This window comes from Patiria miniata, unplaced genomic scaffold (genome assembly GCF_015706575.1).
Source record: "Patiria miniata isolate m_02_andy unplaced genomic scaffold, ASM1570657v1 HiC_scaffold_10, whole genome shotgun sequence".
In the NCBI taxonomy this organism is placed as follows: domain Eukaryota; kingdom Metazoa; phylum Echinodermata; class Asteroidea; order Valvatida; family Asterinidae; genus Patiria; species Patiria miniata.
The window spans coordinates 18,701,349-18,773,437 of NW_024037048.1; the positions used below are offsets into that span (position 1 = coordinate 18,701,349).

Consider the following 72,089-nt stretch of genomic DNA (forward strand, 5'->3'; position numbering starts at 1 on the left):
AACAATTAAGTGATTAGTTTGTTAATTGTTGTAATCACTCTTTGGAAGTAAAAACAAAATTGAAAAGTCATATAAATTTGGTTTTTTTTTATGGCCAATACGATTGGCGATTTGCGAATTGCAAATTAAATAGACTCCTTATTCCATTGCACTTTCGTTGAAAATGAATACTTCCTCTTACAAATTCGCCGACACTCAGTGCAAAATCGAAAACCAACAAAGAAATGGATTTTCTTTTGCACGAAAAAGTTGCCTACACGCTTTGGTGGGTGTAAATATTTAAAAAAAAAAAACAATCGAATGCGTTAACTGCAACCTTTGGAAATTTAATGAACAGTCTGTCTGATTGATGAACAAGTTGCGAAATTGGACGGGAAAAAACTATGCTATGATTCCCCAACGTGATGAACAATCACAAAAGAACACTACAAACGTGATCAACGATCAAGAAAGAATGAGGACAATGGTTGCGAACACAATTTTGATTTAAAAAAAAATGCGAACACGATGGAACAAGGATACAAAAAGAAGATAAATGCCAAAGAATCTGATTACACAATAACTAAACATTTGTTTCCATCTTAGTTCTTTTTTTGACAAAGTAATATTCCATAAAAATGTGAAAGAAATTCGAGCGTGTTGTCTGCCATTAGTTTGTGGCACCCTGGTGAATTTGACGAGGAATTTGCAAGGAATACAGGCCAAAATGTTATGGCACATACTACGGTGCGTGTTAGGGGAGGGATTCCTCACTACTACAGGGTGAGTCAAAATAAAAGCGAAACCCAAATGTCGGGACCATTGTTTTATTGAAGTTCTGCATGTAGTACTTTAAAAACAAAGAATATAAAAGCCCAATTTATAAGCTTTTTGTTAGCACAAGAATAATTCAACTCACTCATGTACTTTCAAGTTACGCAATTTTAAAACAACCGGATCACAAAAAGGTGTGCGTTCTTTCAGCAAAACGAAAACAATTCACGCATATGTGATTTGTTTCGTTTTGCTGAAAGAACACTTACTTTCTCGTGATCCGTTGACAGAACTTTAAAACGGTGGTTGTGTTTAAAATTCCTTAACCTCATGTACTAAACGTAATGAGTGATTTGAATGATATTTGTACTAAACAAAAGCCTATGAATTGGGCTTTCATATCCTAGATTTTGAAAGGGCTACATGCAGAACTTCACTATTATGGTGTTTACTAGGGTTTGCTTTTTTGACCCTATCACTCGAGCAATGTTTTCTGCTATAAATTTTGACCAAAAGGTGTATAAATATGTAGAAAAAAATACAGTCTCCCACCGAATCACTGCTCTGTTCTGATGATTGAGTGAGAAATGTCAAATAACAGACACTCACCTCGATGTAACGTTCTTGAATTCTATCACGAAGGGAATCCTCAACACTCAGCAGATTGCGAGCTGAAATAATACCAACGAAAATGAGTCATTGAAAATCCGCTGGGGAGATATCTTGGGGGCTGTTGGGGGAGGCATAGCTGAATTTCACAAGTAAAACACCCCCAGATCAAAATCTCTGTCGGGCGAAATGTGATCTGGATTGATAATATATTTTTTAAGCGGAATGCGTCCTGCATGCAACGGCCCTGAACAGACCCACGCACGAGCAACAATATTCATGTCTTCTTTGAAGGATTTAATATTTTCGAATCAAACGCAGTAACTACCAAAAACAAATGCCCAGATTTTCTGCTGAGAGAAATCTGTATGCAAAAAAAATTTAAGGCCACGTAGGATCATTTGCAATTGCCGGAAAAGTACATTTAATGGCAGAAACCTTGCAATGCTGAGAGTGAAGATAAGACTGGTATCAAATACCCGGTGAAAGTATTTCGCCTGATATATCGGTTGAAAACTTTAAAGGTGTTTTTAAAATAAAATAAAAATGTTTTAAAGCACGGAATCAAGATACGAGATCCAACAAAATAGTGAATACGTTTTCTCTGCTTTTTCTCAATGATAGTATCCACTGAGCTGAAACTTCAACAGGTTAGTTGCGACCTTCTAAAAAAAAAAAATCAAAAGCAAATAATCCTATGTTTCTTTTTTAAATTGCTTGCATTTGAAATTGTAGGCATCACAATGAACATACATTTTCTGCATTACCAAGGACAATCGATCTCATACCAAGGAAGTAGCGGCGGAAATCAGGTGGGCACCGCAGTCAAGGTACGGTCGTTACAAAAATAATTATGTTCCGGATTGGAAATCAGCGCACCGGTTGGACTACTAGCATCAGCCACCATCTGTTTGTTAACCGAATAATGTCCCATAATTTTTTTATTATTATCTGTGTACCAACTGACCAAACACTTTCAAAGTATTCAGCAAATACTACTATCGCCATTTCAAGAAAATATTCAACGGAATCTAAGTGGCATGCTGAGTGGAACCCTGCATGCAAACAGAGCTTGTGCTTCATATATATATTTTTGAAGACGAACAGAGACAAGGCGGATCCGGGGGGGGGGGGGACCATGCCCACCCCCCCCACCCCCCCCCCCCCCCCGCCCCGCAAAAAAAACCCAATTTTGTTTTTAAGTGACGTCGCAATAAAGGCAGGCACTGGGTACACTACCATCTTTTCGAAACAAAAAATGGTTAAAGTGGTCCGAAATTTCCTCAGATCGCCACAGAGCATTTAGAATTCAAAAAATTCGGGGCCCATGATTAAGCGGGCCCCGAACCCCACGCCGTAATTTTTTGGACCCACTTCCGGGGACCAATTTTTTGGGGGGCTACCCCCCAAAAAATTGGGTTCTGGATCCGCCCTTGACAGGGAACAGAAGGGACGAATAATGTGCACAGACATCAACGCTGTACATGATTGCTACAAATGAATCCAACTAGATAAAGCAATTTGAACTTGAATAAAACTGTGTGCATCATCACGATCCGGTCGATTTGTATTTGCGCCCTCTATATATTCAGTGACACGTTCATCCTGCAATGCTTGAATGTTTGGTGATCAAACCGGAATGGCGCACTGTGAACTCTAGCGAAATGACACAGTTTAACAAAAAAGTTCATAAGGTACTGAGAATACATGTTCCACCTTACTGATAACACAAGTTATCATAAGACAGGCATGTTTGAGTTGTCCAGATTTCCTGAGGAACGTTCTTCGTGACCAACTTCCCATAACTCTTCATCCTGAATTAGTTTGAGTGATTGACGGAATACAATGTGAGTACATCGAATCAGGAGTTCATGTTTAAAAATTAAAATGATAAATCAAACAGGGAAAAAACGAGGCAGAAAATAAGGGGGTGGTTGATCATAGCCATATATATGTTTAGGTTAAAGAGTCGAACATTCGCAAGATTGTTTTCTTTAAACCAAAATGTTAACCCAGTAATTTACCTGAACTATTACAACGTGCGTGAATTATTTTGAATAAGTGCGAATCCCGATCAATTTCAACTATTCTGAATCACAGCAGGGAACTTGATGTAATGAGCTCTTAAAAAAAAATGCTCCCAAAATTTGATTCAAAACCAGTCGAGTCTGAACAGCTTTGTTTTTGACACTGAATTATTTCGTGTATGTATAGTGTTATATCAGACAAGATATATCGTCTTAAAAAACTGAAGACGTTTTCGAAAGAGTGTGTGCCGGTGGGCAGACTATTAACGTGTGTTAACAACGAAATTCAGTGACAAGAACCAACAAAATAATCGCTTTAATTTATCTGTTTTGGTCAAATGTATAGCATCAACTAAGCTAAAAGTTCAAAAGTTAGTTGTACTGCATCATACTTAAGATTGTGAGCAATTGATCCTATGTTCCTCTAACTGGTTCAAGGTTGCTTGAACTGTAGTTGTAGGAATCACAATGAGCATACAGTTTCTGCATTTGTGGGGGAAATCGATCTCATACCAAGGAAGTAGGGCGCAAACACTACAGCTGGACTACCGCAGTCAAGTTACAGTCGTTACATAAAGATTTATTTTCCGGATAGGAATCAGCGCACCGGTTTGGCTCTAGTAAGCCTCCATCTGTTTGTCAACTGAAACTTGTCTCACAAAATATTTCAGATTTGTGAAAATCTGTACCAATCACCAAAAACTTTCGAAAAATAAGCCAAAAATCAATATGGCTGTTTGTCCAAATATCCAACAGAATCTCAGCGGCATGCTGAGTGGAACCCTACATGCAAATACATGAGTGAATTCATCGAGAGCTTTTGCTTCAATCTCTTCAGGCGAACAGAAAGCCTGAGTTGTACAACCAACTCTACACATGATTTCTACAAATTCACCCAGTTAAATAAAGCAGTTTGAACTTGTATAAAACTGTGTGCATCATCACGATCCGGTCCGTTTGTATTTGCGCCCTCTATATTCATGACACGTTCATCCTGCGATGATTGAATGAAACTTGATGATCAAAGCGCACTGTGAACTCTAGCGAAATGGCAAAGTTGAAAGGGTACTGCTTGAGCAATAACACACAATAAGACAGGCATGTTTTTGATGTCCGGCTTTCCTGATAAACGTTCTTCCGTGACCAACTTCCCCATAACTGATGACCTGAATTAGTTTCAGTGATTGCCGGGAAACAATGTGAGTACATTGCACCAGAGTTTCCGTGTTTTAAAATTAAATGATAAAATTAAAATGGCAAAATGAGGAAGAAAATAAGGGGTGGTTGATCATACTGATTTTATGGGTGAGGTTATTTATAAAGGATGGAGCTTTCGCAATATGTCTTCTTTAAACCAAAGAAAGACACTTTTTTAAAGTATTAAAAGTGCGTGAATTTGTTTAAGCATTAATCACAATCAGTTGAAACTATTCTGAAATCAGCAGGGAACTTGATGTTTTTTAAACTCTTCTAAAAACTGCAATCAGATATCATATGACTAGAAAAAGTCCTACTGATAGCCTTTGTTTTGACAATACAACTTTCCGTGAATGTACAGTGTGCTATCCATTATAGTGACAAGATTTCAACTTTATCAAAAACTAAACCAGTCAGTATGTGAACAATAATTTAGTTTGAAGCGTGCGAAATGAAAGTAGAGGCGGAAATAATGTCAGACAGGAATTCCTCATTCCGAACAACAAAACCCTGATATATTTGGGTGATCGGGTACTACCGATCATTGTTTGGAAATGTTAAGAAATTTCTTTCTTTCTTCCTTTCTGTTTTTTTTTTCTGACAATAATTATCTGCAACTTTTCTTCTGAACAGTACAGACTTCAAACCTTAACAAACATCAACGCTGACTCCGAGGTGTACCTTTTTTATACTCTGACGTCATAATGACGTCATCGGGTTTCTTATTACAAGCGATTTCACTGCAAACCTCATAAACAAAATGAACAATATGTTCACACTTTGAAATCTGATTGACTTTAGATTGATAAACATTTTTGATATTCGAAGGTAAAGTCGTCTGACCTTTCCTTCCGGGGTTACTGGTAGGTCAAATTTAGGTGAATTTAAAATGCAAAAAGAAGCCACAGAAGGATGAACCTGATATGAGCATGAACCTTAGTGTGAAGATGTGGATAGTTTAGTGACGTCGTCATGACGTTATCATACATCAAATTACAATCATTTCAGGTCAAAATTTGACAAAATAGTTTGACAGGCGCGGATCCAGAGGGTGGGGAGGGGGGCCGACCCCCCCCCCCCCCCCAGCCCTCCCGCTGTGAAACATGCACACAAAATATTACCCGTTCGCCTGTCACAACAATCTGACATAATTTTTTTTTGGATTTTAGGAGCCTGACCCTCCCCTAACCCTAACCCTATTAACCCAACCCCCTGCAAGGGGGAGGTCAGGCTCCCTCAAGATATTTGAGCAATATCTTTGTCCTAATAAACCTGAGTGTTCAGTGTTTTGTGAAGTGGCAGATTGTACCTTGGGCGATGGGCTACAGGACTACAGGGTCATCATCTTTGGGTGGAATTTTTATCCCAAAGGTCATCGGATTATACCGCAAACATTGAACAGACAATGAAAGATGATGATATAAGCTGTAATTTGATGGGTGTCTCAAACACCTTGGAGAGTTGTGAGTATTTGTCCTGATCTTTACAAGTGGGGTATTTATCACTGAGGTCCATGGCAGTTTATTTGCTGGTCTGCAGCCATAGATATTCTTTGAATTACCACAAACGTCTTTGCGACAATTCAGCATTGTGACGTCATCGAACGAAGTTAGTTATAATAGGGAGAATTTGAAACTGAATCGCATGTTGATTCAAAGACCACGAACAAAAAGGCTACGGTTCAAAAAGGTGTGTTCCAGGCGCGGTTCTAGAGCCAATTTTTTTTTTTTTTTTGGGGGGGGGGGGGCTAGCAAGGTGAATCCAGAGTTTTTCCTGGAAGCGTGCTGAAATGTAGACTGGTTATTTTCTCCGGACACTCAGGCCTCTGAAAATCAATACGGGGGGGGGGGGGAGGGGGGAGGGGGGGGGGGGTCGTGTCATATTTTCTATGGGGAGCGTTCGCTCGTACCCCCGCCCTGCAAACAGGACGCTGGGAAGGGCTGATGAATCAACGCTCTGATTGGATAGATTTTGCGTGACTGTGACGGCAAGGCGTCACGGCCACGACCCTGCAAGGTTTGAACGGCCGTTAAGACTAAGTCATTCGTCACTCTTTTATTCTCATTCATAAATGCGACGCCCTTTTTTTTGGTTTAAAGCATAATAATGTAGGAAAATCTGTAAAACTTATTTGTTTTGTAAATTTTCAACTCCCGCCAGTTGCTCAGGCTCCGTTTCGAATTCACGAAGGGTCGAAATGCATATCATTCGACGCTCAAAATGTGTCCACAATTGTCCGTAATGAAAAAGAAATCACATCCGGTATGGTGTGTATGCATTTCTATGTCAAACTTTTCGGATAGTATTTGCGCGCATTGGCTAACCGCGGTCTACAATTGCAGCCAGATGCTTTATACAAAGGTCATGATAAATTACCCAGAATGCCATCCCAACTTCCTTCACAAGATTCTGTGAAGCTCATCTGCCCTTCCCAGCGCCCTGTTTGCAGGGCGGTGGGTACGAGCGAACGGGGAGCGCTGATAAACTCCCACAATCGGGCACACTATATTAACTAAAAGTGTACAACGCACCCTTCTCATTTAGGGGGAGACCGTTCCCATGTACGTCAAATTCTTACATTTTGCTAGTGCATTTATTTAATTTTTTTATGGAATTGTTTGGGGGGGAAAAGACAAAATGGGGGGGGGGGGGCTAAAGCCCCCCCCCCCAGAACCGTGCCTGGACTGTGTTCATAGCAGCGATTGGCCAAAATGTGAGGCACAGTTGTACAGTGAGTGCAGATTTGCACACTTCTTTTGTTCGAATGACGTTTTCTGTTTATAACTGTGACCAAAAACTTTTTACATGTAAATGAATAGAAAAAAGATACAGTTTCCACCATATCACCGCTTTATTACGATGCTTGAATGAAGAAAATGTCAAACAGACACTCACCTAAGCACAGTTCTTGAATTCTATCGCGGAAGCACTCCTCAACACTCGAGCGGATTGCTGGCTGAAAACAAATACCAACAAAAATATGAGTCATTAAAATCCTCTTGGGAGATAACTTGGGGGATGGTGGGGAGGCATAACTGAATTTCAAACGTTCTAAATGCCCCCCCCCCCAAAAAAAAAAGCCTGTGTCGAGTGAAGTTTATTTTGGTTTGATTATTCATTTCAAACAGAATGCGTTCTCCAACGGTCCTGTCTGGACTCAAGCGCGAGGAACATTCATGTCTCTTTTGGAAGGCTTTGCTATTTTCGAATCAAACGAAGTAATCACACAAATAAATTATATAATTGCCGGGAAAAAAGTACCTATACCGATTTAATGACAGAAACTTTGCGATGCTCAAAGTGAAGAGACCGGTATCACATATACACTGTGAATTGTTCAGCCTGATATATCTTCTGAAAAAAATGAAGATGTTTTCGACATAGTGCCAGTGGGCAGACTATGAACGTGTGCTACAATCCTGGCCAAATCTCGCTGGGCCCCCAACTCCCCGGCCCCCTTCAGTGTTGTCGCTCATTGCGCGGTGTGTGCTCCATCAGCTGGAGAGAACAACATTGACCGGGGGAGCGGGGGAGTGGGTGACCGTGGCAGGCTCAGGAAGTGTCCCAACCATTTTGGCTGGGATTGTAGCAACGAAATCAAGTGACAAGAACTAAAAAAATAATCCCTTTAATTGATCTGTTTTTGTCAAATGTATAGCATCAACTAAGCTTAAAGTTCAAAAAGTGAGTTGTACTGCATCATACTTAAGATTGTGAGCAATTGATCCTATGTTCCTCTAACTGGTTCAAGGTTGCTTGAACTTGTGGCTATAGGAATCACAATGAGCATACATGCAGTTTCTGCATTAGTGAGGGAAATCGATCTCATACCAAGGAAGTAGAGGCGCAAACATTACAGCTGGACTACCGCAGTCAAGTTACAGTCGTTAAATAAAGATTTATTTTCCGGATGGGAAATCAGCGCACCGGTTTGGCTCTAGTAAGCCACCATCTGTTTGCCAACTGAAACGTGACTCTAGACATTTGGGATTTGTGAAAATCGGTACCAATAACACAACCAAAAACATTCGAATTATTTAGCCAAATACCAATATTGCTTTGTCCCAAAATATCCAACAGAATCTCAGTTGCATGCTGAGTGGAACCCTACATGCAAACATGACTGAATTTGTCCGAGAGCTTTTGCTTCAAATTTAAGGCGAACAGCAGAGCAGAAGGACTGAGTAATGTGTATAAACATCAATTCTATGCTACAAATGAACCCAGCTAGATAAAACAATTTGAACTTGAATAAAACTAAGTGCATGATCATCCGGTCTGTTAGTATTTGCGTCCTATAACTGTGAGGCTATAGAGTGTTTATTCCGACTAGTCACACTTTTATCCCACAATGTTCGATTGTAAATAACGATCACTATGGCGGTTCGGACCGCGCTGGTTTGGCTGTTAGTTATCGTGCAACAGCATCGGTATCATAGTCATGCAAGATCAGTTTCAATTCCAATTTAATTTGTTCATAAACATTTTGTTGTTCAGCCCTCACTCCTCAAGCAACTACACATCACAAGCTTACAGAGAAGCGAGGCTCAAGCCTACTACCACGCTCGCTGTTTGGAAACAGTGTCAGCAATAATCTTCGGAATTTGAATCCCACGTTGATTCAAACTACGTGCAAGAAGGCACATTGTTTCGGGGGAAAAACATAATTGTTTCAAACACTCACCGAGCACAATCTTGTTCTTGCAATCAGTTCTCTCTCTGGTTGTCGTCCGAAGGAGCTAGGTGACGAGCTATGAGGGGAGAAGCGGCCCGCATCTGCCTTAAATCTTGGAATCGATTTCCTGAGAAGTGACTGAGGGACTGTCAATCACACATCACCGACTCGCTTCATATTAATAAGACGAAAGTCAGTTAATATCGTTGAGGCTATTAAAGTCACCCATACAAACTTGTGTCACCGACACTGAAATAGCCACATCCTATTGGTTGATACTGTATCGATGTCGGTGACAAATCCAAAACACGTGATTTGTGATTGACACGCAAAACTACATCCCGGCACTTGTGGTGACCGCTAGTCACCGAGTAACTGTGATTGGTGGATAGAATAATGACGTACACCTGCCGTGATTTACTCGGTGATCAGTTTGCGCTGTATAATTTCTCCATGGTTTGAGTCTCAGCCGGGGTAGTAGAAGTGGTATATACTCAGTGTGTTTTTTGTTTTGTATGTAGTCACCATCAAATTGATTCAGTACATGAAAATCAATTATGTGTAATGGGCAGTTAAGGTTACACACATTGTTAAAATGGGCTTCATTTTAGAACAAACCAACATAGAACTAGCACACTAAATTGTCCAGCTATTGTCTAGTTATTGTGTAAGGTCTAATGTTGAGTTATGACTTTTTTATTTAACAAGGCTGGCTGACGGGGAGGGGTGGGGTCACGGCAGCAAAATCAGTAGTTGGAATAACTAAATCAGAAGTGGAGAGAAGACGACTGGTTTTAAATCGATGCTTCTCATCCGGCCTTCCCTCGATTGATTCATGAAATCTATAGAGAGAAGGGGGTGCCGGGATGGGAGCGCCCCCATAGCGCCAAATGAGGTTCAGCCCCCCCCCCCCCCTCCACACACACCCACACAATCAACCCCAGACAAATAGTGTACTGTACACTTGCATCTTCTCTACAATACAGAGTCAGGATTGTTTGCAACAACAAGTTTTAGCAGGAAATCAGTGGTTAGGCGTAATGACCGCTTTGACAGGGACTTTGAGGAAATACACAATGCATGCCGGGAATGAATCCACCAGGACAAAACAACATGAACTTCGGTGAACTATGCGCATCCTATCCTGTCCCTGCATATCCAGGGCACTCCAATGGTGACTGTACGCATACAATCAGATCAGTTTTGGCATTGAGATTACATTTTATATTTAAAAAAAAAAATCGTCCATTGGGGGCGCTGTTCCAACCAGACGATCATGGACACTATCGGACAATAGGTGGCGCCACGCTGCGTGGCTAAAATAAATACACAACAACCAGACATGCAAGATGCATGATGCAGATGGAGCAAAATTGTTGTTCAAAAACATGACAAAGTGGAAGGAACTGAAGGTGATATTCGATAAGGAAATAGCCGCAGCTGTGGAGAATGAAGCGATTTTGGCAGAAGGAATCCCTCGGTTGGACTGGGGTTATCGTGACGATGCTCTTGCTAGACAGAGTGTTCGAGATAGGTCAGCAAATTGTGTCGGGTGGGATTCGGGTGTTCAAAATCATGGTCATGGTCATGGTGTTTGAAGGTTCAAGTGTAGTCCGCGGACCGTAGCCTAACTTGGAGTTGGACCCTAGCCGGCATAAATGTGGCCAATTTACTGGACTACCTCCGCAAATAAAGGCCACACTTCCACCATGTCCATTATCATGATCATGTACAAAAACATGTCGAACTTTGATATTCACATTTAGGCCTAGTTTGTACTTAATTTTGGTTTAGAAGTTACTCACCATGCTCACTTTTGTCATGTTTGTGCTGCCTTTTTCAGATGTCTAATTTTCGTGAAATTTCATGTTGAAATTTTGATACGCGAACGTGTGCAAACGAATCTGGAAATTTCACGAAAAAGAGACATCTGAAAAAGGCAGCACTTTCTGATTAGGCTATAAAGAGGGTGAGTGGGCTTCTAAAGCAAAAATCAACTACAAATTAAGCCTACAAATGTTTTTGTACATGGTGGAAGTGTGGCCTTTATTTACGGAGGTAGTCCAGTAAATTGGCCACATTTATGGGGCTAAGTTGGACCTAGTCCGAGTAACTTGGACCCAACTTATCGCCTTTTTTAACATTTGGACATGGTCTGGCGAGACCATGTCCAAATGTTAAAAAAAGGCGATAAGTTGGGTCCAAGTTACTCGGACTAAGTTGGACCCAACTTATCGCCTTTTTAACATTCGGACATGGTCTGGCGATAGTGGGGTCCAAGCTAATCCCCGTATATGCCGAGCAACACAATTTTGTCTTTTGACCCAAAAACCCAACATTGCCCAATAAAAACATCAGATTTCACCCTCAAAACGGCCTCCAAATTACTAGATACGCCACCTGAGGTTCAAGTAGACATCAATAATTAAGATGGTTGTACTGAAGTTTACTTATGATCTGGATGAAAAGTGAAATTTCCCATTCAATACGAGAGCTCCCCTTGCGATCGTGAACACGTTCAATTTCCGACTCATGTTAATGTTTGAACGATGCGATGTGGTCTTCATGACCAGCGTACATTGTACATTCGATGGTCCCCATATCCCGAGTGCGATTCCGTTATTGAGCGCAATGCATCGATTATGATAATGAGTAGACTGGATCTCGTTTGTAAACACAAGTACATTTCAAACGATAATAGAGAGTCGGGAACTAGGACAGCTTTTATGGGCGGAAACCAGTTCAAGCTAGTTGTCTTTTACCATTTGAAATCCACTTGTGTTCACAAGCGAGATCCAGTCTACTCATTATCATAATCGATGCTTCGCGCTCGGTAACGGAATCGCACTCGGGATATGGGGACCATTGAATGTACGCTGGGCATGAAGACTACATCACGTCGTTCAAACATTAACACGAGTCGGAAATTTAACGTGTTCATGATCGCGAGGGGAGCTCTCAGAATTGAACGGGAAATTTCACTTTTCTTCCGGATCGTAAATAAACTTCAGTACAACCATCTTAATCATCGATGTCTATATGTACCTCAGGTGGCATATCTAGTAATTGGGAGGCCATTTTGAGGGTGAAATCTGAATGTTAAAAAGACGATAAGTTGGGTCCAAGCATGGTCCAAGTTACTCGGACTACTGTAAGTGTAGTCCGAAAATTTGGGACTCTCAATACTGTGTATGAGAGTCCTAAAACTTATGGTATTGAAAACATGCAAAGCAAGAAAAAAGACTGGCACCTGAAACAACCAGTCCAACACAGCTTCAGTACTGCATCAATCAACCATGCCAAAAGAATTAAAGAAACATGTGGCATGAAGCGGGAACTAGTCTCAATTTACTACACATTTCTCCGTAGTCAAGCCACCAGACTATTGACACTGAATGAAGAGGTCAGTCTTTTCAAATAGTTGGACCATATGGTCATGATGGTTGGAATGTACCAGTCTAGTATTTAGTCCCATTTTGAAATCACTTGACTTTCCTCTCATGTGCAAAACATTGAAGAAAAATCTCCTTTGAAAATTGAATTGAGTCTCCAAACTTGGTTGGTGAAATACTGAGGACATTTTCTTTGCCCGTTTTGTTTTGCACGTTTCAGAGCACTCCAGAGCCCTGTCTGCTGTAAGTGTAACTTAGCCCTAGTCCTAGCCCAGGTTGGACTCTGTTGTGTACACGCAACGGAGTCCAGGGTATGAATCTCTCCTGCCATAGCGAAAAAAGTTTTAACACATTTAGTATTAGTAAATATTGCTTGAGATTATTTATGCTTATTGAATTCTTCTCATTGTCTTTGGGTAATGTATTTTTTTTTTCATTAGAAAATTGACGTGGCAGGTCACACAGTGGATGATTTGGTGAACAAGACAATAGAATACCTTCAGCCCAATCCAGGTAAGAACCAAAATTGCAACATCATTGACGCTAACCTTCCCAAATCCTCCAAAATAAAATGTAGGCTTTTGCAGGATTGAGGCTATATGGCAAAAATGTGTGCCTGATTTATGAGGATGCACTGTGTCAAGGTCTTGGGCCGGATCTTGTGTTGTTCCCTGAGCTCAGGGAACCAGACTAGCTGGCTTGCATCCATTCACGGATGTGTAACCGCTTGCAAAAAAAATGTGGACTAAATAAATTGGGTAAATTGGGGCACTATTTGGAAAAATCAGTTTCTTCCAACGATGGTCGGCCGACCATCTTTTGAAATCAATACAAAAATTCCACTTTTCTTAAAAATGACAGCACACCAGGTGCCATGATTTCACAGGATGTCTGAGACTGTCATTCACCTACAGTCAAGTAAAGTATTTCATAATAATTTGGTAGTTTTGTTTGTTGATGTTTGCAAATGTCGTATATTACCTTTAATTGTAACCTTTGGAATAATTACGTTTGGGGTGACTATAGAAACACCGGTTTGAATCGGGTCTAAGTATTCACTTCAAACAAACCAAATAGAGATAGATCTTCTATTTGTGTGCTGACCCTAATCAATCGTATTGTCTTTCCTGAACAGTCTCCAGAGCCATGAGCAAAGTCCGTGGTCAGAACAAGGGAGGAACCAAGCCTCAACAACCCGTAGGATTCCTGGGAGAAGTCATGCTGAAGAACGGCAGAGAATTAGGAGAAGATTCAACGTTTGGTGAGCAAGCTTCAAGATGTATTCTCTTTCCTTCTGTGGTAGACTGATCAAAAGCTCTCAAAAAGGTGCTCTAATCAGTGTTCCAATCCACCAACATAGTACCATGAGTATTGTGTAATTTATGTAGGGCCCAGCACTTCAGATATGCAAGGCCAAGTAAAGAAATAAACCGTTTCTCGTACCTGCCCGCTGCCTTTTTTGCACCCACTTTTAATTTTTTTTTTTTTTATTTATAAATGCATACATTTGCAATATACAGGTGAGTCAAAAAAGACGAAACCCAAATGGCAGGACCAATTTTTGAATGAAGTTTTGCCTGTAGCACTTTCCAAATCTAGGATATGAAAGCCCAATCAATGGGCTTTGTATTAACACAAGAATCATTCACATCATTCATTTGCTTAAAGTTACGGAATTTTGAACACAAACACCATTTTAAAGTTCTGTCCATGGATCACAAAGAAATGTACGTGTTATTTCAGCAAAATGAAAACAATTCACATGCATCCCTATGAGAATTGTTTTCGTTTTGCTGAAAAAACACTTACTTTTTTACATAGCCCAACTGTTCTCATTTTGAAGGAAACAACAGGACAATAAAATCTTTCCTGTTATAGGTATTATAAAAAGATGGATTTTGTTATGTTTTTGTTTTTGTTTGGATACAGGTACGGCGATGGTCCAGATGGAAGAATCACTGAGGCAACTTTCTGAAGTCAAGGACGCCTTCGATCTGAACGTCAGACAGAACTTCTGGATCCCTGGATCATCTCAAGAACAAAGATCTGAAGGAGATCAACGTGAGTTCCATCTTACAAAATCTAACATCATCCATTATCTGGTTGATTCTGATAGAATCAGGACTGTGTTGCACAGCCACGTTCCGGGAAATTCAAGCACAAATTAGGGAAAAGGAAAAAGCGTAAAGCCACGTCAGAATGAAGTGGCTACGGCTAATACATTAGTTGCACCTATGGAAGCAGATGAAGCCACTTCCCATGTGGGCTAGTGTTAGCCGTAGCCATGTCATTCAGACATGGCTAATGCTCACTAACAGAAGGGTTAACCAGGGTTACTGGAAATTACATTCTCATATAGCGTAATCCGGCAAACAAAATTAGAAGCCATTTTTGAGGTCGCCCCACGACTATGTGCACGCGTTCTTAAAGACGAGGCTCGCAAATGTTTTGGTCGATTGAGTCCGGAGTGCGCGATTCACGTGAGCCTAGTGCCTCCGCATTTATCCTGAGTTATCCTGTTCACAGACAAACCAAGGCCGATGAAAACATATACCTCACCTCATGGTGGAGGTAAAAAAAAGCAGACGGGAAACCATTTTTTGTTTTACTGGTCTAATAATGCATTTCATAGACCATGCATTTCATAGACAATCTCAGCTTCAGGGTATACTTAGCACAGCTGTTTAGTTTTGGTGGAAACAACAGAACAATAAAATGTTGTTTTTTATAGGTATCAATAAAAAAAAAAATTGTTTTGGTTATTTTTTGGATACAGGTACGGCGATGGTCGAGATGGGAGAATCACTGAGGCAACTTTCTGAAGTCAAGGACGCCTTCGATCTGAACGTCAGACAGAACTTCCTGGATCCCCTGGATCATCTCAAGAACAAAGATCTGAAAGAGATCAACGTGAGTTCCATCTTACAGAATCTGACAGAATTTGGTTGATTTTGATAGAAGCAGGACTGTGTTGCACAGCCACCTGCGGGGAAATTCAAGCACAAATTGTGGCCAATCTGGAAAAAAATTGATACAAGACAAGTGATCGATTATATGGTTGATTTGGGTTGTAACTTATGCCTGTGTACTTTTGGTCATTCGATAAATTTGGGGTCCACTTTTTTCCTGTCCCTGTTACATCTGACATCTGTGATTTTATAATTCTGATGCATCCTTAATGCAGTCGTCCTCCAAGGGTGATTATGAATAGCAAACTACCTACACAACGAATACAAAATTGTTTAAAGTCATTCTTAACCCTAACTCCCTGGGCATTTTTGCGATGATGCTGCAAAATCCTCCAACTGCCTCCATGTCAAAATTGCATGCAGCCTCAATCCTGCAAAATCCTCTGTTATTTCTTGAATGTGATCCGTGGAAGAATGATCACTGCCTCAATCCTACAAAATCCTCCAGCAATCACTGTCAATATGTTTAGGCAGAGCCAGTGACATCCTGGAGCAGTGCGGAGGACTTCAAGTATAATTTATGCACAGCTGAGCATAAACAAACACAAGGCCCGGCCCAAGACCTTGACACAGTGCATCCTCCAAACTTAGCCACACATTTTTGCCAAACAGCCTCAATCCTGCAAAATCCTCCATTTTGCAAAGAGGATTTGGGAGGATTTGGGAAGGTTAGGGTTAATGCAGTCGTCCACCAAGAGTGATTATGTGAAGCAGACAACCTACCCAACAAATTGTTGAAGTCATTCTTAATGATACTTGAACAGCAAATGACAATGCTCAGAGATAACAGGAACTCGAAAATTGTCACACTTTGACCCATAATTTATATAAGGTGCCTTACAGCAATGTGCAAATGTCTCTTGTCAAACAATAAGTTTATTTTCTCCCCAATGTTTGTTTTTCCCACCATCGGAAGAAGTTGCAGGGGCGACGTCTTGACTTTGACTACAAAAAGAAGAAGCAAGCAAAAGGTAGGCGACAGATTATCTCAACTCCATCATATCAAATCATCTTACATTACTAAAATATCATAACTAAAACAAAAATAAACCATCAGACTTCCAAAGTGTTATTGTTAACCTGACACTAAATTTATCATTATTAATTGTCATAGAGTATGTCCCAAAAAAGTGTCTGTGAAAAAAAGTCTGATGTGGTTTGGGATTGGAATCATTTGCCCTTGAGCATTAAACCGAGGTCTTGCCGTGATGACTGATAGCCAGGCAAATGATTCCAATCCCAATTGCAGCCCTTTTCACAACATGCAGGATTTTACACAGCTTACTTAACACAGCACTGAAATTGATTAAGGCAAGGAACTTGGTCACAGTGTCCCAAAATGTTGTTGTGATCAATTGACAAGTGTGCAGTGATGCGTGACTGAAATTAAATGAAACTCATCGGGGTTGAGGCCAAGATAGGGAGTATCTGCACAATCAAACTTTTTCAAAATGGACTTCATGGTTTTGTAGTTATTTCAAAAATAGTCAGACGGACATTTCTTTTGGACATACTGTATAATGCGTATAATATTTGTTTGCACTAAAAGAAAAACAAAAATTGCATTTAAAATAGTGTTCCTTGCAAGCCTTCAATTGTGGTTTAGATTTTTTGAGGACTTAGTTTAGACAGTCGAGAAAAAGTTTGAACTTTGTGTCAACCATATTCACTCAGCGGCAAATATGATCTGCCAAATATTGTTTCCAAAAGTGGATATTGTCATCGGGAACTGAACTTTGTTACTTTGATCGATAGGCCTAACTGTCTCTAATAGAAGAGTTTAATCATTAAATCCTGTAAATTGACGTCGCTGTGAAGGAATTTTCCACACCTTTGAATTCAACATCATTTTTTTTTTACCACTCACTGTATTAATGTTTTACTTTCATTTTTCACTGTGCATCATCTACATACTCATCAGCATTAGCAGGTTTGGTCGGTATGTCAATAGTCTAGTTCCTAGACTCGTCATGAATGGTCCCTTATTGTGCTTAGCACCCATAGTGTACACCCATAGCTCACTACAAGTTTGAACTAACAATAAGTGAAATTATCTGTGAGTTTCAAAAATGAGAATAGATAGTGTTGTTGACCTTTGTTAATGCACAATATTACCTTGTACTTTCCCTACAAAAATATTGTGAATGTGTGTATGTAGAATGCTAGATGCTTAAAGCTACAGTCCATCATTTGTAATTTGTGCATTTTGTTCGTTTGTAGCAACAAAAGAGTTCAAAATCTAATGAAGGATACTGAGCAACTAACCTGATGAAGTTTCAGCTAAGCTTCAGCTGTACATTCCGAGAAAAACAGCATTCTAAGACCTCAATTTCAAATCAAAAGTTACTGAATCATGTGTTGAATTTTTTGAATTGCAGCTATACGCGACGTCGCGCACTGATCCAACGAATTATAACAACCGCGCGCGTGTGTGCGTCGTTCCAATACTTGTGGGCGCTGCGCTGAATAACAAAACGAACTCCTAATGTAAATTTTCCTACGGTGCTTCTTAAGAATCACCGTTGGAAATGCCTTCTTTCGTTGATTACTTCAAAATGACAGCTTCCCAGAAAGAATAATTTCACAGGGAGTGTAGTCCCTTACTATCTTTCAACCAAGTATGTTTTTCAACAATAATTACGCCAGTTACTTTTCGGATGGCTGCAAATGATGGACTATAGCTTTAAGATTTACAACTGTGATAAATGTCCATGTAATAGATTAACCTCAGTCCACATGTACGTGCAGGCTTTTCAGTACTCCTACTTTTCCTAGATATTTTTTTTACCGTGCTCCAATTTTTCCTACTTTTTCTTGAAATTCCTACTTTTTCCTATTTTTTTGTCCCACAACTCCGAAGAAATTTAATCTCATTGAAAACTTTCATGGCAGTGTTACACACTGTCAAATCACACAATGAAGGGCTTGGGCGCAGGAGTACTGCAGCTGTACTTCCAAGAGCTTAGTTGAGGATGGAGCACAAGTGTTGTGAGTACAGAACATGCCAAATGAGGCTTATGATGCTGTGGACGTGGGCGAGCATCAACGAAAACTACCCCAGAAAGCCCACTACAGTCCTACTTTTATCCTGAGTCTGTCCTCCAAAATCCGACTTTTGTCCTGTTGGTTTTTGTAAATTTTGACCTTACTTTTCTCCTACTTCTTCACCTGGGTCTGCTTGAAAGCCTGTACGTGTATCGTACTATCATGACGTTCTATTTTGAAGTGTGTTTTAAATCAAATTAGGTTAATTGCCCTTCCACGACGTTTAAACACTGTATACTCAGTGGGTAACACACTGAGTATACAGTGTTTCAACGTCAGTGAAAGGCAAAACCTAATTTGATTTATATCACCCCGACGCAAAAGTCCATCTTATAAAAGTGTGTTTTAGTTAGTTCATCAGTTACATGTCCCTAATAAACGTCTACCCCTTCAGGATTGGTCTAGACAGCCTCCGGGATAAAAAAACGACCAAACTGAATACAAAGGAATCCAACGGCTGCTTAGATTAATGGTCTCCATGCGCAAACAGGAGAGGGAGCTATTTGATCACTTTCGATAGTCCAGTGGATGGGGCACACTACGTATAGCGCATGGTACCCTGACTACTTTCATTCCCAATATGCACAAAGCCATAGCGTCTTCCTGTGACGTCAGGCGTCGTTGGCAATGCGTTCAAATGTCTCTCCCAGTCGTCTCTCCGACCCCAACTCTCCCTTTCTTACCGTTGAGGGGGTACTTGTGCTTGGTCTATTATCCTATGATGACATCATGTTTCTATTTTTACTTTCCATGTACCCGTAAAAACGTTTTCGTCGGTTCCTCTCAGCAGCAGGTGGTATGTCAACACCGATTTTGTAGCGTAGCATTTCGTAGAAAATATTGTGGTGAAATAGATCAGAATTAATTGAGGATTCAGAAAATACAGTATAAGGCCAAAAATCCGTGTGTCCGTCATGCGTAGTGCGCACTGCCTGATGTGTAAAAATCAGTTGTTTGATAAGCAATGTGCATACATACATAGGTCCATGTACCTGTATTGCGCATTGCGCTATCCCTACTGCGTTAAGACCAGTCATTGTGGGAATATGAGCTTTTACGTCGGTCAAGTGTGCCGAGAAATACGTACTCGTGGATTTTCAGAGTACGCATCGCGGATACGCAACTGGTATGCAAAACGCAATACGCACATCAAAAACGGACACATGGATTGTCAGCCTAAAGCGTATCAAATTTGGCCAGCAGTCTGGGCTATAGAGTAGGCAGTAGTGCTATATATTTGTAGATTTCGCCGTGGGTGCAGAGTCGAAAATGAAGGGAAAAGGAAAAAGTGTAAAGCCACGTCAGAATGAAGTGGCTACGGCTAATACATTAGTTGCACCTATGGAAGCAGATGAAGCCACTTCCCATGTGGGCTAGTGCTAGTCGTAGCCATGTCATTCAGACATGGCTAATGCTCACTAACAGAAGGGTTAAGCAGGGTTACTGGAAATTACATTCTCATATACAGTGGAACGTTGCTATACCAAACACCGCTATTTTGAAATATATTATCCCAGATTTCTAAAGCTCGGTAGTCATTTTTTGAAAATCAAAACTGGATTAGAGTTCACTTTGTCATTTTGTAGTTCTGGTTTTGTTTTGGTTTTGATGCTAGCTTGTGCATGTTACTTCCTTTATTTTGTTTGGCATTTCACGGGAACGTCCTCATGAAACTTGCATGTTTTGTTTTTAAACATCCTGCTTGGAACACTAACAGCATGTCATAGAACAAACGTAACCAGCATTTTCACTTTGCCTGCATGTTTAAGCCAGCTGCTATGTTTTGTTGATTGGAGATTATCATTCCGTTTTCATTTCATTTTTTTTCAGTTTATTTTAAGCACATCAAAATCAAGCAACAGTCCAAAGACCAAAAATGTCTGTTTTACTGGGTGATGAAATACGACAATTTATGTTATCAATAAAACCTCAACAAGATCTTCAAAAAGAAAAAGAAAAGTTGCAGTGGAAGATCTTCAGATTGACCAAAAAATGGTTGATTTTAAGAGTGTTTTTAGTTTAACATCAAAAGACATATTGTGTTACAAGTTTTAGAATGTAATTTGTAACTGTTGTAAATTATTGTCTACTAAAGAAGGACAATTACTGGCAAAGAGTTAATGTCGGTTGTAGTTGATTCTGTCAGAAATAACATGAATTTGTATATATGGAGGTATCATGAATATTCATTACATCTCATACATATTAATGAGCCTGTTTTTGCATTTTGTTGGTCAATATTCAATTGCATTGATGAAAAAAATTGACCCAAATCATTTTTGCGTGGACTCAAACTTGGAAAAGTGTAGATAAGTGACTTTTCCGAGGACGAAATTGAGAATGTCTAAGTGTTAAATATGTGTGAGTTGTAATAAGTACGGAACTTTGTTATGCAGCTGATTTCACAAAACAGTGTGTAACTTACGCCATGCGTAGGACTTACACGCAACAAACTTATTGCGCGGCCACGCAATGAACTTACGATCGATTTCACGAAAGTTGGCGTACATGGGCCACGTTTTAAACAATCTAAACATCTTGGACGAGGATAATAACAGCATTTCATGGAAGAAATGTTTGTGTATGATTTGTTCGTTCGTGAAGCAGTTGTTGAATCACTTCCGCCCGCCATTTTGAAAAAAAAACCTGGATTAATACAAAAAAATCTTAAAAAGCAATCAAATTTAATAGACGAATGAAGTATACAAAATGTAGCTCCATGGAATGCCATTGGAAGCTATTGAGCTGAGTGAGAATTACAGATTACACACAGGCATTCAAATACAAATGAGATTTCAATCATTTGAGTCAAGACTGAAACAGTATTTTTACTGTCAGATTTTGTGTTTCGATTACGAGGAACAAGTCCACTCTTTTTTTCTGAAATATTGATGGCGATTTTTGTCCGTTTTTCCATTCATTCATGGAGGTGGGAAAACGTTTATGTTTCATGGTATTTAATGGGTATTTATTTGTTTGCAGAATGATAAATGATCAGTGGTGGACAACTGAATGTTGGATCATTGTATCAAAATATTCATTACTTGGGAATAGAGTATGCAAATTACGTGAAATTTTCACAGTTACTAGTCAATAACAAGTACTTTACCCCTATTTTTATTAAACAGAGCGAGCCACATAGTTTTTGAAATATGTTTCGAATTTGGTCACTTTCTTTATGACTCATTGTGTACATGGTGACGGATTAACTCTAACTCCCTAGCATGATGTACCAGGAACCATACCCATCCTGGCAAATTCCAACACCATATGGGAAACTGCTCACACATATTTCTGACTTTGATTCTGGAGGTGTGCCAACCCAATGTAAAAGACTGTCAGTTTAAGGGTACTGTACCCATCCTGACAGATTCCCACTAAACATGCCGTTGGGGTTTGATGGGTTGAGTTCTGTTAGGGTTAATGCATGCTTGCATGATGCAGGAATTATACTACATTTCCACACCAGGAAAATACTGGCATCTTGGATAATTCTGAGCCAATATTTCTGACTTTTGTTCTCATCAATCTTGTTTTTGTTTGTGTTGCAGGAAGCACAATTCCTGAAGAAGAAATCCAGTTTGCAGAAGAGAAGTTTCACGAATCTCAGGAGCTTGCTGAGAACGGGATGAGGAACCTCCTTGAGAGTGATGTAAGTACCTGACAAATCGGAGCAAAGATGAGCCAAGATGCACTAGAGCATCTTACTACTCAATCAGATACCACTCATTGAGTCTCAAGAACAAGTTTTCACTTTATATTTCTGCACATTTATTTTGATATTTCTCTCAGTTCAACCATGGAAGAATAATTTATACCGATATTGTATGGGTGAAGAGATTGACGGTTTCCTTTTTAATTCTGTTGTGTAAGATATTCTTTAAATTGCCATGTAATTTAATTGTTTTAATGCAATCCTTGAAAATGCACCTTGTTTTCTTTAACAGGTTGAGCAGGTGTTACAGCTTCAAGCGTTAGCCGAGGCACAGCTAGAATACCACAAACAGTCTGCAGAGGTCTTGGAAAGCCTTCTCTCAACACTCAATGAAAGGTATGCCAACAGGGGAATCTGCCCCCCCCCCCCCACTCACAAGTGTCCATGTTTGATAATCAAAAAAAAAAACGAAGAGAAGTAGGGGTTACTTTTTTTCTAAATCGATGCTTCTCGTCATCAACGGATTTGTGAAACTTAAATCAGAAAGAAATATAAAAGGTTAAACAACCCTAACATCAGAGGTCCAGAACATACACCCCACCCACCCCATCCCCCATCCCTCCACCCCCACCCACACCCCCACCCCCTCACCTTCTAAAATTTGTATCCTTGTGGAGACATTTCTTTGTTCTCGTGTAGTAAAGTGTTCGATTTTGAAAGTGAAGTTTCAAAATGCTCTTATTTTAACCAGAATTAGTTTCCTTGGCTAAAATTTGGACTTGATATCCCTTTTCTCAAACTCTTCCATTTGCGACAGATCAACCACACCCCCACCTACACCCCACATCCCCACCTACACCCTTGACTTGTGATGACTTTACTTGTGCTGGACTTGTGATGGACTTGTGATTGACTTGTGATTGACTTGTGATGGACTTGTCATTGACTTGTCATTGACTTGTGATGGACTTGTGATGGCCTTGTGATTGACTTGTGATTGACTTGTGATGGACTTGTCATTGACTTGTGATTGACTTGTGATTGACTTGTGATGACTTGTGATGGCCTTGTGATTGACTTGTGATTGACTTGTGATGGACTTGTGATGGACTTGTGATGGACTTGTGATGGACTTGTGATGACTTGTGATGGACTTGGGATGGACTTGTGACTGACTTGTGATTGACTTGTGATGGACTTGTCATTGACTTGTGATGACTTGTGATTGACTTGTGATGACTTGTGATTGACTTGTGATGACTTGTGATGGCCTTGCGATGGCCTTGTGACTGACTGACTATAAATAATACCCAAACTTGTCAGTTACCATCCTTCTCAATGTTCTGTGATGTTTTCCAGGGTTGAGGAGGCAGGCAGTCGACCCAAATCAGAACGCAAACCCAGAAGTACTTTCAACTCTTACTCCACGAAGAGAGACTCCAGTGACGGAGACGACACCGACGCGTACCCGTCAACGGTGGATTACAACGCACCAGGTAAGTCAACAGGGATCTCATGCTCCAGCTCAGCACACAGTTTGCTTAAGGTTGCAGGCCAGTAAATAAGCCCCAAATTGCCTTCCCTGGCCAAATCACGATTTGAATGTCCTCAATTTGTTTGCTACATGTATTGGAGCATTTTGTGGGCCGTGAACTTGAGGGTTTGTAAAACAAGAAGGGTCCATGCCGTGATGAGGACGAAATTTGGATGAAATTACCGTAGTCCCTAAATTTGCTCTATTTTGCAATGGAGCATAGGCATCGTTTTCAAAATGGCGATGGACTTCAGGACTACTTTCAGGGGTAATCATCTTTGGATGGAATTTTCTCCCAAAACTCATTGGATTACCCACCGAAACTTGATGAAATGAAAGATGATGAAATGAGCTTTAATTTGATGTGTGCCTCAAGCACCTTTAGAGACGTGTGAGTATTTGTCCTGATCTTTAGAAGTGGAAGTATTTATCACTGAGGTTTATGGCAGTTTATTCGCTGGTTTGCAACCTATAGGCTTTCAAACCGGACAGAAAATATTGCTCAGTAAAAACAGGTCACCAACTAACCATCTGTCAACTGTCATGTGAATATTAGTTGTAACTGGTACCTTGCAAATTTGTGCAAACTGAATAAATTTGCTATTTTTCAATTGATTTTGTGATATTTATTTCCAATTTCTCAGTACCTGTAACGGCAACGAAGGAACGCTGCAAGGCACTGTACGACTTTGAGGCAGAAAACGAGGGCGAACTGGGGTTTCAGGAGGGCGACATCATCAGCATCGTCAGTAAGATCGACGAGAATTGGATCGATGGAGAGTTAAACGGTCACACGGGATACTTCCCGGCTAACTACGTGGAAATTATCTAACCGGTTTAATCATGGTAGGTGGTAGCGTTACTTATAGCGTTGCAGTTTGTCATTTGTCATCGTGAGGTTGAGTATGAGTGTGAGTTCTTCGCGATGAGTGCACGTACAAGTACTTTGTCATCCTGAGTTTGAGTACGAGTACGTTGCCATGGGCACAAGGACACATTGAAGTACTTCGTCATCATGAATTCAAATACAAATACGAGTACTTTGCCTTGAGTACTAGTACGAGTACGCATATTCTGGCATGACAAGTATGAGTATGAGTACTTTGTCTGAGTATGAGTCATTTCTATCAGTATGAGTACTACAATACTGGTTACTCACAATGGAACTCTGTGTACAGTGAACAGATACATTGAATAGCGCCCTCTGGAGAGTGGTCCTATGTATATCAGCATAATGTCAATTGTGTACTTTTTTTTTTTTTTTTTAATTCCATCATATTAAGCTATGTATTTCCATAGATGAGATCTCTTAATTGTTAGTTCTTTGTAAGCCTTGGCAGTCTGGTGTTTTCTTTCTTGAAACAACTAAGAATATGTCTTCCCTTTGATTATACCAAATGAGAAATTACCGGTCTGTTGGTGTTTAAAAGGAGGCATTATACAACTTCGAACTCTTGAAAAGTTCCCCAGATTCAGTGAATTCCCAATGATGTGGCTACGGCTAGGAAGTACAGGAGTCTATGGGAAGTGACCTCAGCCGCTTTCCATAGACGTGGCTACGGATAGGAAGTACAGGAGTCTATGGGAAGTGACCTCGGCCGCTTTCCATAGACGTGGCTACGGCTAGGAAGTACAGGAGTCTATGGGAAGTGACCTCGGCCGCTTTCCATAGACGTGGCTACAGCTAGGAAGTACAGGAGTCTATGGGAAGTGACCTCGGCCGCTTTCCATAGACGTGGCTACGGCTAGGAAGTACAGGAGTCTATGGGAAGTGACCTCGGCCGCTTTCCATAGACGTGGCTACGGCTAGGAAGTACAGGAGTCTATGGGAAGTGACCTCGGCCGCTTTCCATAGACGTGGCTACGGCTAGGAAGTACAGGAGTCTATGGGAAGTGACCTCCGCCGCTTTCCATAGACGTGGCTACGGCTAGGAAGTACAGGAGTCTATGGGAAGTGACCTCGGCCGCTTTCCATAGACGTGGCTACGGCTAGGAAGTACAGGAGTCTATGGGAAGTGACCTCAGCCGCTTTCCATAGACGTGTGTGTGATTGCAAGCCGTAGTCAAGTAATATGAACACAGCCTTGATCAAGGCTTGCTCAAGAGTAGTCTGGTACCGTTTGCAGCACAATGGGGAAAATACTAGGTTGCCATCAGGAACTAGCATTTGCATTGACATGTAATTTGTTTGATACAGAACAAGGATAGCCGTGTCTGAATTACTCAGCTATGGCTCATGTGTAATATCAAGCCGTAGTCGTAGCCCAGTAATTCAGACATGGCTAATTATTCCAATTTTAAAGACGCTCCTTAACACACAGGAACTGAACAATTTAAGAATAATTTCTTGATATTGTAATTCATTATATCATAATGATACAAATACCGAATGTTACATTACTTGAATATTATGTATAAATGGAGCTAAAATAATTCTTGCGTACCTTTTATCTATTTTATAACGGAAATCTTAAGCAACTGATCATTGTGGTGTTTGTTTTTTTCAATCGTAGAGAAAATTAGAATTGTTTTCTGTTTCGGTAGACGTAGTTTATGTATCATATATAATAAATAACCTATTTTTGTACAGAACTTAGCTGTGGAGAATGGTTCACACTACAATGTCTGATAGGGAAAAGAGTGGGAAAGTTATCATAGATGTCCAAATTTCAGAGATTATAGAGCAAACTTTTGTGTCGACTAGACAGGGTTGAACTTTGGGCATTTATTTGAGAGTTGCCAGTTCAATCTTGCATTGATATGTTTGTCTTAATAAGAAAAGTACTTTATATTTTGCGTTGAAGCTAAAACTGTCTCAAGTCGAGATTGATGGTCTTTATTTTACTAGTATCTTTTTTTGTTTACTTGTGTAGTTATATCCCTGAACTTTATGTACAGTTGACACTCAATGTCTAAAGGCAGTAGGGAAATCAATCCCTATTTTTCCTTTTCTGGATGGCATTTGTGAGAAAACGTGTTAAACCCGAGATTTTAACCCAAGGTAGTAGTAATGGTACGCTTTTGGAAAGAATGCAGTATCCAGACGCTACTTCTTTGGCTATGCACAAAGTCTATGGAGAGTCTAAGACCACTTTCTAACAAAATTGGACTCACGTTTCTCAGTCGCAGATTCATGTCTTTTTCGACATTCTTGCAGTGACAAATTCATTGAGATAATATATGATGAAAAAATTACGTCAGGATGCAACAGTCTTTCCCATATTTCTCTCGGAGTGAAATTTCTTTTCTTTTCTTTACACCTGAGACTCTGACAGAGAAAAATCTATTCAAACTTTTTTTTTCAATCTAAGTGTATTTTTTTTTCACTCTGAATGATCTGTTGCCTACTTTTAGTGGGTAACAGAGTGATTTGTCGGATTAAAAATAAGAATGTTTTTGCAGGTTTTCTGCAAGGTGTGCGTGTATAAGAGATCCCTAACTTGTAAGTTCCTAACAATTATGCATAACTACCCATGATGCATGTACCTTGATGTAAGTTCAGTCTGTCACAAGCCAATGTGGCCCACCAGGCTGGCATTTATCTCCAGTTTCAGTAGCATGAAACAAGAATATTTCTACTCCCCCTGGATGGGATGCTAGTCCATCTCAGGTTACTCCCCAGCTAATGCTGGAACCATTTATACTCCTGGGTGGAGAGAGGCAAGTGGGGTAAAGTGGCTTGCCCAAGGACACAGCATATTGCCAGCAGCTGGATTCAAACCCTAATGTGTCCTTCAACAAAAATCTGTTGAGATTTGTTGGGTTCCAATAATAATGTCAGTGACAGTTAAATCTTCTTTGTAAACATGTCCAATTTTTCATTCTCGAAGATTCATATAATTGTCAGCGCGGCTACGTAGTAAATAATTTTATACATGTGTACTTTACATGTATTGTCTCTTACATCAAAAATGTTACATAATGACTTGAAACAATGAGAATCCAATGATTAGAAATTAATGTCTGGTCGACTAATTTGAGTGTTTATGTTTCATTTTAGTATTTTGTTGACTACTTCTTTTTCATGTTTTTATTTTATTTATTTTTTCATTTGATGTGACCCTAATATGAAAATGAAAATTAAGAAAAGGAATTGTCCAGATTTTGTTTTCATGTTGTACATGGATTGGCTCGTCCCAATTTGACGCTGGTTTTTGAGGACTGTGTAATCGCTAACACTGGTTCTCGACTTCCTAGTCAGTTCATTGGTCAACTGCACCCTGTTGGATTTGAATGGGTTTTGGAAGCACATGTAAAAATGCGAAGGTTTCAGAAAAAAACCATCTGGAAACATTTTCATTTTGTAATTTTAATTATTGATTTTAATTTGTTGTATAATATTGAAAACTATTGGGTTTCTTCAGTTGAAAGTTGATTAAACTTTGTGAATCATTACAAAGGAGAAAATTCCCTTTATGTTTTTGAATTTTAAACCTTACTTGTAAATGAAAATAAATTCCTTTGTAAATGGTGATCGTGGATGTAGCAAACCGAGTCATTAAGCCGCGCCCACTGCCATGTGAGCAGCAACAACACGTGACCCACTCAACCAATGCTGCAATGCGTGTTCAAGACGCGCGCGTCGTACGCAAATGCACGCGTGTCAGACCGCATTAAATCACGGCTGTGATTGGTCAGAATATTACGGGGGCGGGGCTTAAGCGGATCAGTCTATATTATTATTGCTGGGTGGGATCGGTTGCCTTCCAGTGAAATTGAAATAACCTACATGTATTTCCATTTATGAACGAAGGTCATAACCTCAGTTTGTTTATTTTAACACCAAATTCAAACTTGTGGAAAGTCCCAAGTTTCACTATTCCCGTTTTTACCCAAAATTATAAACAAAAGCAAATGCTAGGGGTTAAACTGATTCTTTTTTACTTAAACAAGGCCAATAAAATGAAATATCTGCAAACGAAAATAATGAACTTTCTGTGAGACGACCAGCGTAAATCAACACAAAAATACTTAATTTCTACACTTAATTCTAAGATTAGAAATGTATTTTACCGATTTATGTCAAAAACGGAGAAAACCTGCCAAATTTAACTAAACTTAATTTTCTTTCAAGAGAGGGCGCGCTACACAAATAGTGGTCACCATCGTAAAGAATGTTCTGTCTTTAAACTGAAAGCATGAATGCAACTTTCATAGTTCAAAAACAACACACTCGTTTTCCAGACGATAACTCAAGAAATGCGTGTTGCATTGAATCGATATTTCGTATTGTGATTAAAGGTAACATATATCACAAATCTGTTGAATTTGGAGTGGGATCGTCCGACAATAAAAACAATATAACCAAAATAATGTACTGGGGAAACACGGAGAAAATCCCGCCAATTTATGTCATTTTTTTCTTTCACAAGAGGGCGCGCTATTGGTCACCACTGTACTGTGTACGTGAGTACAAAAGTATTGTCAACACGAAAAACCATGCCTCAAGTTCATGACACAAAAACGCTCTCGGTTTGACGATTCCTCACTAAATTCAACAGATTTGTTCAATCATCTGTATGTTTAATCAATTTATTAAATGTCGATTTCATGCAAATATGTATTTCTTGAGTTATCTTCTGGAAACCGAGTTGTTTTTGTGTCATGAAAGTTGACTAAAATCTCCAGTTATTTGTAGCTAGCTAGTTCTTTAACACACTACATTTCCGGAGTATATTAATTATATTTTTGACGGTTTCTATCCAAATTCGCAAGTGATGTGTTGTGTATGATAACTTATCAGGAGATTTGATTTCAGTCCAATACAACAAGCATTTCTTGAAAAATCGTCTCACCAACGAGTGTGTTGTTTTTGTTCCATAAACATATTGACTCAAATTCGCCTGGTATTTTGCGCGCTTACATGCCACATTGTCTTGTGTATATTTTTATTATTGGTCAACAATTGATATCCAAATTCAAGAGATTTGATACATATATCAGGTTGAATCGTTATGCAATATTTCAAATTAATGCACCAAGTACTTCTTGAGTTATCTTCTCGAAACCGATTGCATTGCTTTTTGTCATGAAAGTTGACTCAAGATCGCCAGTATCTTGAGCGCTTTAACACACTACATTTCCGGAGAATATTAATTATATATTTTTTTGATTTTGAAAAAAATACTTAATTTTGGACAAAGCGTCATCTTTAATGCCAAAACCCAGTTACTAGTCCTTATCATTTGTTTGTAAAACTGTACGCATGCAGTACTGACATGCGTGAAATGTTTTGGTTAAATATGATTGTTTTATTTTGTGTAACAAAATGCTCTGCAACTAGTTCGAGAAAACCATAGTCAGTGATAACTCTGTGTTAAGTTAAATTCATATAGACTGTTACTTTGGAGTTGAAAGAAATAAAATGTCAACTGCTTTTCAGGAAACACTGTGTTATTTCCAAACTTGTCTGTCCCATAGTTTTGAATTTCTTGATCCAATCATGGAGGAATAAACAATATAAAAAAAGAATATTTTATATTTTTATTCTATTTGATTCTGAAAACAACACTTCAATTTTTCTAACATAAGTTCAGTCAATTTATGTCTCGGGAATGTAGGGAAAAAAAAGGAAGGAAATTAAGTAACAATAAAATAATGTGGGACTCGAACCTGAGTCGCCTGATTGAGAGTCCTACGCCAGTCCACAAGACCATTAACGCACTCAAATGCTCAACCAGTTCTACTTAATTATAACTGTAAGATAGGCTTATCGTGGCTTTTCACGTTGACGCCCATGCACGCTTAGACGTAAAACACAGTCTGACGATGTAAAACATTCGTTTGATTTTGGGTGTAGCTGTTCTAATTGATCTAAATTTAATTGGAAAAGGGTAAAGGGTGTCAACTGAAGTAAAATCCTGAAATTCAATGAAATAAAACTCGTACAATCCTTGGTTTCAGTACGAAACACACGTGTTCAACGGATGCAGAGAAGCCTATTTCTTTTGTTAAATTCCTTTGTTGAATCTTGCGTTAACAATAAAATGTTTCCATTGAGGCGAAAGGATTAAACGCCGCGATCTTTTTTCACGCTTGAGTGCCTCTGAATGGGGAATATTGAAGCGGAAAATCACGAATTACAGCACTTAGGCAGCATTTTATCCCACATAATGATACTTTTTGGAGAGGAAATTGCATACTAAATACAACTGTAGTTTCAAAATTCAAAAATTCGCCGTATTTAAAAAGTCGAGGTAATTTTTTTGGAAAAATTTCACTAAAACTTTCCTCATCCTAACGTAGGCGGCGCTATATATATTTAATTCTCGCACGTGCACCGTATTCAGAGTTGGCTAGCGCATTAGCGTGTGTGTATGGCATTGCAAGGGGATGGGGGCGGGGCTGGCTGCCTGTTTTGTATACATGTACAGTTTAAAGCCCTTTATTTAAAAAACATTTCTCCACTTACAACTTTTAATAAATATATTTCGCTTGTTCCCCCCCCCCCCCATCTCACATGACAAAAAAATTCCCGCCTCCCTCTTGCTCATGTGTATACCGGGGCCCTTTTATTAATATCCTTATACGCGTCTCTTTTGTTCCATTAAAGTTGACTTTTATTCGGATTGCATTTTTTTCACTGACCTTAATTATCTATTGTTTTAGTTGTAGACCTATTCAACTTTTATTCGTGAGATAAATTGAAATTGTGATGCTAGGATAAGATTGGGTAAACGGGTGATACACAGATCGGGCGGCGGCTATCGCGCTAACAATGCGCGCACTGAGAATGAAATATATATATAGCGCCGCCTACGTTAGGATGAGGAAAGTTTTGGTGAAATTTTTCCAAAAAAATTTCCTCGACTTTTTAAATACGGCGAATTTTTGAATTTTAAAACTATAGATGTATTCAGTATGCAATTTCCTCTTCCAAAAGTATCATTATGTGGGATAAAATGCTGCCTAAGTGCTGTAAATCGTGATTTTCCGCTTCAATATTCCCCATTCAGATGCACTCAAGCGTGAAAAAAGATCGCGGCGTTTAATCCTTTCGCCTCAATGGAAACATTTTATTGTTAACGCCAGATTCAACAAAGGAATTTAACAAAAGAAATAGGCTTCTCTGCATCCGTTGAACACGTGTGTTTCGTACTGAAACCAAGGATTGTACGAGTTTTATTTCATTGAATTTCAGGATTTTAGTTCAGTCGACACCCTTTACCCTTTTCCAATTAAATTTAGATCAGTTAGAACAGCTACACCCAAAATCAAACGAATGTTTTACATCGTCAGACTGTGTTTTACGTCTAAGCGTGCATGGGCGCCAACGTGAAAAGCCACGATAAGCCTATCTTACAATTGTAATTAAGCAGAACTAGTATACCATTTGAGTGCGTTAATGGTCTTGTGGACCGGCGTAGGACTCTCAATCAGGCGACTCAGGTTCGAGTCCCACCATAATTATATTATTCTTTTTTTTTCTACCTTCCCAACTTTTTATAGCTCCATGCCCAAACATAAATTTACTGAACTTATCTTTTAAATAAACTGAAGTTTTGTTTTCAGAATCCCAAACAAACTACCAAGAAAACAAACAAATCAATAACAAACAGGTATTTTTTTTTCACTTTTATTTATTGTGATGATTTAATATCCCTTTATTCAAAGAACTATGCACAGCATTTCAACAACATTTTAAGTACACATTTACTTTTAAAATTCACCTACACAATATTTACACTGCAAGATAAGATTTATCGGACTTGAAGGGAATGTACAACATTTGCTTTTGCTGCAATTTTCAGAAATAAATGGATTTGGAGGATTAGTATGTTTTAGCAAATATTGTTAAAATGACTTTTTTCACGTTTGGGCTTGTAGATGCTGGAAAAGCCAAGAAAACCAGACATGTATTTGCAGTCTGGTGACCCCACTTTTAAGATAAAACGGAGCAATTAATAGACTTTGGGGAATTGTAAGGTCAGAGAATCAGTCTAGCAGACTTATACCTCTTCACATGTGTATAATCAATTGCAAAGAAAATGCGGAATAACTAATTATAAAAAAATTGGGAGCAATTTTTGAAAAATAGCCAGTTTTCTCCAATGCTTGTCGGCTGACCAGCGTTGGAAAAGTACCATTTTTCTTTAAAATGTCAGCACATCAGGAGCCACAATTTTACAGTATGCTTTAGACTGTCATTCCCCAACAATCCAGTAAGGTATTTCGCGATAATTTGTTCATTTCGTTTTGTGATGTTTGCAAATGTTGTATCTTCCCTTTAAAGAAAGGCAGTAAACATTTAATGTTTTTACAGATGAAATAAAGAAATGAAGTCAGAATATCACACAATATTGGAAAAGAATGTTGCAACCAGACGCCAGTTCAGCGGTTGTGTGCAAAGTCTATGGAGCGTCAAGAAAAAAAGTATTTCTCAGTCCCAGATTCATGTCCTACCAGGGTCATTCCATGTCAGACCAACGCACTTTTTTACCTCATGTCTTCCGATTTTAATAAAAATTGCTGTGCTTGTAGGTCCTAATGAGCAATGAATACACACCAATTTTTAGCCCGATCTGACCTACCATGTGGTCAGGGCAGAAGCCACAAAAAATGGCATTTTTAGAGTAAAATACCACCCTTTTGGTATAAATATGTCAAAACTATGGCAATTTTCATCGAATATATGTGGATTTGGTATTAAAATAATGAGGATTGCATGCTCAAAGCACTTCTTTTGTCAAAATTATATTTTGTGAAAAGTAGGTCATGTGACCTTTAATATGCTATCGTGACCTTTGACCAAATTTTTGTAATAATGTATCATTCCGAAAATCAACGAAATCAAAATAACTTGCTAGAGCATGTCTTCCTCTATCAGAATCTACTAAAAATCAGTTGGGGTCTTCAAAATTTACAACTTTATGACTACTTTTGTACAGTTGGTAGGTTACAAATGAGTCAATTTATAGACTTTACATAAGAAATACACCAACACAACTTACTATTCTGTTTCTTAAGTTACTAAAATTAATCTAGATTTTTATGTATAAAGTACAAAGCCAGGAAAAACAAAATTCTACCTTCTGATTCCAAAGAAACTGTCTAATCAGAATATCTGGACTCGGAAGTGTGCTAACCACTAACAGTTACCAGGCCTTCACCCAGTACAGCGGACTCACGTCCAGGTGAAATTCATCTCAAAGAAACAAAATGCCAAGTCTGTGAGAGTCATTAAAGTTCAAGAAGCACAGTGATGAATGAGTAAAGGTAACTTTGATTGTAATATTAAGTATATCTTCAAGCAAACTTGAATCCTAGACCCTGATTAGTCCATCTATAGCAACAACTGTGTGATTTTAATATTGCACAGCTATATTACACCCCAGATATTAGAAATGTACGTGTACATATGTTGTGTTATTTCCTGCAGAACGGACCAAAACAGTACATGTATGCACGTACATATCATCTTCACCGTGTGTACGCATTTGATATCAAGTTTGCTTGAAGATAAATTGGTTATAAATCCCACTTGCGCTCGTGGAACACGGAATTATGTAGTGCATCGAGTGGCATATGGGTCACAGCAGCATTGCATTATTTCATATTCCAAGCGCGTTCGTGGGATAACTAATTATCAGTGGCACCCAGGAGGGGGGGGGGGGGGGGGCGGGGCTTGAACATACCCCCAACATTGTCAATTTGTTTGTTTGATTTTAGGCTAGTTTTTGTTGGTCCAATCTTTAACAGAAATTTGAACAAAAAAACGATTTATGACCCCCCCCCCACCAAAAGCCAAATCCTGGGTGCGCCACTGCTGATAATCTACACTATGAGTCTGGTTAGACCTCATCAGCCCTCAGAATGAGAAATTCACAAACCAAGATATATTTTAGTAACTTTAGAAACAGAATAGTAAGTTGTGTTGGTGTATTTCTTATGTAAAGTCTATAAATTGACTCATTTGTAACCTACCAACTGTACAAAAATAGTCATAAAGTTGTAAATTTTGAAGACCCCAACTGATGTTTAGTAGATTCTGATAGAGGAAGACATGCTCTAGCAAGTTATATTGATTTCGTTGATTTTCGGAATGATACATTATTACAAAAAATGGGTCAAAGGTCACGATAGCATATTAAAGGTCATGTGACCTACTTTTCAAAAAATATAATTTTGACAAAAGAAGTGCTTTGAGCATGCAATCCTCATTATTTTAATACCAAATTCACATATATTCGATGAAAATTGCCATAGTTTTGACATATTTATACCAAAAGGGTGGTATTTTACTCTAAAAATGCCATTTTTTGTGGCTTCTGCCCTGACCACATGGTAGGTCGGATCGGGCTAAAAATTGGTGTGTATTCATTGCTCATTAGGACCTACAAGCACAGCAATTTTAATCAAAATCGGAAGACATGAGGTAAAAAAGTGCGTTGGTCTGACATGGAATGACCCACCATCATTTTTGCAATGGATGACTTCATTGAGATGATATGAAGAAAAAGCAGCATCAGGTTGCAACATTCTTTCCCAATATTGTACATGAAAAAAAATATAGTATTGACAATGTGATAGATTGCCTTTGAGAAAGATTCTGTTGGATTGAAATTTCTGAAACTGACTTGGGACATGGATGACAAGATTGACTTTCAAGGATTTGTGCGGACTCGGGACTTGAATACAACCTGGGCCCAATTGCATGGCGCTGCTTAACAGTTACCAGAAAAGCTGTGCTCATTACTACAGCAGAACATTGTACCATCCTTAAGCACTCATGGCGTGGATGTGCTAACGGTTCAGCACGCATTGAGATCTACATGTACATTGTTACGTCAAAAGCTAAGCAAATTGTTCCTCTGAGGTATTAATTAGCATGCCTTTTGCTGTGTTTACTGCTTACGGTAAGTTAAGCAAATTGTTCCTCTGAGGTATCAGCATGCCTTTTGCTGTGTTTACTGCTTACGATCTCCGTAATATAGACGGAGAGGCTCTGCTGGCAGAAATTGTGTGCTTAGCAGCGCTATGAAATTGGGCTCAGTTCAAATCACTTATTTTCAATTTGTTTCATGCCTTCTGGACCTTACACCCTAATTACCTGACAAACGTGCTCTGAAAACTTGTACATGTATATTTATATCAATATAACCATTAATTAGTATAATTACATTACGTACAGATGACTACCCCCCTCCTTGAATAACCATTCCTGGCCCATTCTCATGCCGTTGGGTTGTCCCTAAACAGGCCCCAGAAACTCCAAGAAAACAAACTTGCAGAGTTGTCCTACATGTAAGCAACATTTGTGACGTGAACATTCATAATTATGATGAACATTTCAATGCTGCCTGACTGACTGTCTGACCGAGTCACTGAGTATTAACTGATCGAGTCAGTCACTATTATCACTGACTGACCGAGTCACTGACCGAATCACTGACTGCGCGATGAGTCACTGACCAAGTCACTGAGTTGATGACAGCCACTGAGTCGCTCAATGAGTCACTGAGTGATTCCTTAACCGAGTCGCTGACCGAATCAATGACCGAGTCACTGACCAAATCACTGACTGCGCGATGAGTCACTGACCAAGTCACTGAGTTGATGACAGCCACTGAGTCGCTCAAAGAGTCACTGAGTGATTCCTTAACCGAGTCGCTGACCGAATCAATGACTGAGTCACTGGCTGAATCACTGAGTCGCTGATCGAGTCACTGAGTCGCTCACTGAGTCACTGACTGAGTCACTGACCGAATCTGACTGAATCATGGAGTCGCTGATCGAGTCACTGAGTTGTTGACTGAGTCACTGACTGAGTCACTGACCAAATCTGACTGAATCATGGAGTCGCTGATCGAGTCACTGAGTTGTTGACTGAGTCACCAAGTCACTGACTGAGTCACAGAGTCCAGCTTAACTAGGCAAGCCTACTTTGTTTATGCCATGAGAGACTAGCCTCTCTCCAGAACTGTTGTTTTCTCCTGCATAGCCACCTTGCCAAAGCTAAATAGAGAAATATTCCAAGGCAAATTTCCCAATGTGAAGAACAAATCACTCTTAAGTTAATCAACAGTATCGTTTCATTATTTTATGTTTGGAAAATCCCTTTGCGAAGCAGGGTTTTTTGGAATGCACAAATTTAAACAATCTCAAGACTAGGATAGGGACCACCTCAGGAAACTGGTACCCTGTTGTCCTTGGCCCACTTCTTCATGACACGGATGATGTATTCAACCTGCGGGTTACCGGTGTTGTGCAAGATTTGGAGGATGTCTCACAGTGTTCCTCTGTACAGGAAAAAAAATGGTAAAAATCTAGTGGCTTGAACTTCACTGGGTTTTGTGCACATGAAAATGAAAGCTATTAACAAGATGGACTTTGCGTCGGGGCGATGTCAATCAATATTAGGATTTGCCCTTCACCGATGTATAAACACTGTATACTCAGTGTGTTACCTCCCGAGTGAAAGTTGGAAAAATAATCACTTGGGTGGGATTCGAACCCACGACTCGACCATGGAGCTTACGGGGTTGGTTGGCTGGCCAGGCAACCAATTCTGTAAGCTTGATGGTCCAGTGGTTAAGACGTCTGCACTAACAAGCAGGAGGTCATGGGTTCGAGTCCCAACCGAGTAATTTTTTCAACTTTAACTCCGGAGGTAACGCACTGAGTATACAGTGTTTATACGTCAGTGAAGGGCAAAACCTAATAGTGAAAATGAAAGCTGTTTATAGAATTTAGGGGGAAAAAGGAAAAATCCATAAAGATCAATGAATTTGAACTAGAGGGCTAAGAAGTTGCAAAGTATTCATGAAGATTTGTAATAAAAAGCCGTATCCTCTCTGAGTGATCCCCGTTTGATATTTGCCAGGTCTGCATCGTGACTTTGGGCGTGATCCCTGGCTGCATGGCATATGCGGGTTGAGGGCTTCTGACTAGCGCCCCTTTGACAGAGACATTGACAATTAGGGAACCGCCAACATTGGGCTGGATAGCTCAGTTGGTAGAGCACCGGAGTGATATACTTATTGAGATGTAATTGGTCAGTACGCACTGTTTGATCGATGTACTGTGGTCACCTGACCAAAGGTTGAGATCTAATTGGTCAGTGTGCACTGCTGATTGACAGAGATGACACCCACCTTGGTTCATGGCCAGCTATGATCTGCTGGAATACGCCCACGCACGCTTGCCTTCCCAGTATTCAGGATTGGGGTCCAATCTTTCCAGGACACCGAAAGCCTTGGTCGCATAGTAGAACTGGCCATCTACCGATAGAAAAGATGAGATTTGAGGATCGAGAGACCGTGACAATTATATTTTGAGGTCGAGCAAAAAACATCAGAAGTTCGAACGAAAAGCCTGAAGTTTTCGATCATATCGCCACCGTGTTGACAAAGTGATGAATTTGTCCCAAATCAATTTTTTTAAGCAGTTGGGATTTTTGGCTATTCTAATATTTTATGATGCCCTCTACATGCTTACTAAAGTTTGCGACACAAAAGTGCATCCTTCATTATTCAAGCTAATGACACAAAGTAGTAAATGTGCAACGAATCATTTTTTTTTTCTTTTTGACGGGGATTCTTATTCTCGTTGATTTTACACGTGAAAACAATGTTGCAATCAGACGCCACTTTTGTCTTCACACATCATCTCAATAAAGATGAGTTATGGCAAAAATGTTTCACAAACATGAATCTGGGACTGAGAAACACTTCCAATTTTGTTCAGAAATACTTGGAAAGTTTTCTTGACTCTCCATAGACTTTGTACACAACTGCTGATGAAGCGTCTGGATACTGCATTCTTTTCTACATATGCGTTATATTTAGATTTATGTCTCCTCTACCATTTGCGTTTGGACGAAGTGACAAATCTGTTTCGTGAAATCGGCTGCAGGTTGAGATTGAGTGACTTGACACTAATTTGGGGCTAATGCCAAAATCTTGACCAATTACAACGGACAAAAATAGGGGATGATGTTTTACCTTGTAGCCGTCGTTGGCAATGAGCTACAGCAGGCTGAACGATTCGCCAGACGTCTCCAACTTAAGGTACAACTCCCAGGCTAGTCTGGCCTTACGATTCACGATGTCTGAACAACGAAAACAACACAAAGAAAGGTTATAAATACATAGGATACTGCTGTAAAGAAAACACATTGGGGTCCACAAAGATGGTTCCGTTCAGTGGATGCTCGTTTCAGCAATTTTTGGCCAGCAATGCTCAGTGTAACTGTGTACAATATTTGCGAACCAAGAGAGATGTTCAATGTAGCAAATTTCTGTCGTACAATCTGCTTAAAATGTGATAGAACAAATCCAACATGGCAAATGTACGACTAAGATGTGATGTTTAAACGTTCAAAACAAAAAACTTTTAACTCCGTTTACAAATTTCTCAAAACATGTAAACAAAACCAGAATTATAGAAAAGGGAGTTCTGTTCAAGCGATCTTCCTAATGGAGATAACCACACATAGCACAAATAATTAACGTTGTTTTAAAACCTACTTAATTTACAAAACCTTAGAAGCACCGTAGTACTTGATTACATTTGGGGAACACGTAGTTACATTTTTACTTTATCAACGACTGCCTGCTATTTACTATGTCAACCACTGTTGATTTATCATGTCAATCACAACGGTCTGCAGATCAGACATAATGGGTAGGCAAAAGCCACTGTCAATGGCTAAACTTTTAAAACGGTTCTTAAAATATTTGCTTAACGTTTACAAAATGAAACGCAAAGTCACATCCTTAATATACGATCAGGGCGATGATTGCATGCTGGTTATGTCATTGTTAGAGACCCTTCAGTCTACCTCACACATGGGCAACATGTGCATCTCCCTAATGCCACTCTGGATTTTCCAGCAGTACATGAAATGCATGCACGCGACGTGTCGTGACTTTAGTTGGACATTTGGTTGTGCAGTCACAATTGTGAGTGATCAATACATTATGAGTTGAGGCTTAACAGGTGGATTCATTCCCATCATTAGCAACTTGGAAGTTGGAAGAGGAAACGTCATTCAGAATTGACGGTAATACTCACAGCATCTTGCCAACCAGAGACACGTGTAGTCATTCTTGATCTTCTCACTCTGAATGAGCACAAAAATCTGGAAAACAAGAGAAACGAAACCCACTCCAATTAAATCATGGTAAAACCAAGTGTTCCCACCAAAACAGTGGTCTAGGAGGCACAGAAAGATCCCCATCCGGGTTTTAGACTTGTTTTTTTTCATGCCTATTTGCCCTGAACAAGGCTAAAAGCCACTCCAGATATACAGGGCTACAAGTCAGAGCAAAGCAGCTAAATCAACCACACCATCTCTGCCCTCATAGGCACCCACTTATAAGCCATCAGTGTGGGGGTTTGGTCAGTATCAAATGAGGGGAATAATGCTCATTGTGATTTTTGGCTAGGTATGCACCCCTCTAGTCAGAAAATATGTGACAGCATTGCAGCGGTGGCAGCTTTTTGGGTGCTATCCCTTTTTTTCTTTTTTTTAAATGGCAGCCAAAACATGCTTGTTACAACATACAACTTATCCGGTTCAAGCATATTGACGGCAATTTTGAAAACACAAATCAAAAGTGATAGGCTAACACTGCCACCACTCACACTGCAAAGCTATCACACATTCTCCAACTCTAGATGCATGTGCCTTTCAAAAAATCGCTATGAGCATTGCTCTTTTCGATCGTCTGGTACCGGTGGCCCAACTTTTGGACCAAAGCTGATAGCCTATTACTCCTGGGTGGGGAGAAGCAATGAGTAGCAAAGTGCCTTGCCCAAGGGCACACACACCATGACCCCAGGCTGGACTTGAACCCACAACCTGCAGCTTTACCGCAGACCACGAATCCAACGCCCTTAACCACGAGACCACAGCACTCCACACTCCTCTTGAATCAGGACAGATCATAGGTTGGAGGGAAATAAGCACCAGGCAAGGAATTCCAAAGAGATGCAGCACGTGGGAAAACAAGCTATTGGAATATCTTTTTGTTCTACATCTAGGTATACGGCAACAGTATATGGATGAGAACAGACAGAAAGTTGGGCTTCTCTCTCAAACAGGGCCGACCATCGGTGGAAATTGATACAAAATTCCACTTTTCTTGAAAATGACAGCACACCAGGTGCCGTGATTTCACAGGATGCTTGAGACTATTACTCCCTAACAGTCAGGTATTTCATAATAACTCGGTAGTTTTGGTTTTGGTGTTTGCAAATGAAAGGCACCATGACTAGTTCAGGCACCATGACGAGTCACTGCGCCATGACTGGCCAACTATTGAGGGCGCAACAACAAAAATTGGGTCCGGGAGTCCAACCTACCTCCTCTGCTTCCTTGTAGTTGCCTGCTGTGGCTTTGGCCTGCGCATAGTTGTAGTTGAACCTATCGTCGTTGTAGAAGTAACTCTAGAAACGTAAACATACAAAAATGTCATCTTGGTTTTTCTGATAATATTCCCACCTGCACTACTTTTTTCCCCCCCTCCCCCCAAAAAAGGGCCAATACAGCTAAACCATGCCACAGAAACAACTATGAGCAAGTTGGGGCGAGACTAGTGGTCGATTCCTGACGTATTTTGATGCCTGAGCACTAATATCAACATGCAAACGCCTCTAGTCAGACGATGGTCAAAATTGTTCACCAAATAAAGAGAATGGTCAAGAATAATTCCAAAAAAAAATTGGTCCTGAATAATAACAGGTAGATTCATTCCCATATTAGCAACTTGGAAGTTGGAAGAGGAAACGTCATTCACAATTGACGGTAATACTCACAGCATCTTGCCAACCAGAGACACGTGTAGTCATTCTTGATCTTCTCACTCTGAATGAGCACAAAAATCTGGAAAACAAGAGAAACGAAACCCACTCCAATTAAATCATGGTAGATCCTGAATAGAGATCGGTGCACGTGGCCCCCTGACGATAAATGCATGGTACAGGAAACAGCCGTCGCATTTGCAACTTGCACCCTCGCGTGCTCGACAAGTAATTTGCATAAACGCGACGTCACAGCTTGAGGTCATCTCTTGTCACATTCAAAATGGCTGCCATCACCAGACGTTTCACGAGTGCATATGGGCTCCAGAAAGATTGAAGAATATCTCGGAAAATGGAACATCATTAGACCTAAGCATCCCAGAAGTGATAGGTGGGACATCATAGAATACAACCATAAGAAAGTTAGAAACTGAGAATGTAAGAAACGGACTGCAGATTTTATGAAACTTCGTCCTCAGTAGCGCGCGGTACCACGGTGTGTGGCCAGAGGTTCAGCGCAGCATACCGACGGCCACACTAGTGGGGCTACTGACGTACAGGCCTATACAGCCTACCGCTGCATTATCTGCTGCATAATGTTGATCGATAACCAAACAACAGGTGGCGCTCTTTACAATTAACGGTGTCAGGTACAATCTCATACAAGTGATGTTGAGCGGTACACGTTGCCATGGTGATACGTCATCACTGTGCTCTGCATCCTGTATGTGCTCCACAGTTGACATCCTTGGTAGAACCTTCAAACTCTGTCAACTTCAAGAAACAAAGCAAAACAAGTTACTTTAACATCTTTACCTTCTAATTCATAAGGTTAATTTTTTCATCTGCTATTTTTGGAAAGGTCATTGTTTGAAGAATTTGGTGGACAATAATTACTGTGAAATTTGAGAATAATTTCCCAAAAATTGACAAATTTACAAAAGATAAAAATGGGGAGGGGACACAACCCATGTATATGCAAACTTTTTCACCAAATAAAGAGAATGGTCAAGAATAATTCTAAAACAATTTGGTGATGAGTAACAGAGGGTAATCATGGCAATGGCAAGATTACCATATGCGAAGTTCACTAATTTTCCTCTGTATTGACTAACAAGCCCCCAGATAGCAATTTCATGTCATCAAAGTCAATTCGAGCAGTGAGAAAATGCAAGCATTTTCTTAGAAAACACTTAGAATCTTTCAGTCCACTCTCATAAGGTTTGTACACAGAGTGTTGAGTGAACTTCGTATATCTTTCCATGGCAATAACTAGACCTTGACCAATAACGTTGACCTTTGACATTTTTTCGATAGATGATTTTCAGTTCGCTCGGAGCGCGCCGCGCACTTGTACGCATGCACATAACTATCATTTCACTTGTATCATACCCCCGCAGCACGCTCCGAGCGAACCGAAATCATAATGCGTGCACGTTTCAAGTGTCAGGTTGGCTCAGTGCGGAAAGGCATATTCTAAGTGGACCATTTTGAGCGGCAAATTTGAAAGTCGATTTTCGCGTTTTCGTTCCTTTTTGGGCGTTGTTTTCGCTTCATATCGACGTCAGATTGAGATCGGACCTGTTTTAAAGTGTGGAACACTGAGAATTTTGTACGTATCTACTCTGTTATAAGTTGTAACTTTGTTTCTAGTGAGAAATAATTTTTTGAAGCTGGAAATTACCGCTAGGAATGGCGATTTTTCTGAAGTTTTTATGTGGTGGCGCCCTTGCTTTTGGTATGCCTACTGTACCGTACCCCCCGCGGCACGCTCCGAGCGAACCGAAAATCATAATGACAGTGACAGGATGATGTTGTCCAGCTAGCTCGCACTATAAGCTTGGACCTTACTATCGCCAGACCATGTCCAAATGTTAAAAAAGGCGTTAAGTTGGGTCCAAGTGCTCGGACTAATTCATTGGTAAATTTAAATTTCCCTGTAGAAATCCAATATTTTTGGACATTTGAAACCGGAATTGAGAGAAATGAAGGGAGAAATGAGGGCACAATTGCAGAATACCCCGCCACTCGATCTATCCACGGTCCACCTCGTAGCCGGCTACGAGGTCACGGTTGATTGACCTCAAAAAACCTCCTCAGCGCTACTTGCATGTACTATGTGTCATGGTCCACTGCACTCCCACTCCGTATCCGCGTAGCCGGCAACAGGGTAGTTGGTTTGGACTTAGAATTTTTTCAGCAACTCCCATTCCTTTTGTGTTGCTTCGTTCTCAAGCATAATTGGGGACTCCCACTCCGTCATGTCCGTAGCCTCGTAGCCGCGGTATCGGGACAACTCGTACCCGGGACAACTCGTACCCGGGACGACTCGTACCCCAAATTTGTGACCCGGGACAACTCGTACCCAAGACGACTCGTACCCGGGACAACTCGTACCCGGGACGACTCGTACCTCGTACTTTTCTTACCATTTACTTTTCTGTTCCTTTTTAGTTAGATGTAATTGACAAATCCGAAGATGTGGAAAACCAAAAGCCGTTGAGTTTTGGGGAATTGCCAGTGGTGACAAGCAAGAGATTGTTCTGGAGAGATTCTGGCAGCTGGCCGATGATCGCGGAGTTCGCCGAAGGAGCTATAGCAATCATGAGTTTCGTAACTTATTTGATCTTCATTTATTGCGAAAACTTATTTCTAAAATAAGTGGACCGATTCATTAAAATTATAAAAATGTTACATTTGTCACCTTCTACACTTTTTATGACATTAATTTTGATAACCATCAACAATCCCAGTAGCGTGTGAAATAATTCAAAAGTCACTTAATTAGAATTGTTAGCTTAGGCCAAAAAAAAAAGTCTCCGGTTTCTGGTATGCGCGCGCGTTGCCATAGCCATGCGTGTCGGCAAAATGAAAAAGTTTTTTTTTCAATACAAGATGATGTCTCAAAACCGCCAAACTCACTGGTTTGACTGGAATCCTGCTGCTGCACAATTTTAACGTGTTTTTAGATTGGGTTATGGTCGAGAAAAAGCTTTATGTGGCCTCTCTGGACTCCCATATATTTGCACTAAGTTTAGTCGGGCACCATTTGCAGTCATCAGCCGACATTTGAAGCCCAAAAAAAAAAAAAAAAACAGGTAAAAAAAAAAAAAACCCCGCATCGCCGCACCACTTTTGGGGCAAGCTCCATACCAGAAACCGGAGACTTTTTTTTGGCCTTAGTGAGTAGCGTGAGATGCCATGTTTCACGCGTCATTGTGCTCTTTTCAGAGCCACCACATATTCCGAAAAGAGATTGCGTCAATGTTTCTGAAACAACGAAAATAAAACAGTATTAAAAAAAAAAAAATCTTCAGGCCAACAACAGAGAGACCTATTTAAATGAAAAATTTCTTCTCTATTTAAAAATGAAAAACAGAAATAAAATAATTGAATAATAATTGGTTAAAAATAAGTATGATAACAGTCGGCACAAGTAAAGGCACAGATATGAGTACGCTGCACAGTGTTTTATTTTCAGACGAGTATGAGTTGTCTTGGGTACGAGTTGTCCCGGGTACGAGTTGTGCCGGGTACGAGTTGTCTCACTCTCAGGTACGAGTTGTCCAACATTCGTAGCCGCCAACAGGGTAGTTGGTTTGGACTTAGAATTTTTTCAGCAACTTATATCCCATTCCTTTTGTGTTGCTTCGTTCTCAAATAATGGACCCCCACTCAGTATCCGCGTACGTAGCTGGCAGGGTACTTGAACTGTTTCTTTTCCACTAATTCCAGTGATTCCAACCTCGTCGTAGCCAGAGAATTTTAGGGGTGTATTTCCGAGTGGCGGGGTATTCTGCAATTACTCCTAAATGAGTAATGTCCAGACTAGATATGGGAATATTTCCAGTACGCCGAAAGGAAGTTGAAATTTTGAAAAGTAATTAGTCCAGACTTACCTGATGTACAGGCCTAGCCTACCGCCACATCCATTCATATCTGCCATTTCTGCAGTGTCAATGTCTGTATACGTTCAAAGATCTTTGGTTGATATCCCGCGGGATAACCAAACAACAGGTGGCGCTCTTCGCAATTAACGGTGTCATATACAATCTCGTTTACGTAGTGTTGAGCTGTACGCACTGACAGGTACTTAATACAGGGAAGAAAGTTACAAAATAAAGTTAACCCCGGGACGAAGTTGCGAAAAAGTTTCGATGTCCGAAATTTCCCATCATGCATTGAGAAATCCCAATTACTTTCTCGATACTAGGAAGTGGGGAATCGTTATTCGTTATCCGTTTTGCTGTCGAGAATGGATTTTGGATTCGAAGTCCGTTATCCGTTTTTCTTTTTGCTTAGGAAGTGGGAATTGGTTTCGTTATCCGTTGTTCTTTTTGCTTAGGAATTGGGGGGAGTGGTTCTCGTTATCTGTTTTTCTTTTTGCTTAGGAATTGGGAAATGGTTTCGTTATCCGTTTTTATTTTTGTTTAGTTAATGCGGGGAATTAATGGGGTATGAGATTGTCACTTGACACCGTTAATTGTGAAGGGCGCCGCCTGTTGTTTGATGATATCCCATTATTGTCCGACTAGACTGGCGCAGCAGATACGTAAGAGTACCGCCCTAAGACAGTCTATCTAGACTTTGTATTCGCACTTTAAAGACAAATATTGTGATCACCAAAAACCTGCTTTTCGGACATTCATTCAAATTTTAGGCAGCTATTTTTGTGGTTTGAGCAGCGCATTTTTTGGTATTTCTTTTATAAATATTTTGAGAGTCGTGTAAACATGGTGAATGAAAAGCTAGGAGTGGGATGCATTGTCTAGACAAATGCTAGAGGAAAGTGAAGTTTTTGACCAAATTTTATTAAAAAGGTAAGGTTGATAATTAACCAATTGGAAATGGCTGAAAACTATTATCCCTATATAGATCCAATAATGTCAATTAGATATGTATTTTAACAATCCCCAAAACAAAGCGAAATAACGCGTTACCAATACCCTATTGAATTTAACTTGTGTTTCTTTAATCATTAATGACTTGAAAAAAATAAAATGACTCGGAGTTAGAAAATATTAAAAGAATATACAAAAACTTGGCGATAGGCTGCTTGCAGTCCAAAAAGAAAATTTGCCTCACTTTTGCACAGAAACGACAGTCCAGCTGGACACACTATATCTCACAAATTAAGTGACGCATTAAATTGAATTCTATAAATCAGATAACTAGTCATGAAAAATAGATAAACAAGACGTAGAGTGTAGTGGCCCTGCATTCTAGAGTTGCGGCAGCTGTACTGTACCGTACTGCATTCGCAAAGTAACGGCAATCTGGAGGTCCCAGGTTCTATTCCCTCTTCCTTTCAATTTGTGGATTGTTGTATTTCCCTGTACAGGCCACAGATTATTGCATTGACTGGTCGCCCTGGATGCAGGCCTGCCCTGGTTCACTTCGTCTCCCATATCACCAAGAGCACAAGCCTTCTCATATGCGGAGCAGTGCTGATCGTAAGTAATCTGCTATAGTCGCAATTTGTCTGTGATTTGACAAAAGCTTGTCCCTGTGAAGCATTATGATCAGAACCTAGAGGTGCAGATCATAAGTAATTTGCTACAGTTGTAATTTGTCTGTGATTGGACATTAGGTTGTCCTTGTGAAGCATTATGATTACTTCGTCTCCCATATCACCAAGAGCACAGCCCTTCTCATATGCGGAGCAGTGTTGATCGTAAGTAATCTGCTACGGTCGCAAGTTGTCTGTGATTTGACAAAAGCTTGTCCTTGTGAAGCATTTGGTCAGAACCTAGCGGTGCAGATCATAAGTAACTTGCTACAGTTGCAAGTTGTCTGTGATTCGCCACGAGCTTGTCCTTCAGGGGCATTACGATCAGAATTTAGCGGTGCTGATCATAAGTAATCTGCTACAATTGCAAATTGTCTGTGATTTGACATAAACGCCATAAAGAGTGGGTGATTTGTTGTCGAGAATGGAGAGACCGTACTTTCTTATCTTTACACAATTCTCACTTGTTCTATTATTAATAAACGTTTGTCATTTTCCTTGTCTTCCATGCATGAACGTAAAACCCTTCCTTCCATTTTATCCTTCAACTAAATCCTTTTTCCTCATTAACAAAGTAAGCCCCCTAGCCTGCATTATAACTAATTCGTCCTTTGTCATGATATTTAATACTTAATGAAATATCCTTCTATAAAATAAAACAATTTAAAAAAAATGGAAAAAACAACAATATATCCTCCTAGCCAAGATGGTTATAATATCCTTATTAATTCCTTTGAAAAATATCCCCCTAGCAAAGATGGGTAGTCTTCTCCATAAAACCCTTCTAAAACAAATATCTTCCTAACCATGATGGTTCGTCTCCTCCATAATTCCCTTCTTAAAAAAATATCCTCCTAGCCAAGATGGTTAATCTCCTCCATGATTCCCTTCTATAAAATATTCTCCGAGCCAGGATGGTTGGTCTTCTCCATAATTTCCTTTGAAAAAAATCCTCCTAGCCAAGATAGCAAGTCTCCTCCATAATTCCCTTCTTAAAACAATCCTCCTATCTGCCTATCCAAGATGGTTAGTCTCCTCTGTAACTCCCTTCTAAAAAAATATCCTCCTAGCCACAATGGTTAGTCCTCTCCATAATTCCCTTCATAAAAAAACCTCAGAGCCAAGCTGGTTAGTCTCCTCTATAGTTCCCTTCTAAAACATATCCTCCTAGCCAAGATGGTCAATTTCCTCCCGGTTCCCTTCTAAAAAATATCCTCCTAGCCAAGATGGTTTGTTAACCAAGTGAACGATCATTAAATAACAATTGACTGGTTCTTTTCTTTTTCTGCAGGCTGGTACAAGGACAAGATTTGGCCCAAGTTAGAGTTCTGTGCTGTTGGTTCTAGGCCGGGGGATGAGCCACGTAGAGCCCACATCCTGGCGTTCTTTATCACAGCTGCCTGCATAGCCATTGGTAAGTCAACACAATCTTCCTTCTTGTGATATTTGCAGAGTCGCATAACCTTCAATTTAGGATCACCAGATAATCAATGATAAATGAACGTAGCTCGTCTATAGAAGCATGTTCACTTAGCCATTATCCAAATGATTAAAAAAAGCACTAAGCATAATCCAATGAACCATTAGTCCCTGCCCCTCAAAGTGCCCTGCCTGTTACTCCTTATACCGCCCCAAACCGCCCCAGCACTCTATGGTTGTATGGATTCATCCAGGAATAAATACAGTGTTGTACAATGGAATACAGAATTCTACCAAATATGACACTCATTCTTTAGAAACTGAACCGCACAAGCTCGCACATGAGGTGTTGCTGATCGCTGACAACATCAAAACCACATTGCATTATACAGAACTGTTTCTGAATTTTTAAAAGTGGGCAAGTATCTGTTTAATTTTTAAAAGGAACGTATACATTTAGACGGCGTTGGAATCATATAGCTTAATAAGAAATCGCTCAAAGCCAATGATGAAACCACGGATTGGAAAATGCGTTTAAAGTCCGGTTCCGGAATATTATTTTGTGCGTTCCAGAACCACAAGGCGGGAGTCTGTGACACGTTGTATGTTTGTACACTACAAGCGGCGGCTGTACCGTACTGTATTCGCAAATAAGTAACATGAACATAAATTCTGCATAAAATTGTGACTCGAGTCGACCCGAGTCATTACAACTCTGACCAATGTCTATTCTTAACATAGACATTGACAAAGTGGGAGACTAAACACGATGGAGCTTGGTAGCTCAGTTGGTAGAGCACTGGAACGGCAATGCGGAGGTCCCAGGTTCTATTCCCTCTTCCTTTCAATTTGTGGATTGTTGTATTTCCCTGTACAGGCCACAGATTATTGCATTGACTGGTCGCCCTGGATGCAGGCCTGCCCTGGTTCACTTCGTCTCCCATATCACCAAGAGCACAAGCCTTCTCATATGCCGAGCAGTGCTGATCGTAAGTTATTGCTACAGTCGCAGGTTTCGTGTGATTTGATGGAAGCTTATCCTTATGAAACATTATGATCATCAAACAAGATTTGTCCAGGTTTTTGGCTTTTTGCAGCGTTAACGTTGGTCTTTTCCAAGACCTGGACACAATTTATTTAGAGCAAATGCATTCAAATTTTCCTTCCTGATTGGTTTACGTCTAGATTGGTGGGTTTGGTAAGGTCAAGACCAACACAATCATCAAGGAGCTCTCCAAACCCTGGATGCTGGATGAGGAAGCAGCCTGGAGACCACGGAGAAGTTTCCTTGGAAGATCAGCAAGGAAGAAGTCACCACGCTCAAAGAGAAGGTAAAATCTCCCCCTTGCGCTCAAGCACCCCCCCCCCCCCCACAGTGAAAACTATTAACTTTATATTTATTTTTGTGCAAGTTGGTCAGTAGTGCAGAATGATTCACATGTTAACTAATGCATGCAAAATAGAGAAAAAAAATAAATTTCAATGACTATCATCCCACCCTATATTTGTAGGCTATAGAAATGTCTAATACCCAAAAACAGATTTTTACCTACCCTACCACACAGTTGTTTTTTTATATGTAATAGAAAACACCACAATTTTTGTTCTTGGTTGGCCTTATTATTTTAATATATGTTTCAAATAATTTTTGTTTGTGAACCCCCCCCCCCCCCCCCCCCGCCCAGGCTTGACCTACTCATCCCTCACCTCATCTCCTTGAAATCCAACTGGGGGAAATGCAATCTGCGCATCTTTGCCACCACGGGCAAGAAGGAGCAAATGGACAGGGAGAAGATGAACATGGCCAACATGCTTAGCAAGTTCCGCATCAACTGCTCGGACGTGGAGGTCATCCCGGACCTGAACAAGAAGCCCAAGGAGTAGAGCCTGAGACAGTTCAAGGAGCTGTCCAAACCCTGGATGCTGGATGAGGAAGCAGGCGAGACCACGGAAAAGTTTCCTTGGAAGATCAGCAAGAAAGTAGTCACTACGCTCAACAAGAAGGTAGAATCTCCCTCTTGCGCTCAAGCATCCCCCCTTCCACAGAGAAAACTATCAACAAGGGCCATTTGGGCGCCATCGTGGCTTATAAATGCTGGTACCAAATACATGATAACCAGCATGAGTGAACCAGTGAAGTGTCCCTCATTCCGGCTTCTGCTTGTTTGACTATAAAGTGCCCTCTTTTGTCCATGCATGGAGACAATACACTTAAAGCTTTACCAGTATCCAATTTACACTTAGTCCCTGGTTTGTGTGATTTTAAGTCCAGTCTTGCAACATCTGTTAATTGTGTCAACCTTTGACATTCTGGTGGGTGATTTTTCAAATATTAGTATTGATCACTTTCAGTGCAAATTGAACAACCCTTAAGTAGTTCATTTTAATTGCCAAGTGGAACTCGACATATTAAACATCAATATTCCAGTCCATTTTCCTCCTAAAATCTTTGGTCTTCTTCATAATTCCCTATTAAAAACATATCCTCCTAGCCAAGATAGTTAGTCTCTTCCATAAATTCCCTCTAAAAATGTCCTTTTAGCCAAGATAGTTAGTCTCCTCCATAAATTCCCTCTAAAAATGTCCTTATTTAGCCAAGATGGTTAGTCTTCTCCATAAATCCCTTCTAAAACAAATATCCTCCTAACCATGATGGTTCCTCTCCTCCATAATTCCCTTCTAAAAAATATTCTCCTAGCCAAGATGGTTAGTCTCCTCTGTAATTCCCTTCTAAAAAAATATCCTCCTAGCCACGATGGTTAGTCTATTCCATTATTCCCTTTTAAAAAATATCCTCCTAGGCAAGATGGTTAGTCCCCTCGGTAATTCCCTCCTAAAAAAATATCCTCCAAGCCAATATGGTTAGTTTCCTCCATAATTTCCTTCAAAAAAAGCACCCTCCGAGCCAAGCATGGTTTAGTCTCCTCCATAGTTCCCTTCTAAGAAAAATATCCCCCTAGCCAAGATGGTTAGTATCCTCCATAATTCCCTTCTAAAAAATATCCCCCTAACCAAGATGGTTAATCTACTCCATAATAAAAGTATCCTCATTACCAATAATTATGGTCGTCTTCTCAGTAATTCGCTTAAAACAAGTCTGAGTCTTGCGCGTAACTTTGTACACACCTGTCCCAAGTTCTTTCCACTGACTATCCCTATTGCCGAGTATGATATATGTCTATATCTTTTATAAATAGTTGTCATGATCATTCAAAGGCATATTCATAGAAAGGTCGAAATCTCCTTGCTGCCACGGTGTCAGATTTAACGTTTGGTATACCGTGAGGTATATCTAGGTTGTGTTAACTTCAGGTTTACTCCGATCTTAACGATAACCAAGTTAACGATCATTAAATAACAATTGACTGTTTTTTTTTCTTTTTCTGAAGGCTGGTACAAGGACAAGATTTTGCCCAAGATGGAGTTCTGTGCTGTTGGTTGGGTAAGATCAAGACCAACACAATCATCAAGGAGCTCTCCAAACCCTGGATGCTGGATGAGGAAGCAGCCTGGAGACCACGGAGAAGTTTCCTTGGAAGATCAGCAAGGAAGAAGTTACCACGCTCAAAGAGAAGGTAAAATCTCCCCCTTGCGCTCAAGCACCCCCCCCCCCCCCCCCACAGTGAAAACTATTAACTTTATATTTCTTTTTGTGCAAGTTGGTCAGTAGTACAGAATGATTCACATGCTAACTAATGCATGCAAAATAGAAAAAAAAAAGTAAATTTCAATGACTATCATCCCACCCTATATTTGTAGGCTATAGAAATGTCTAATCCCCAAAACAGATTTTTACCTACCCTACCACACAGTTGTTTTTTTATATGTAATAGAAAACACCACACTTTTTGTTCTTGGTTGGCCTTATTATTTTAATAAATGTTTCAAATAATTTTTGTTTGTGAACCCCCCCCCCCCCCTGCCCAAGCTTGACCTACTCATCCCTCACCTCATCTCCTTGAAATCCAACTGGGGAAATGCAAGCTGCGCGTCTTTGCCACCACGGACAAGAAGGAGCAAATGGACAGGGCGAAGATGAACATGGCCAACATGCTCAGCAAGTTCCGCATCAACTACTCGGACGTGGAGGTCATCCCGGACCTGAACAAGAAGCCCCAGGAGTAGAGCCTGAGACGGTTCAAGGAGCTGTCCAAACCCTGGATGCTGGATGAGGAAGCAGCCTGGAGACCACGGAGAAGTTTCCTTGGAAGATCAGCAAGGAAGAAGTCACCACGCTCAAAGAGAAGGTAAAATCTCCCCCTTGCGCTCAAGCACCCCCCCCCCCCCACAGTGAAAACTATTAACTTTATTTTTATTTTTGTGTAAGTTGGTCAGAAGTGCAGAATGATTCACATGTTAACTAATGCATGCAAAATAGAGGAAAAAAGTAAATTTTAATGACTATCATCCCACCTTATATTTTCAGGCTATTGAAATGTCAAACCCCCCCAAAACAGCTTTTTACCTACCCTACCACACAGTTGTTTCTTATATGTAGACCAAAAAAAATATTTGGTCTCTGGTCAGACCAAGGTTCCGGAATTGACGCGGGGACGTGGCTTTTTTTTTTTTTTTGCTTTTTTTTTTTTCAAGCTTGGATTGTACAGACAAGGCCAAGTTTGGGCAAGGACCATTAGTTGACTAGTGGTTGATTTGTGACGTACCTTACGCCTGCGCACTGATAGCAACGTGCGAACGTCTCTAGTCAAATGCTGGTCAAAATGTCATCGCAAAACTTCCGGATCCTGGCTCTCTGCTAGCATTATGAATACGCACGGCTATTGGTTACCAGCGAAGCAACCAACCCCAGTAGGCTGGTTCCAAATAGTCGACTAGCGTAGTCAATCACCGTCGACTACACAGAGTTCGGGTAAACGTTAGTTAACCATTGGTCAACTATAGTCCTTGCGCGAACTTGGCCCAAGGTGGGGTACTATTTTGCTTTTTTGGTGTCCTCATGTACATTGGTGTCCTCCATAATTTGCCTTGGTGCTCTCAGTGGTGCTCTTTAGCAATTTCCCATTCCTTGGTGCTCTTTGTTAACAAAAAATTAAGGAGATGCGGCGATAGAGAGCGCTGTCGGAGCTACTGCGAAACATTTTGGAAAAAAAAAGATTGACGCTCATGATTAAAATCGACGCGTGCGCCGACCAGAGACCGACTTTTTTTTTGGCCTAATAGAAAACACCACACTTTTTGTTCTTGGTTGGCTTTATTATTTTGTTTCAGTGTCCTATTCATTTCAGGGAGCCTTTCAGAGATCTCTCAGGTTATTCTGGATGGCTGCATGTCGAAGGAAACACATGCTTTATGTCAAAGGGAAATAATGCTCTGTATAATTTTTGTTTGTGAACCCCCCCCCCCCCCCCCAGCCCCCACCTCCCACCACCACCCCCCCCCCCCAGGCTTGACCCTACTCATCCCAACCTCATCTCCTTGAAATCCAACTGGGAGAAATTCAAGCTGCGCGTCTTTGCCGCCATGGGCAAGAAGGAGCAAATGGACAGGGAGAAGATGAACATGGCCAACATGCTCAGCAAGTTCCGCATCAACTGCTCGGACGTGGAGGTCATCCCGGACCTGAACAAGAAGCCCAAGGAGTAGAGCCTGAGACGATTCAAGGAGCTGTCCAAACCCTGGATGCTGGATGAGGATGCAGGGGAGACCACGGAGAAATTTCCTTGGAAGATCAGCAAGGAAGAAGTCACTACGCTCAACGAGAAGGTAGAATCTCCTTCTTGCACTCAAGCACACCCCCCCCCCCCTCCACAGAGAAAACTATAAACGAGGGCCATTTGGGCGCCATCGTGGCTTATAAATGCTGGTACCAAATACACAATAACCAGCATGAGTGAACCAGTGAAGTGTCCCTCATTCCGACTTCTGCTTGTTTGACTATAAAGCGCCCTCTTTTGTCCATGCATGGAGACAATACACTTAAACCTTTCCCAGTGTCCACTTTACGCTAAGTCCCTGGTTTTTGTGATTTTAAGTCCAGTCTTGCAACATCTGTTAATTGGGTCCAACTTTTGACATTCTGGTGGCTGATTTTCAATAATGAGATTGATCACTTTCAATCCATTTTTCGTACAACTCTCAGTTCATTTGATTTGCCAAGTGCATGGAACTCGACTTTAGTAAACATCAATAAATCACTCCATTTTTTCGCCTGAAATCTTTCTTTTTCTTTTAGACCAACAGACAGATGCGGATCCGTGAATTGCTTCTCCAACATTCCCAGGAGGCTCAGCTCATTGTCATGTAAGTACACAAAGCCACTACTAACTCAATAGACTCAATTTCATGGTTTAAGCACACAATTCTGTGCTGATGATCTAGCACACTAGCACAGAAATCCTGCGCTATCCCTGTAAGCACAGAAGTAATCCCCGGTAACTGATTGTTTACACTTTTGCAAAAGCCGTAATTTTTAAGTGTCATGCAAAAATGTCTGTTGTAGTGTTGGCAATTCCCATGAAAATAATGAGTGGCTAATCTAATGGCACTTACTTCACAATTACGCAAACCTACTCACTATAGCAGAAACTAGCGTGAAATCCTAAACAGGGGTGGATCTAGCTTTGGCTGGGGGGGGGGGTGCGATGTCAAGTTTTTTTTTGGGGGGGGGATCTGGAAATTGTTTCGATTAACCTCCACATTTTTAAAATCCTTTTTTCTCATTAACAAAGTAAGCCCCCTAGCCTGCATTATAACTAATTCGTCCTTTGTCATGATATTTAATACTTCGTGGTGAAATATTCTTCTATAAAACAATTTCACAAAAATGGGAAAAAAAAACAATATATCCTCCTAGCCAAGATGGTTAATATCCTCATTAATTCCTTTCAAAAAGTATCCCCCTAGCCAAGATGGTTGTAGCTTTCTCCATAATTCCCTTCTTAAAATATCCTCCTTGCCATAAATCCTTTCTAAAACAAATATCTTCCTAACCATGATGGTTCGTCTCCTCCATAATTCCCTTCTTAAAAAAATGTCCTTCTAGCCTAGATTGTTAGCCTCTTCCATAAATTCCTTCTAAAAATGTCCTTTAGCCGGGATGGTTAGTCATCTCAATAAATCCCTTCTAAAACAAATATCTTCCTAACCATGATGCTTCGTCTCCTCCATAATTCCCTTCTTAAAAAAATATTCTCCTAGCCAAGATGGTTAATCTCCTCCATGATTCCCTTCTAAAAATATCCTCCTAGCCACGATGGTTAAGTCTTCTCCAGAATTCCTTTTTTTTTTTAAACCTCCGAGCCAAGATGGTTAGTCTCCTCCATAGTGCCCTTCTTAAACATATCCTCAGCCAAGATGATCAATTTCCTCCATGATTCCCTTCTAAAAATATCCTCTGAGCCAAGATGGTTAGTCTCCTCCATAATTCCCTTCTAAAAAAATATCCTCCTCACCAAGATGGTTAATCTACTCCATAATAAAAGTATCCTCATTACCAATAATTATGGTCGTCTTCTCAGTGATTCGCTTAAAACAAGTCTGAGTCTTGCGCGTAACTTTGTACACACCTGTCCCAAGTTCTTTCCACTGACTATCCCTATTGCCGAGTATGATACATGTCTATATCTTTTATAAATAGTCGTCATGCTCATTCAAAGGCATATTCATAGAAAGGTCGAAATCTCCTTGCTGCCACGGTGTCAGATTTAACGTTTGGTATACCATGAGGTATATCTAGGTTGTGTTAACTTCAGGTTTACTCCAATCTTAACGATAACCAAGTTAACGATCATTAAATAACAATTGACTGTTGTTTTTCTTTTTCTGCAGGCTGGTACAAGGACAAGATTTTGCCCAAGATGGAGTTCTGTGCTGTTGGTTGGGTAAGATCAAGACCAACACAATCATCAAGGAGCTCTCCAAACCCTGGATGCTGGATGAGGAAGCAGCCTGGAGACCACGGAGAAGTTTCCTTGGAAAATCAGCAAGGAAGAAGTCACCATGCTCAAAGAGAAGTAGAATCTCCGCCTTGCGCTCAAGCACCCCCCCCCCCCTCTCCACAGAGAAAACTATAAACAAGGGCCATTTGGGCGCCATCGTGACTTATAAATGCTGGTACCAAATACACGATAACCAGCATGAGTGAACCAGTGAAGTGTCCCTCATTCCGGCTTCTGCTTGTTTGACTATAAGCGCGCCTCTTTTGTCCATGCATGGAGACAATACATTTAGAGCTCTTCCCAGTACCCACCTTATACGGAAGATGGATAGTGCCACTCAATGAGTGTGAATATTTTTTCGTTGGTGTGTGTGAAAAATAATTTTTTTTGTACAGCGGCCGCCACTTATTATCTGGCGGCCGCCACATAAAAAAGTGTGAATATATTTTTTTTTGTTCGTGTGAAAATATTTTTTTTGTACAGCGGCCGCCAATTATTATTTCGCGGCCGCCACATAATAAGTGGCGGCCGCTGTACAAAAAAAATATTCCCACACGCACCAAAAAAAAATATTCACACTCACTGAGTGGCACTATCTGTCTTCCGTAACTTAACGCGTAGTACCTAGTTTTTGTGATTTCAACATACAGGGTGAGCAGAATATTTCGATGAATATTTTGAGTACCGAAATGTGTACTCACAGACTTTGCGGAATGAATTATGATGAACAGTTTGAGTAAAATGCAAGCAGGTCTTTAAAGAATTAAGCCAAAGTTGCAAAATGTATAACAAGATCATTAAACCAGATTTGTCGAGGTTTCTCGCTTTTTTTTTTCAGCACTACTCTTTTCCAAGACCTGAACACAATTATTTAGAGCAAATGCATTCACATTTTCCTTCCTGATTGGTTTACGTCTAGATTGGTGGGTTGGGTAAGATCAAGACCAACACAATCATCAAGGAGCTCTCCAAACCCTGGATGCTGGATGAGGAAGCAGCCTGGAGACCACGGAGAAGTTTCCTTGGAAGATCAGCAAGGAAGAAGTCACCACGCTCAAAGAGAAGGTAGAATCTCCTCCTTGCGCTCAAGCACCCCCCCCCCCTTCTATAGAGAAAACTATAAACTTTATTTTTATTTTTGTGTAAGTTGGTCAGAAGTGCAGAATGATTCACATGTTAACTAATGCATGCAAAATAGAGACAAAAAGTACATTTTAATGACTAATCATCCCACCTTATATTTTCAGGCTATAGAAATGTCAACCCCCCCCCAAAACAGATTTTTACCTACCCTACCACACAGTTGTTTCTTATATGTAGACCAAAAAGAAATATTTGGTCTCTGGTCAGACCAAAGTTCCGGAATTGACGCGGGGACGTGGCTTTTTTTTTTTTCAAGCTTGGATTGTACAGATAAGCCAAGTTCGGGCAAGGACCATTAATCGACTAGTGGTTGATTTGTGACGTACCTTACGCCTGCGCACTGATAGCAACGTGCGAACGTCTCCAGTCAAATGCTGGTCAAATTGTCATCGCAAAACTTCTGGATCCTGGCTCTCTGCTAGCGTTATGAATATGCACGGCTATTGGTTACCAGCGAAGCAACCAACCCCAGTAGGCTGGTTCCAAATAGTCGACTAGCGTAGTCAATCACCGTCGACTAGACAGAGTTCGGGCAAACGTTAATTAACCATTGGTCAACTAAAGTCCTTGCGCGAACTTGGCCCAAGGTGGGGTACTATTTTGCTTTTTTGGTTTCCTCCTGTACATTGGTGTCCTCCATAATTTGCCTTGCTCTCGATGGTGCTCTCTAGCAATTTCCCATTCCTTGGTGCTCTTTGTTAACAAAAAATTGAGGAGATGCGGCAATAGAGGGCGCTGTCGGAGCTACCGCGAAACATTTTGGAAAAAAAAGATTGACGTGCATGATTAAAATCGACGCGCGCGCCGACCAGAGACCGACTTTTTTTTTTTGGCCTAATAGAAAACACCACACTTTTTGTTCTTGGTTGGCTTTATTATTTTGTTTCAGTGTCCTATTCATTTCAGGGAGCCTTTCAGAGATCTCTCGGGTTATTCTGGATGGCTGCATGTCGAAGGAAACACATGCTTTATGTCAAAGGGAAATAATGCTCTGTATAATTTTTGTTTGTGAACCCCCCCCCCCTCAGCCCCCACCTCCCACCACCATCCCCCCCCCCCCCCCAGGCTTGACCCTACTCATCCCAACCTCATCTCCTTGAAATCCAACTGGGAAAAATGCAGGCTGCGCATCTTTGCCGCCACGGGCAAGAAGGAGCAAATGGACAGGGAGAAGATGAACATGTCCAACATGCTCAGCAAGTTCCGCATCAACTGCTCAGACGTGGAGGTCATCCCGGACCTGAACAAGAAGCCCAAGGAGTAGAGCCTGAGACGGTTCAAGGAGCTGTCCAAACCCTGGATGCTGGATGAGGAAGCAGGGGAGACCATGGAGAAGTTTCCTTGGAAGATCAGCAAGGAGGAAGTCACTACGCTCAACGAGAAGGTAGAATCTCCTCCTTGCGCTCAAGCACCCCCCCCCCTCCACAGAGAAAACTATAAACAAGGGCCATTTGGGCGCCATCATGGCTTATAAATGCTGGTACCAAATACACGATAACCAGCATGAGTGAACCAGTGAAGTGTCCCTCATTCCGACTTCTGCTAGTTTGACTATAAAGCGCCCTCTTTTGTCCATGCATGGAGACAATACACTTAAAGCTTTCCCAGTATCCACTTTACGCTAAGTCCCTGGTTTGTGTGATTTTAAGTCCAGTCTTGCAACATCTGTTAATTGGGTCCAACCTTTGACATTCTGGAGGCTGATTTTCAATAATGAGATTGATCACTTTCAATCCATTTTTCGTACAACTCTCAGTTCATTTGATTTGCCAAGTGTATGGAACTCGACATCAATAAATCACGACATTTTTCGCCTGAAATCTGTTTTTTTCTTTCAGACCAACAGACAGATGCGGATCAGTGAATTGCTTCGCCAACATTCCCAGGAGGCTCAGCTCATTGTCATGTAAGTACAAACCGGCGATAATGGCCACTATCGGACAATTAACCTATCACGGTGGAATTGCGTCAACGCAGCTTGTAAAATATTGTCTAAACATGATATACAAATGGACGCAGAACGCCAAAATCTGAGACAAACAAAAGTTAACGTACATAATTCCATGAGCCGTTTCGCGGATACCGCCATCTTTGAAATGGGGGGGGGGGGGCATTCCATTGAAAAGTCATGCCATCATTCTCAGCTACAGTTGCATGATGAGACGTATTTTCATTGTTATGCCCCCCCCCCCCCCCCCCGAAAAAAAAAAATAATTCAGAGATGGCGGTATCAGCGAAAAGGCTTATAGAGTTGTCTAAGGGGCGTGGTTAACTCGCAAACGGCGGTAGGTCAATGGGTGGCGCTTTTTATGGCGGCACAATTGCTGACGTTTACACGAAATACCAAAAATTCTTTAAAAACCGCTGGCGAAACAAGAAACTTTCTAAACAAAACTAAGGACGCTTGTGTAAAAATTAAAAGGTCACTTGTGTAAAAAAGGCACTCTTTACAAAATTATCGGGGGGGGGGGGGGTTGTTAACCACTGATTCAAAAAATGGGGGCGGGGTGAGCAATAAATCTGAGGGTGCTGCTTGTGACCCAGTCTGACTGAGCTACTGTGGTCACCTGATCAAAATTGGTGATCTGATTGGTCAATGTGCACTGTTGATTGACGTGCAGGAAGGGTCCATTATAACCTTTTCTTTGATTTCTTGCAGGAGTCTACCTATTCCCAGGAAGCGTACTTGTTCAGCTTACATGTACATGTGCTGGCTGGAGACATTATCCAAGGATATGCTGTCAGCAGGGATGCCAAATATGGCATCCAAATAAAGTCAATACAAAGAAATTCACTTGAAATGATAAAGTGACAAAAGACAATTCCAACCAGTTGAAAGACCCTCCTCACTTGAATGGAATTTGTGCTTTGTTTTGATTGATTTCGTTAAGATCGTTTCTTTACCATCTAACGGGCTCACACTTTCACTGATGTTTTCAAAGTGAGTTTCTTGAATGCAATCAAGTAATACTGATTAAGAACAATGAAAGTCTTCAAATAATTTGGAGTCTTGATCAAGAAACACTTGTCGCACTTCTACGGGCTTTAAAAACAACAGCCAACTCCCCTTTTTTATTACTGTGGGCATGTTTCTGTTTCAACTGAAAGTAATTAAAATTATTGTTTTTTTCATAACGAAGCCAAGCGAAAAAAAAGAGAGTATTTATCAACAATGGTGGTGCTTTTGGTAATCCTCAGAATGAGGTTTTATGCATACTGTTTTCCTAGCCAGTCAATTGTTACTTTTACATAATTCTCACATATTGTAACGTTTAAAATAATGCAATCGTTTAATAAAAACCAGTGTGTTCTAATTGCTGTGAATAGCATTAGAATATTTCAAACAATTGTTAATCCAAATGCCAAGCTTAAAGTCTATTAGAAAATCAGATTTAATCACTCGAAACTTTTTTCGTGACATGAAATAAAAATTGATACATGCATGGGGTTGATTTAATTGACATTATCTGTGCTGGGCATACAGGGAACATAAGGCAAAGAAAATAACATGTTACAGTAAACTCCCTAAAATTATCCACGTAGGTAGCAAAATATTTTATTTGTTTGTCTATGTTTTTTAAACTTTGTTTGCTTTAGGATACAGTTATTGTGTTTAATTAATCTGTTTTAAATACCCAATACTACAAACAAGTTGCATTTGTTTTCGGGAAAGAAAACACGTTATTTTATATGTTGACCAAATGTGGCAATAAAAAAAAAGGCAGTCAGAAACATGGCCTAAAAAATCCAGGTTGGTCGAGATAACACCATAAACACATTTTTTTTAGTTGTTAACATTTCTGGATACATGGTGGCACTGCTTTTATATTGCAAATCTTTTGTTTCTACAAAAAATAATGACCCAGCTCGCTTTGAAAAAATATTCCATCAAAATACTTCTCGATAGGCCTACAATGGGTCCCCAAAAAAAGTATCGTCGAAAAACTTAACGCATACTTTTCACTATATCTCAATACTACTGCATAAAGCTTAATATTTTGTTTTGCAGAAAGTCAAAAAAATTGGAAAATCCATTGTAGTATACAGATCGGCGCATGCGCAATGCAAAAAACATTAATAATGATATTTTGTGATATTGTCATTGAACATTATTTCTTTTAATTCATTGGTTATTGTTTCGGCAACAATGGAAAGCGATTAAAAAAATCAGCAACACGATGCTCGTGTATCTTTATGTGTTGGATTGTGTTTATTCGGGGTAAAGGAGGAAGCCACTGAATGAGGTGGAGTGATAGGAACCACTAGTCGCCCTACCGTGCATTGTGAGATACATCGTATCTCCACGCTGCAGAACCACCACCGCGCTCCCAGACACCTGCTCATAGTGACTTGAATCATTGCTAAGGCCAGAGACAACCACGACGCCGTTCTTCCGGAGATGAACGCGCAGGACGCTGCTGGAAGGATATTTGCACACAGAAAACATGAACACGTAGGTGCCCGGCACACCACACGTGAACGTGGCGGTCTCGAGATCGAAGCTGGTACCCGGCAGAAGCGTCTCGGTCGCCTGGAAGGGCAAACGGGTGTCGCGACTCGTAGAGGTATCCGAGCTGCTCGTCCTCACCACGGTGAATGCTACCCGCTGGTTGGAGTCGTCTGGTGTCTCCCCTGGCTCACCCTTTTGACCTTTGACACCAGTTTCCCCCGTTGGCCCTACAACACCTGGGACTCCTCTTGGACCAATTTTTCCGGGCTGGCCTATGCCTTCGTCCCCTTGAGGCCCAGCTGCTCCACGCTCACCCATAGGTCCAATCTGTCCAATATCACCCTTTTGACCCGGCTCGCCCTTTGACCCTGGTTGACCTAAGGACCCAGGCAGCCCTGGTATGCCGGGAATTGCAGCCGACCCCTGGCAGCACATCGGACACGCCTGAGACGCAGGACCATCACCGTCCGAGGCAACCGGCCCAGTAACGGAAGCTCGGAGGTTGACGGAGTTACCCAGAAGGAGGGCGATTGAAAGAACGGTTGCCACGAAGATCTTCATTCTGTACAGAATAACAATGATTAAACTGAAACAAATCAGGTGAGATTTTTCTTCAACAAAATACTTTTTAAAAACGGGAAGAGGAGAAAAATATTGAGGTTTGATAAACAGGAGAACTAATCTAAAATTCGTGACAATCCGCCGTCAGATTTGAAGGAAAAAACACCCAAAAAAAATGAGATTGGAGGAATCATTGTTCGAAGAATGTTTTCTTTGTTATATAACAGTGGGGTATGAGGGATCAAGGGGCTAACATTTTTCATGGCAACCCATCGAATCGATTTTTCATGGCAACCCATCGAATCGATTTTTTTCATTTCGCCCGCCAATAAGAGTTAAGAAAGGTCACCAAAATGCATTCCGATAGGGCGAAGCGTTCCGGAGCTGTAGTATTTTTTTTGGGGGGGGGGGGGGACGGATTACATCTTGCCCCTTTCCCGGTCCTGATAGAATCATTAATTAAACCTCACCACACCCACCTCGATGGTTCGTTCTTGAAGATCAGGTCCAAGAAGAGATCACAAGGAATTCAGTGTAGGCTGAAAAAAAAACATACAAACGAATACTGGTTAAGTTTACATTTTAATACTATTTATTATCAATTAAGATAAATGAGTGAGATTTTTTTCTCATTGGGATACATTGCCACTCAAAAACAGAATACTCACCAAGTTATTAGGGTCAAGTAATTAAAATAGTAGGTTTTCTCGGCCGAATTCGTCAAGAAAAACTACGTGTTTTTAATGTCGCATTGTTCAGTTTCTCTCGAATTGGCTGATTCTTGAAATTAGCTTTCAATTTGTTTAAATGTTATTATTGAAACTTTTTTTCCAATCATTTTAAAGGCATGTATCTATTTTTGAGACACCATAGGAACTCGGTCAAAAGTTCGTTGGCATTCTAAGCTTTTGTTGCACTTGTCCAGGCAAATTGACTTTTAACTCCAGTTCGCTATGAGTTTTAAAGCAGCAATGGAATTCTTCATTCAATATGAAATATTGTAGGGTTTCCCGCCCATTTTCACACTTTGCTTAATTCAATAATAACACATTTGCATTCAAATTCGCATAAAACATGCAGACCTTTTCACACCCGGTTGAATTTAGCAAAAGCTCAACATGTTTCAGGGTATTATTCTTCATTCACGCGTGAAAAGTAAGCAGCAAATTACGTGACTTGTGCATTGAATTTCTTGTGCATTGTGGTTCAGTCCCGCTCGGGAATTCACTTTGATGCATACGTTTACAAAAGCAACACAGTTCAATGATATTTGGAAGTTGCATGAGCAAGATATTGTGTTATAGTGATACAACAGAGTATAAAATGACATGGCTTTTGAAAAGTTTTGATTAAGGAATCTACAGCTATTTCAACGATTGGAATGCCTGGGAATGGAATATGAAAAAAAGCAGAACAGAACTGTATCAATGTTTAGTGTCAATGTGATAGAAGGAAATACATTTAGAACACTCGCCGATAAAATACTATTATGTCAAAATACAGGTTTTTATGTAAGGACAATTAAGTGACCAGTTTGTTAATTGTTGTAGTCACCCTGTGGAAATAAAAAAAATCGTATAGGCCTAGGCCCTAATTTTTTTTTTTGTAGCCAATACAATTGGCGAATTGCGAATTGCAAATTAAATGGACCCCTTATTCCATTGCACTTTGTTGAAAATGAATATTTCCTCTTACAGATTCGCCTATACTCGGTGCAAGATCGAAAACCAACAAAAGAAATGGATTTTCTTTTGCACGACAAAGTTGCCTAAACGCTTTGGTGGGTGTAAATATTAAAAAAAACATCAAATGCGTTAATTGCGACCTTTTTTCAATGTAATGAACAGTCTCTCTTATTGGACGAACAAGTTGCGAAATTGGACGGGAAAACCTATATGTTATGATTCCCGAAGTTGATAAACAATCACAAACGAATTACAACGTGATCAACGATCAAGAAAAAATTAGGACAACGGTTGCGAACACAATTTCGATTTAAAAAATAAATAAAAGAAGACAAATTCCAAAGAGTCTGATTACACAGCAACTAAATGTGATCATATTGTTTTCATCTTAGTTCTCTTTTTTTGCCAACTGATGTACCTGCATAAAAGAAAATGTGAAGGAAATTTCAGCGTGTTTCCGCTATAAGTTCGAGGCACCCTGATGAGTTTAACGAGGAATTTGCAAAGACTGCAGGCCAAAATGTCTGGCACAGTTCTAAGGTGGGTGTTATAGGGAGGAAATATCACTCGAGCGATGTTTTCTGTTAAAATTTTGACCAAACGGTGTATAAATATGGAGAAAAAAATACAGTCTCCCACCAAAACCACTGCTCTGTTCTGATGATTGAGTGAGGAAAGTGTCAAATAACAGACACTCACCTCGATGTAACGTTCTTGAATTCTATCACGAAGGGAATCCTCAACACTCAGCAGATTGCGAGCTGGAAATAATACCAACGAAAATGAGTCATTGAAAATCCGCTGGGAGATATCTTGGGGGCTGTTGGGGGAGGCATAGCTGAATTTCACAAGTAAAACACCCCCAGATCAAAATCTCTGTCGGGCGAAATGTGATCTGGATTGATAATATATTTTTTAAGCGGAATGCGTCCTGCATGCAACGGCCCTGAACAGACCCACGCACGAGCAACAATATTCATGTCTTCTTTGAAGGATTTAATATTTTCGAATCAAACGCAGTAACTGCCAAAACAAATGCCCAGATTTTCTGAGAGAAATCTGTATGCAAAAAGAATTTAAGGCCACGTAGGATCATTTGCAATTGCCCGGAAAAGTACATTTAATGACAGAAACCTTGCAATGCTGAGAGTGAAGATAAGACTGGTATCAAATACCCGATGAAAGTATTTCGCCTGATATATCGGTTGAAAACTTTGCAGGTGTTTTTAAAATTAAAAAATATAGTTCAGGTGTTATAAAGCACGGAATCAAGTAACGAGATCCAACAAAATTGTGCATACGTTTTCTCTGCTTTTTTCTCAATGATAGTATCCACTGAGCTGAAACTTCAACAGGTTAGTTGCGACCTTCTTAAGTTTTTAAGCCATTTTGTTGCTTCTCACGAAAAAAAAATTTTTTTATTATTATTTCTGTACCAACTGACCAAACACTTTCAAAGTATTCAGCAAATACTACTATCGCCATTTCAAGAAAATATTCAACGGAATCTAAGTGGCATGCTGAGTGGAACCCTGCATGCAAACAGAGCTTGTGCTTCATATTTTAAGACGAACAGCGGACAAGGCGGATCCGGGGGGGGGGGGGGACCATGCCCCCCCCCCCAAAAAAAAACCCAACAATTTTGATTTTTAAGTGACGTCGCAATAAAGGCAGGCACTGGGTACACTACCATCTTTTCGAAACAAAAATGGTTAAAGTGGTCAGAAATTTCCTCAGATCGCCACAGAGCATTTACATTTACAAAAAATTCGGGGCCCATGATTAAGCGGGCCCTGAACCCCACGCCGTGATTTTTTGGACCCACTTTCCGGGGACCCATTTTTTTTTTGGGGGGGGGGGCTACCCCCAAACAATTGTGTTCTGGATCCGCCCTTGACAGAGAACAGAAGGGACGAATAATGTGCACAGACATCAACGCTGTACATGATTGCTACAAATGAATCCAACTAGATAAAGCAATTTGAACTTGAATAAAATTGTGTGCATCATCACGATCCGGTCCGTTTGTATTTGCGCCCTCTATATTCAGTTACACGTTCATCCTGCAGTGCTTGAATATAACTTGATGATCAAACCGGAATGGCGCACTGTGAACTCTAGCGAAATGACACAGTTTAACAACAAAGTTCAAAGGGTACTGAGTATCCACATAAATGATAACACAAAATAAGACGGGCATGTTTGAGTTGTCCGGATTTCCTGATGAACGTTCTTCCGTGACCAACTTCTCCATAACTCTTCATCCTGAATTAGTTTGAGTGATTGCCGGAATACAATGTGAGTACATCGAATCAGGATTTCATGTTTAAAAATTAAAATGAGAAATTAAACAGGGAAAAAACGAGGCAGAAAATCAGGGGGTGGTTGATCATACCTATATAAAGAGTCGAACTTTCGCAAGATTGTTTTCTTTAAACCAAAATGTTAACGCAGTAATGTACCTGAACTATTACAAGTGCGTGAATTATTTTGAATAAGGGCGAATCCCGATCAATTTCAACTATTCTGAATCACAGCAGGGAACTTGATGTAATGAGCTCTTTAAAAAAATACTCCCAAAATTTGATTCAAAACCAGTCGAGTCTGAACAGCTTTGTTTTTGACACTGAATTATTTCGTGTTTGTATAGTGTTATATCCGACAAGATATATCGTCTTAAAAAACTGAAGACGTTTTCGAAATAGTGTGCCGGTGGGCAGACTATTAACGTGAGTTAGCAACGAAATTCAGTGACAAGAACCCCAAAAAATAATCCCTTTAATTTCTCTGTTTTGGTCAAATGTATAGCATCAACCAAGCTAAAAGTTCAAAAGTTAGTTGTGCTGCATCATACTTAAGATTGTGAGCAATTAATCAAATGTTCCTCTAACTGGTTCAAGGTTGCTTGAACTTGTAGTTATAGGAATCGCAATGAGCCTGCAGTTTCTGCATTTGTGGGGGAAATCGATCTCTAACAAGGAAGTAGGGGCGCAAACACTACAGCTGGACTACCGCAGTCAAGTTACAGTCGTTCAATAAAGATTTATTCTCCGGATGGGAAATCAGCGCACCGGTTTGGCTCTAGTAAGCCACCATCTGTTTGCCAACTGAAACGTGACTCACAAAATATTTCAGATTTGTGAAAATCTGTACCAATCACCAAAAACTTTCGAAAAATAAGCCAAAAATCAATATGGCTGTTTGCCCAAATATCCAACAGAATCTCAGCAGCATGCTGAGTGGAACCCTACATGCAAATACGTGAGTGAATTCATCGAGAGCTTTGCTTCAATCTCTTCAGGCGAACAGAAAGCCTGAGCAATTTGTACAAACACCAACTCTACACATGATTTCTACAGATTCATCCAGTTAAATAAAACAATTTCAACTTGTATAAAACTGTGTGCATCATCACGATCCGGCCCGTTTGTATTTGCGCCCTCTATATTCATGACTCGTTCATCCTGCTGAATGTAACTTGAATATCAAAGCGCACTGTGAACTCTAGCGAAATGGCAAAGTTGAAAAAGTACTGCTTGAGCAATAACACACAATAAGACAAGCATGTTTTTGATGTCCGGATTTCCTGAAAAACGTTCTTCCGTGACCAACTTCCCCATAACTGTTGATCCTGAATTAGTTTCAGTGATTGTAGGGAAACAATGTGAGTACATTGCACCAGAGTTTCCGTGTTTTAAAATTAAATTGATAACATTAAAATGGCAAAATGAGGAAGAAAATAAGGGGTGGTTGATCATACTGATTTTATTGGTTAGGTTATTTATAAAGAATGGAGCTTTCGCAATATGTCTTCTGTAAACCAAAAAAAGACATATTTTTTAAAGTATTAAAAATGCGTGAATTTGTTTAAGCATTAATCACAATCAGTTGAAACTATTCTGAAATCAGCAGGAAACTTGATGTTTTAAACTCTTAAAAAAACTGCAAGCAGATATGACTAGAAAAAGTCCTACCTGATAGCCTTTGTTTTGACAATACAACTTTCCGTGAATGTACAGTGTGCTATCCATTATAGTGATAAGATTTCAACTTTTTCAAAAACTAAACCAGTCAGTACGTGAACAATAATTTAGTTTGAAGCGTGCGAAATGAAAGTAGAGGCGGAAATAATGTCAGACAGGAATTCCTCATTCCGAACAACAAAACCCTGATATATTTGGGTGATCAGGTACTACCCGATCATTGTTTGGAAATGTTAAGAAGTTTCTTTCTTTCTTTCTTTCTTGTTTTTTTTCTGACAATAACTATCTTCGACTTTTCTTCTGAACGGTACAGTACATGGTATAAACTTCAAGCCTTGAGCAAACATCAACACTGGTGTACCTTTTGTATACTCTGACGTCATAATGACGTCATCAGGTATCTTATTACAAGCGATTTCACTGCAAAACCTCATAAACAAAATGAACAATAATGTTCACACTTTGAAATCTGATTGACTATAGATTGATAAACATTTTTGATATTCGAAGGTAAAGTCGTCTGACCTTTCCTTCCGGGGTTACTGGTAGGTCAAATTTAGGTGAATTTAAAATGCAAAAAGAAGTTGCAGAAAGACGAAACCTGATATGAACACGAACCTTAGTGTGAAGATGTGGATATTTTAGTGACGTCGTCATGACGTCATCATACATCAAATTACAAGGATTTCAGGTCAAAATTTGACAAAATAGTTTGACAGGCGCGGATCCAGAGGGTGGGGAGGGGGGCCGACCCCCCCCCCCCCTCCCCCGCTGTGAAACATGCACACAAAATATTACCCGTTCGCCTGTCACAACAATTTGACATATTTTTTTTAGGAGCCTGACCCTCCCCCTGCAAAAATTCCAGGATCCGCCCCTGTTTGAGCAATATCTTTTGTCCTAATAAACCTGAGTGTTTTGTGAAGTGGCAGATTGTGCCTTGGGCGATGGGCTACAGGACTACAGGGTCATCATCTTTGGGTGGAATTTTTGTTCCAAAAAGGTCATTGGATTATACCGCTAAAATTGAACAGACAATGAAAGATGATGAAATAAGCTGTAATTTGATGGGTGTCTCAAACACCTTGGAGAGTTGTGAGTATTTGTCCTGATCTTTACAAGTGGGGTATTTATCACTGAGGTCCATGGCAGTTTATTTGCTGGTCTGCAGCCATAGATATTCTTTGAATTACCATAAATGTCTTTGCGACAATTCAGCATTGTGACGTCATCGAACAAAGTTAATTATAATAGGGAGAATTTGAAACTGAATCGCGTGTTGATTCAAAGACCACGAACAAAAAGGCTACGGTTCAAAAAGGTGTGTTCCAGGCGCAGTTCTATAAGATTTTTTTAGAAGGGATTATTGAATGAAAACCATCATGGTTAGGAGGATATTTTTTTGAAGGGATAATTGAGAAAACTAATCATCATGGCTTAGAGGATATTTTTAGAAGGGATAATTGAGAAGACTAACCATCATGGCGAGGAGGATATTGTTTTAGAAGGGATAATTGAGGAGACAAACCATCATGGCCAGGAGGATTTTTAGAGGGGATTATTAAAATAAAAACAATCATTGCTTGGAGGATATTTTTGTAGAAGAGATTATTGAACACACAATCGATCTCGGCTTGGAAGATATTGTTTTGAGAAGGGATAATTTAGGAGACTTATCATCACGGCTAGGAGGATATTTTTCAGAAGGGATTATTGAAATAAAAACCATCATGGTTAGAGGATATTTTTTAGACGAGATTATTGTACAGACAAACCATCAAGGCTTGGAAGATATTTTTTTAGATGTGATCATTGAGGAGACTAACCCTCATGGCTAGGAGGATATTTTTTTAGAAGGGCTAAATGAGGAGACTAACCATCATGGCCACGAGGATATTTTTTTAAAGGGATAATTGAGGAGGCTAATAATCACGGCTGGGAGGATATTTGTAGAAGGGATTATTGAAATGAAAACCATCATGGATTGGATGATATGTTTTAGAAGGAAGGGATAATTGAGAAGACTAATCATCACGGCTAGGAAGATATTTTTGAAGGGATAATGGAGGAGACTAACTATCATTGCTTGGAGGATATTTTTTCAGAAGGGATAATTAAGGAGACTATTCATCACGGTTAGGAGGATACTTTTCAGAGGGATTATTGAATGAAAACCATCATGGCTCGGAGGATATTTTTTGAAGGGATAATTGAGGAGACTAATCATCTTGACTTGGAGGATATTTTTAGAAGAGATTATTGAACACACTATCGATCATGGCTTGGAAGATATTTTTTGAGAAGGGATAATAGAGGAGACTACTCATCATGGCTAGGAGCATATTTTTATTTAGAAGGGCTTATTGAAATAAAAACCATCACGGCTTGGAGCATATTTTTCAGACGAGATTATTGAACAGACAAACCATCACGGCTTGGAAGTTAATTTTTAGATGTGACAAATGAGGAGACTAACCATAATTGCTTTGAGGATAATTTCTACAGGGGATAGTTGCGGAGACTCACACTCATGACAAGGAGGTATCTTTTTAGAAGGGATTATTGAACATTATTATTATTGATTATATGAACAGACAAACCATCATGGCAAGGAGGATATCTTTTAGATGTAATAATTGAGGAGACTAATCATCATGGCTTGGAGGATATATTGAGAAGGGATAATTGAGGAGACTAATCAACACGGCAAGGAGGTTTTTTAAAGGGATATATATATAATTTTATAATTGAAGACACTAATCATCATGACTTGGAGGATATTTTTTTAAGGGGATAATTGAGAAGACTAACCATCATGGCTAGGAGGATATTTTTAGAAGGGATAATTGAGGAGGCTACGGCTTGGAGGATATTTTTTTTGAAGGGATAATTGAGAAGCCTAACCATCATGCCAGGATTATTTTTTTCGTAGAGGTAATTGAATGACGTTTTCTGGTTTCTAATTTTGACCAAAAAGATTAAATGCATAGAAAAAAAAGGGAACAGTCTCCTACCAAATCACTGCTCTATTCTGATGCTTGAATGAAGACAATTTTAACATACACTCACCTAAGCACAGTTCTTGAATTCTCTCGCGGAAGCACTCTTCAACACTCGAGCGGATTGCTGGCTGAAAAAATACCAACAAAAATATGAGTCATTAAAAATCCTCTAGGAGATAACTTGGAGTCTGGTGGGGAGGCATGGCTGAATTCCACAAGTACAATATGGCCAAAAAATGTCTGTTCAGTAAAAATGTAATTTGGGTTGACTATTTATCTCAAATGCGTTCTCCAAAAATCAAATCTATCCATGAATTCTACATAATGCATCCAGCTATTGAACTTGTATAAAACTGTGTGCATCATCATGATCCAGTGCGTTTGTATTTGCGCCCTCTAGTCTATTCCGACCAGTGACACGTTTATCCTGCAATGCTTAAAAGTAACTTGATGAAACCGGAATGGCGCACTGTGAACTATAGCAAAATGCCAGTTGAACAACAAAGTTCAAAGGCACTGAGAATATCCACAAATAATAACACAAATAAGACCGGCATTTTGAGATGTCCGGATACCTGTATACGTTCTTCCGTGACCAACTTCCGCATAACTTTTCATTCTGATTGAGTTTGAGTGATATCCGGAAATAATGTGAGTACATTGCACTAGGATTTCATGTTTGAAAATTTAAACGATAAAGTCAATAGGAAAAAGGGAGGCAAAAAGTAAGAGTGTGCTTGATCGTGCCAAAAATATTGGCCAGGTTATAAAGAGTCCAGGTTTTACGAGCCTTGTTTTTTGAAACCGAAAATGTAAAACACCGATTTGTAGTTCCTCT

General features: G+C 40.1%; 1 protein-coding gene and 1 long non-coding RNA gene across 2 annotated transcripts; one reads left to right on the top strand and one right to left on the bottom strand.

Moving 5' to 3' along the window:
* Positions 1-13,099: 13,099 nt before the first annotated feature.
* On the top strand, positions 13,100-25,360 carry LOC119739405 (endophilin-A1-like; the record flags this gene model as incomplete). The annotated part of the gene is made up of 9 exons (XM_038214349.1): positions 13,100-13,166; positions 13,789-13,914; positions 15,430-15,562; positions 16,526-16,593; positions 19,458-19,463; positions 22,219-22,319; positions 22,615-22,718; positions 23,682-23,818; positions 24,501-25,360. Coding segments are annotated over 9 exons (930 nt in total), but the record flags the coding sequence as incomplete, so codon positions are not given.
* Positions 25,361-36,781: 11,421 nt separating this feature from the next.
* Positions 36,782-38,856, bottom strand: LOC119739412. Its single transcript, XR_005272569.1, has 3 exons — positions 38,799-38,856; positions 37,950-38,075; positions 36,782-37,094 (listed from the first exon to the last, which is right to left on the bottom strand). It is a non-coding gene; the product is annotated as an uncharacterized LOC119739412 (long non-coding RNA).
* Positions 38,857-72,089: the final 33,233 nt, after the last annotated feature.